The following is a 72,089-nucleotide window of genomic DNA, read 5'->3' as shown; positions in this document are numbered from 1 at the left end:
TTTTTCCCATCACCTTGACAAGTAGTCCAGTGGTTCCCCACTCTTTTTTAAATCAAAAGACTGTGTATCCTTTCTGAAGAGGCAGGAAGTTGTAGAGTGTTACCACAATTCTCATGATTCAAGACCATGCTGAATACTTTTTTTTTAAATAATCTTTTCCCTAGTTTTGCTTGTTTCTGTGCTTATGTGTAGAAGATCATGCATATATAATTAAAAACATATATATTCCCAATTATTTTGTAGACAATTTTCTGATGCCTTTTGAACCACCAGCTCTGCAAGTTCTCTCTAGACTGCTAACACAGTTCTAACAGAGCAAAAATGTTCACACTGGAAATAATGATGAACTCTATTAACAATAGCAAGGTTATAACAGAGTTTATTTTAGCTATACACTATATTTTAGTGAAGTTTTCAGAGTGGCTAGGTGTGAGAGAAATGCAGTATTAGAAGATTATAAACTAGGAAATATGAATAAGGTCAAAACAAAAGCTGGAAACAGTATGCTGAGTACATTTATGAAGCTGAAACTATTCAGAAAATCGCAGGCAAATTGGGTTCCCCTTGCTCTATGTGGGGTGGATTCCCAGCATGACTTTTCATTTATGGAAATTGTAGAAGCCTAAGGAGTACAAATGCACCATATACCCTCTTTAGTGAGAGAAAATTTGAATGAACAATGCATGACTTGGTCAAACATAAGGACAAAGTGGAGACAAAAGGTATGGTTTTGCATTACAGACCTGACTTCTTTGTAACTAGTTGGTACTAAAGCAGCCTCCAAAACCTGTTGGTTTATACATTGCTTTCTTCTGATTTAGTTAAGCACAGGCAAACTATTTTTCAGAGCTGTTTTTCAGAAACTATTTTTCAGGGTGCATTTATGATAGGTGTAAAACTGCAGATATTTCCAGTCATGATTTTTTTTGCAGTAAAGCAGGTTTATCCATGACTATGACAGTTTGTATATTGCTTGTTTAGTACCTTCTTGAAGACAACCAGACAAGCTACTTGGGCAGTAGAATGGAGAAAGCAGGTGTTACGTGTTGTGCTTCGATAATCAGCTTCACTGTAGTAAAGCCAGAAGGACTCAGAAATATAAAAATTAGATCTAACAGGAATACATTCACCATAATGGTTAAACATTTGAACATATGAGAAGAGCTGGAGGCTGTAACCGGGTCTTGTAACATTTTTCAGTGAGTGAATTCAGTCTTCACTAGTGTTACATCTATCTACAGCTGTGTCAAGGGAGCAGTGTCAAGGGATGCAGCATCTGTGTACATGAAGATCCAACCATGGCCAAATTCTACTCACTTGCAAAAGAATTCAAATGAGTAGTCTTTATGGTGACAAGTGTTACCTTTTCCTGCTAATTTAATTAATATGCACCTACCATTTTTTGTATTAATTATTAAATTTCTGTTCCACTGTTGCAATCAAGTAGTTTAAGACTATTTCTTGGTAATTTGAAGTTATGTATACAGTCCAGGTAGTGCTAAGAAGAAACTCATTTTCTTGCTTTAGCTGTAAGTTTTCCTTGAAAATATTTTAAAATTGAAATTCAAAACCTGATTTTGCATGTTTTCTAATTGTTTGAACTGAAATCAGCAGAGTTAGCCATTGGTTTTCATTTTAATATTGTACTGGAGTTCTCTTTGAGCAGAAGTACTGTATCTTAATGAAAATGGCATTACATAATATGAATTACTTAATAAACACATTTTTCATGAGTAATAGCAATTTTAGTTGTATTTCTTACCAAAGTTGATTTTAATCAAGTGAATAAGATAAATACACTTTTTTCTCTTCAGTTTCTTATTCTCTTCTGCCAAATATACACATATGAATACACATACACATGTATGCGTACATGTTTATTTACTTTCTGGCTCATACTATTGCTGTCACATAGGTGTTAACTAGCATGGTCAGAATTTCCTGTTCTTTTGTTCTTGTTAGTTTGTAGTAGTGCTGAACTGTATGGGAACGTGGGCAATAGAGAAGGTTAATGTATCCCCTGTAAATGTCACAGTTTCTGACACGCAGGTATATTTTGAAAGGCTATTAATATTTGTGTCTGGATTAAGCTGATAGGGTCAGGTCCAGAAACAGTTGCAGTAATGCTTATTGTCTTCAAGAACACTGATGATGCTAGTTGGAGAACCTAGGTGAATGCTGGAGCTTTTAGTTGGAGTTGGTTTTTGTTTTGTTTTTTTTTTTTAATTGGTTGTTTTTTGGGGGGGTGGGTTGTTTTTTGGTTTTTTTTTGTTTGTTTTTTTTTGTTTGTTTTTGTTTGTTTGTTTGTTTGTTTGTTTTATACTTGTATTCATCCCCTGAAACTCTGGCACTGAGATTCGATGCAATGACTACCAAGTTCAAAGATCCAAGGGCCAAGTGGCAACTTCTTTCAAGAAAAAAACAAACAAGAAAAAGGTTCAAGTGAGTGGGTTTTTATTTTTTTTTTTATTTGCATGATAAATGCCACATTGCCTTGCTTTCTGTCCTGAGACATACCTGTATTTTTCCATGAAGTGGTAATGAGTCTTCAAGATTTAAAATCTTTGGAAAGTAAGACAAATATTCTGAACTAATAATAATCACAATTACTCTCTTGTATGGCATGCTTTACTGACTCACTATAGTTTTCACATGCCAAGTATTGGTGCGATATAGTTCCTTAAGGGGATTAAATTTTAACCTCCTTACCATGAAGTGGTGGGTATTTGAAGATTTAAGTGCACTGGATACAGATATTCATAAAACCACGATGAATATAGGCCCCTGTTATTCTGCACAGATTCTTGCATGGAAGAGTCCTGTTGTACTAATGGAGAACTGGACACTTCTCTTGAGCTGATCTCTTCCCTAAAACCTACTAAGATAGATGGATTTGGATATGGGGATGCAAGGTGAGCATAGGGCATATACGACCTTCACGTTGGTCTACTGGAAAACATTTGGAAATTCAGTACATTAATGGATTGTAGACTGGCAGGCCAAGCTTTAGGCTGTGGAACAGGTATGAGTATTGCTGGACTTATGGGTTGCTGAAGTTAGAAATGTTTTGGGGTGAATATCCAATATTGACTAAAACCACAGAAATACCAATTCTCAGTGAAGAGGATGTCCAAAATATGGAAAAGAAGGTGGATAAGAGGGATGTCTCTATGGATCAGAACTGCTATTTTTTAGGCTAGTGTATGTTTACGTACCCTGAATCTTCTGTAGTTCTCCGATTACAGCTTTTTATTGCTTCTTAGCAGCTTAGTATGACTTAGGCAGAAAGCAGTTGATGATGCATGAGAGAGAATGGTATCCACTAGGGTTGTTTTTTTTCCTCTTCATTTTAACGCACTGCATATGGGTATCTTCAGTGTCCCATTTTATGTATTTTTACTATCAGTGCAGAGAAGTGGAACAAATGTGAGCAAGAATGGATTTCATTTGCTATTCTACTACCGTTATCCTGTTAGTACTTTATTACTTACTGAAAACCTATCTTGAAGTAATGGTATGGTGCTGCTTAAGAGCAAAGATGTGATTAATGGCAAGGTTTTGATCTTTTTTTCTGTTGTAATGGGGGAGTGCTAACTTAAAGCAGAAGTTATGTCATTTACCTTACTCACTGGGAGTTTAATGTAAGCAGCGTGGAAGATGCCTGCTGTTTGCAGTAGAGCTGATGATGTTACTTATTAGACGTATTTTCTTCCAGTGGATGGAGGCAAATTCTGCACATAGAGATCACAGTTTTTACATATCTATGCATTATTCAGGCTAAGTGATTAAACAGTTTATGTGGATGTATTTCAGGCTCTTGGCTGTTTGGAAGGCACTCATGGTGGTTGCTCTAGGTATCAGAGCTACATGATCAGTTGCCTCAATCACACGGGATAATCTCCATTTCCCAGCTGGATGATCAGACCTTACTGGGTATGCAACAGTGATGAAGCAATGTGATAAGGTCAACATTGTCCTTTCCTTTTCCCATCAGTCACTGATTGACCTTTCCAATTCCCTGAGACAGTGGATGGCCATGGCTAGGACAGCATTACCCCAAGTCTTCGGGGAGGTTCTTGTACCTGCTGAAGTGGTCACTTTGCACTGAGGCATTCACTGTGCTGGAGAGATACCAAGAATTGCATGGAAGTACATTATCCTGTCACTTGTGAATGACGATGTTAACACTGGAAAGGGTTCTGGATATGTTTTCAGGGCTGCTTATACATTTCAGTAATTGCCCAAAATATAGCCATCAGCCTGGAGAAAGGCCTGAACTGCAGGTGGTCTGATAAGCTCCAAAATATGGATTTATGTTCTTCTGTGTCCCCAGCAAACTGAATGACACAGATACCCCTGCTTGCCTATCCTCTTCTAATCCTTCTTTTCTTCTCCATTCATACAAACACTCACTGTCAGAGTCAGACTAGGTGACAACCTAGTGTTTAGAGTCACTGGTTTGATTTTTCAAATGCTGAAGAAGAAGGAATTGAGCTTGTCTCCCATAGCCTAGGCAAGTGCTCTCACTGCTCTGGAGAGGAAGCAGGGAACTCCTGAGGATGATTTAAAAAAACTAGTGATGGATGCTGCTCTGCAAAAGTGACTCTAGAAAGTGTGAAAGCTCCAGTGTGAACATCCAACTCTGAAGTACCCAAATTAGGATATTTCAGATCCCCTTAGTTTCTGGATTCAAACTGATTTAGGCATGAACTAGATGTCAAACACTTCCTCCCTCTGTAAGAAAATTTGGCATAAAGCAGAAAATTACATTTTAAAGCACCAAGGGAGACCTAAGGAAGCAGCTGTGGCTGACACTGAGGTTGGGCATGTTGCAGAAACACTAGACAGACAGCGATATATTTCAAAAGTCAATTTTCTTTAATGATAACAAAGTGTAACAGTCAAATTGAACAGGAATGTTATGTTGTGTTGAGCTATGACAGCCAGATTGGACAGGAATATTAGGCCATAAACACTGTGACGAACACAACTTATTTACAGGTTCAGGATGTCAGCTGGGAACTATCACTACGTGAACAATAACCAAATCTAAACTTAGAATGATGACTTAAAATGCGCAGTCACTCAGCGATATGGTGAGGCACTCAGTTCCAGGAAGTTTCCTTAGGTGGTGTCCCGATCTAAGGGGAGAGTCTGCAACTGCAGACCCACTGTTCTGAGGAAGACTGGCTCAAAGGGGTCTTCTGGTGGGCTCCATTTATACCCTAAGTCGAATCGGGCCTTGTGGTCATCTATGGTCAAAGGTCTAGAAACTTCTCTTGACCAAGATGTTTCATTGTCCGAGGGCCTTGTCAGTCGACCGAAGGGCCTTGCCTTTCCTATCCTCGACCGAGATGGTTGTCACCGGTGGCTGAGATTTGCTAGTGACCGCAGTCACCACGAAGGCCAGGCGGCTCGAGCCCCAAGCCCCAGCTTCTAGTTTTAACTCCTTCCTTTCAGCGGTTGAGAAATTTCGGTCTCAGTCAGGGCGGGTGTACCTGCCACAGGGAATAGTCATTAACATTCCCAACAATATAGAGTTTATCAGCCTCAGAGTTAGGCATCAAAATCCTCACAGCACTTTTAGTCTGTAATCTTAGAATTGCTGATCTAGCTGGTTTTGTATTCTTAAGATGTTTCCTTTGAAGGCAGCGGATCTTTAGGGGATCACAGGTCCTATATCAGGATTAACACTCAGTTCATAAAATTAGTTTATTGAAATCAGTTTTGGCATTACATATTTCCACAGTGCTCATGGGGAAAAAACTTTATCAACAGAAATGTTGCAGAAGCAATGAAAAGGCAGTGCAAGACTGACTGAAAGGAAATGTAGCTTAGAATCTCAGGGAAAAACAGTGGGCGGTTTTGCTTCTCTGTCTGACCAAACTGACCTTGGGACCTTCTCCAGTACTTTGAACTTCTGCCCACTGGTATCTTTGTACTTTTTCCCCATGCTTCTCCTATAATTTCTGGATTCTGGAATGCTCTTTCATAACATACAACATCCTTGCATCATCCCATCAAAAACTCACCTTGGCTTAAGAAAACCCAATATAAGCCATAACTTACTTCCTACCCACCAGGATGTATATATGTCTGGTGTAAGGAGCTGAGGAATTGTCTTTCCCTTCCTTTCTTAGCCATACTTGTACAACACACGCACTGCTTCATTCTTAATCCTTAAAATACCATGTAAACTGCTTTACTGAGGTCCATGGTTTACTATTTATGCAATTACTTATATGCTTTATATACAAAAGCAAATTCCATGTCAAGTTACTTGAATACCACAGTGAATGTGGAGAGCAGGGCCAGCAATTCTTTGCTCATTTCCAGCTGTGTTTCCTGTCGTAAGCTTAAAACAATTATGGGTTGGATAAAGTAAGACCTAAAAATTAAAGCAGATTTACATCAAAGCAGAATTAAATAGTCCAAGAGCTGCAGCACAAAACTGGGCTATCTTCTTCATCATTCATGGCAGCTATGTGGCCCATACATGCCATCAGGTAAGAATGTACATCTGGGCTAGGCATAAGAAATTCTCTTCTTTGCTACATGATTTAGCATGTTTACATGTGGATATCCATATATTTTAGATCATTTAAGAAAGACTGAAAGGAATTAAATATTTTTTCATGCTTTTTAAATAACTGGTGCATGGACTTGAGCTATCCCAGTGTGTATTATTCTCTGGCTTCATTCCTGTGGTTTATCTGAAGTATACTACTGATGTTTTTCAAGAGAAGGGTTTATTGATTATTATGGTGCTCTCAGGGAATCATTACTGTCTTTCTAGCACAGGTGCCTGTAACCTTTTGAGAACTGACTTCTATTTAGAAGAATTGTCATCTGTTTGATCTCTGAAGAGCCATGAGAGGATTAGAGGTGACATGGACACGGCACTTTTTTGATAAACAGCTTTTGATTGAGCTGAAATGCATTTTGCTGTGCTTTTAATTATTTAAGATACACTAAAAAATGCAAAAGCAAAAAGAGAAGGAAATCTGAAGAAGCTATTAATGACCCCAAAGCAAAACCAAAACCAGAGCATATAAAGGAGAAGAAACAGTCTCCTGTTAAATAGTTCTAAAAAAGACAGTACAGTTAAACAAGCTCTGTAAATTGTAACTATTATTTTTTTTTCTCAGAGAGATACAGGAATTCACCAAGACAAGAATCCAAAAACTTGATACTGACTGCTGAAACCTAGTCTGATAGAGTGTACTCAAACAATTTAGAAGACAATTTATTTGCCCAATAAGATGGATTACAAAAGTGATGCTATTTAGATTTTAGGAGACATTTTAAATCTTTGCAGCAGTTTATAAACATTAATGAGTTAATTCTTGCAGCCTGAGTTGGGTGTATGTATTTTTAAGCATAGATAGGCTATGCATAACTTTGGTCAAATTCACAGGGTATTTTAATCTGAAATAAAAATAAATATAAAAATTCAAAAATTGAAACAGGTTATGTAGCACTTCATAAATAAAACATGATAAGTTTTCAGTGACTTAAAAACTGTACATCAATGTTAGTGGCCCATGAAGACTGCAACATAATGAGAAATGATATAGAAGGGAGCCTTCTCAGAAGACTGTTTGCGTATGAAAGCTCCATCTCTGGCCAAGTGAACTTTTCTAGGCAAGTTTTCTGCAGGCTCATTTAGTATCCTAATTATTAAGCTGTAGTACATGAGACATTATTAATTGATGTCCTCTGAGTGGTATCTAAAGCCACTCAGTCCAGCTCTGTGTTTCCAAATTGTCTTTGCTTTTATTAACACAGTTAAAAATGACCAAAGAGGAAACCATTTTTTTTAATTCAGTAAAAAACTGGAGCAAATTTGTTTTTATATTGATCTGCAATAATAATGCATGTATGTATTTATTGGAACTGTCAGCAAGGCAAACAAAGATTTTTGCCCATTTGTCATCACAACTCCTTTCTGAAGTATAAACAGAATGATTTCTGCTTTAGAAATAGACAAAAGGAGTGTGGGGAGATATAAATTCATTAAGGATGAAGTTTATGTTATAATTTTGAATTTATAAAAGTTTGATTAAGAACAGTTTTGTGTTAATTTTGGTGAGAGCATACATTACTGAAAGCTTTAGTGTTATTTATCTCTATGTAAAAGTAACAAAGTCAAGTAATAGAAGGTGCTTGTGGTTTCTGAGGATAAAACACTTTAGAATTATTTGTAAGCACAGTGGATATAAAGACTTTGATTTTAAACCCAGGAAATATCTAACAAGTTCTTCTGCAATAAAGGCAATACTGTCTCTTGTTTTAAAAGTCCACCATTATCAGAGGTTAAGTTCCTTCTTGAAATCTACAGTAAAGAGCTCTTTACTGTAATTACCTTGAAAACATGAAAGATGAGAATATTAACACATTTGCAGCTTTGGGGCACAGATTAAGAGCTTGTTTTCCATCTCTCTGTCTTTTGATCTCTGGATTTGAAATGCAGAGAGAGTAAATCTAAGTAATATTGTAAGAACCCTGTCACAAATGTGTTTATCCCTTTGGGAGACAACAATTAGGTTAGAAAGAGTCCAATTTAATTTCTTAATTTGCCAAAAATTTACTTCTTCCTGTTACAAGCATGAATTGATTGTTTGGAATATGTAAGAAGCCTGTAAATAAAAGTTTGACTTTTTCCATTTTTGTTTTTGCAGTTTTGAAACTGTTAAATTAGCTTTTTACATTTTTTTCTAGCTTTGCAGAAAGTTAATAGGCATTTTATGTCCTGAACATTATCTATGAATAGAAATTTAATCTTAAATTTTCAGTAAATAACATGTGTCACGTTTAAAATACATGAAGAGAATTAGTGCTTTAAGTTGGAAGAATGTTTTCTATATATCAGATGTTCATGTAACCTTTAGAAAAGACAGCTCTTCAGTTTTCTGAAGTGTAAGGAAACTATTTATACTTTTATTCCATATTGCAAACATTGGTTGAAATAAAACAGAAGTTGAAGGTAAAAGATATACAGAGGATTATATATTGTTTTAACTATATAGAATATATATTGATATATTGGTATAAGAACTCCAACCAAATAGCTTAAATGACTTCAGTTGAGCTGGGGCAGAAGCAAAACTGACGTTACTGAATGCATATGATTTGTATGATATGGAGGATGTTTTTCAGGTTTATAAGCAGGCCATTTGTTTTTTGCAATATTTTAAAACAAAAGAATTCCAACCTGGAACAATATTGCATCCTTGGTGTTCACTTTGGTGCAGCTGCCATTTTCTGAGCATTAAAAAGTAATATGGACAATATCTTCTGAAAACATGGTCATGGAGACTTTCAGAAGTCTGGGCTGGCCTGTAGCCCAAAACCAAACCCCGTTTTGTTTTGTTACAGAATCTCTTGATAATCAAGAGAGTCCGTGATCTTGGTCTTATTTTTAGAATGTCCATATAACATAGTGGTATGACCAAAAGCATTCCAATTTGGTGGATCATTACAGGTGAAGGCACCTAAATGCAGGCAAGATCTGATCTCAATTTGAGTCAGCTGTTGGGAGCTCAATACTTCTGACAAACAGTTTACAGGTAGCTAAGGATCTAGAGACCTAGATCCAGTCACAAGTTTGTGAAGACTGTTGCTGTAATACAACAGCTAAATAATAATGAAGCTATGAATCAACCAAAAAAGGTCAACGAGGCTGAAGCATAATGCCTACATGCAATTGGATCAAATTAAGAATGCTTAGGTGACCACAAAACTCAGGTTTCCTAATGTTTCAGGGCATTCAACAGCTAAAATCAAATGTATTTGAGCATTACATTACATTAAATTTTAAACTCTTTTAAGTAGATTAAATTTATTTCTCATTTTATTTCCATTTGGCTTTTAAGAAAAAAATAAAAGCAAGTTCATTATTATCTTTTTTTTAATTGCTGTTAATAGTTAATTCAACAAGTAAGTTAGGGAATATTTTACGTAATATGTAACTGAATGGGGAGAGTAACTATTTGTACTGCTAGTATGTGGTCAGGTAAATTTAAAATACTGTTTCTACGGAAACAGTGGAAATTCTTATTTCATGTGACCATTCAGGGTAATAAAACCTGATCTCACAAATATTTATAGAAAATGTACAGAAGAAGGTGAGAGCATCATATGAAGAATTCATGTATAGACCTGAGGAAATTTTTTCAGGATATTTCTTATTCTTATTACTTCCCTTCCTGGGAATTCTCTTAAATTCAAAGTTCCCCTCCCTTAATTTATGTGTAACTAAATTACACATAGCCCTGGTTAATATTTCAAAATATATTATGGAATTTCAGTGGGTCTAGCAATAAATAATTAATTTTTAACCTTTACATACATTATATTTTCAAAATATACTCAAAGTATATTTTGTATTTAATACTTTATAAAATACCATTGCATATGAATCTTAATGGAGCCCTGAGTTGGTTTTTTTCAGTGTACAAGAAAAGGCATTTAATGTCTAAGTATAGTTAAACGCAAACTGGAGTTTTGAAGCTGAGAGCTGGGCTTGTTTCCTAAATGATCTAGAAGGGCAATTATCTTTTACAAATGAAAATGTTGGCAATTGCTGCAGTAAGTGGCTGTTGGGAAGCCCTGTACAAGCATTGTTGCCTTCTTTGGAGCATTTTAAATTTCTTTATTTAGACCCAGTAGAGAATTGTTGGAAGAAAAAACCCCCCACATTTCAGTTCTTAGCAGCCATCTCCCTTAATTGACTGGTTATTTCTGTCAAATAGAGGTTTTTAGTGCAATGGAGTGACGAGGCTGAGGAGCTGTCAAACACTCTGTTTCACAGCAAATGGGTTCGTGATGGATTAGCCGTGTGCCTCCTGCAGGAGCGCGACAGGCCCAGATCACAGGCACTGAGGTCCTCTGCCACCGTGCAAACAGGTCAGCATCCCAGGGAGAGCAGTTGGGATACCATCAACATCCAGTGGTCTTCAAGGCATGAATTCAGATCTGGAAACAATCCCCTGGATAATTGTCCTTTCCAATGTACTTCAACACAAATGAACTTTGTATTATCATTACTCCTCACACGTAAGGTTGCCTTGACCTCAAAACTTTGTTTCCTCTGTAGGCAGATATTGGTATTTCTCTGATCTTGCTTACTACTGGCAAATTTTAATATCCCAGTCATATTGCTGTCTGTCTTTTGATATGTCTACATCTTTTATTCAGGAGAGCTGTTTGATACTGCTAATTTGTGGTACATTAACTGTGGGCTCTTTTATTGTAATGATACTCAGAAGAACAATAACCTCACAGCACTTTACAGGAACCCAGTATCATGCGTTGAAGTGACTTAATTGCAAAGCTCATGTTTTGTCATATGATTTTGTCTTTGTATTTAAATATGTATAAAAGGTACAATAGTCTATAAGTGATATATGTTACAAATCAAGTAATGAAACCACATCATCTCGTGTATGGGATGCTATTCAGAGAAGATTAACACATTATAACTACCCTGGGCTTGACATTAGTATGTTGTATACATAGAAACTCTTGCTTTCCTCTTCTGTCTTTTTTTGTTTTCTATGTGGCATCCTCAGTAAAGTGTCTTGCAGTGAAGTCTTTTAGTCTCTTAACTCAGCTTTTTGAGCTTCATCTTCTCCTATCACCCATCTCCTTTCTGCAAAGAAGGGGAAGAAGCTTCATTTCTAAGCAGACCCTTAAACAACCATTCTATTCTCATAAAAAAAGTATTGGTATTGCTTTCAAGTTAGGCTGTTTAGGTACAATTCGCTGTAAGTTTCCACTGCTGAAACAGAGGGGAGTCTCCCTTCAGGGCAGCAGTTATTTTATTATTCATGGCTCCATGCTGGCCCCTTCCAAGAAGATGCCTACTCCCAGTTGTCAGGTTTCTTGGTGTGATGTGGAGGTCTTCCTTTATATGAATCCTCAATGGTCAAACATTTGGGTTTTTTTTCCCCATGAGTTATACTTAGAGAAGTATCTTCCTAGGTTTTGAAATGTGCCGGTTAAACTTACCTCACCAAGGTCCAAAGGAAAAGCATCCATGAACACTTGCATTCCAGAGCTAACCACCCTGCAAGAGGATCTAAGTGGACTGGTTACTTTCTTGGAAGGAGGAACTCACATCAGCTGTGTAATATCCTGCATTCTAGCTCAGTGGGAAGAAAAGCCTTCCAATGCTACCTGTAAGACCTTGTTTTCTGTTGTACAAAGGAATGAGTTAGCCTATCACCATGGTCCAGTTTTTGTCTCCCTCAGAGAAAACCACTTCCTTGCAGGATGCTAGCAGATTCTGACTGCTTCTTTATCGTGGACATTAAGCATATACACATGAAAAATAACTTTTTTTTTCCTTTGCCATGTGGTACTCATATGTTTCTACAAGATATTTAAATTGATAGGGTTTTTTCATTTTTTTGCCTTCATCTGGGATTATTAAAATATGTTATACTTTAGGTGTCCTCTTTTCTGTGCAATAGCATTAAAATCAGTTAGGAGAAATAGTTACTAGTAATACTGTTTGCCTAATCTACAAGATTTAGAATATAAAGTATTGCTGTGTGGCATCTGAAAGACATTTGGTACAGCCATATGGTAACAGGGGATTCCTTCTTTGGATGAGGTGCTGCTAAAATGTTTGCCAGTGGGTTGGTAGAAGGGAGAGACTAGCAGTCATCAGCACATTTGCAGATGACAAATCATTTAGGCTTCTTAATTCAGGCTTTGGGAAGAATGAATGGAACTCAGTGTTGTGAAAGCCTGAGAGATTCAGTACAAATACATGCAAAGCAATGCACACTGGAAGGTATAATTTGAGATGCCTTGGATCCAAATTCATTGTGTCCACACAATTAGATAGTTCTAACAGCCTGGCTTGTTCTTTTTTTTTTTTTTCTTAATCTCAAGGAGACTCTGTCACTTTGCTTTCTAGAACTAGTGCTCTCATGGAACTTAGTAGTAATTACTAAGGGTACTAGACTAGTACCCTTGTGGTTTCTTGCTAATAAGGTAGCTTCTCTAACACCAGCTTCTCTCAAAGGAGGCACTTCATCAGCAGGATTGTTTGGGAGCTCAAATTGGAGGCATGGCCCTTGAGGAAACGTTTTGGAGCCTGTGGTTCTTGCATGGTACACCAAGTGTGCACTAAGCAGCAGTGGCCAAAGGCGAAGGCATGCTGAGCCAGCTACCGGAAACATAGGAGCAATTGTCAACAGGACTCATTACCTTAACATTAGGAGCTCAGTTATATAGGCAAGTTACTGCTTTACTAAAATAGTGGGACGGCTGCAGTTCAGCACTGTTCAGCTGAATTAGCAGGCAAAATTTAATAGTGAGCTACTACACAAAAGAAGCAAAGGGTCACAGAGGAAGCATCAGTGGACTAAGGCTGGAAGCAATGTTTGCCCAGGGAGATCTAATTGGTACTCAGGTGGTCAGGAACAGGGATGGCCAGTTTTAATTAGTCCTTGGAGACCTGAGAAGCATGTGGCAAGCTACTTACTGTTCGTTTTGGATAAACAGAAAGTACAAAATGCCCAGCACTACACTTGAGGCTGTAATTAAGGTTTACCATTTTTCATGCTGCTGTTTACTCAGTCACTAATTGGCACAGCCATGTATTTTGATCTAAGCAAGGTTTGTTTACCTAGCTCTTATTAAAGTTTCTGGTTTTCAGTTTAGACAACAATAAATCAAAACCATGGTAAAAGTACAAGAAAGACACGGACATTTTGGAGTGGGTCCGGAGGAGGGCCACAAATATGAACAGAGGAATGGAACACGTTTCCTATGAAGAAAGGCTGAGACAGTTGGGGTTGTTCAGCCTGGAGGAGGCTCTGGGGAGACCTTATTGTGGCCATTCAATATTTCAAGGGGGTTTATAAGAAAGGTGGGGGCAGACTTTTTAGCAGAGCCTGTAGTGATAGGGCAAGGGGTAATAGTTTTGAACTACAAAAGGGTAGATTCAGACTAGATACAAAGAAGAAATTTTTTGCGATAACGGTGGTGAAAGTCTGGAACAGGTTGCCCAAAGAGGTGGTAGATGCCCCATCCTTGGAAATATTCAGGGTCAGATTGGACGGGGCTCTGAGCAACCTGCTGTAGTTGAAGATGTCCCTGCTGACTTCAGGGGGGATGGACTAGATGACCTTGAAAGGTCCCTACCAACCCAAACCATTCTATGATAAAAAAATCAGTCAGTTTATCTTCATCAGTCAATTTTGTACTACTGGAAAGCAGTTCAGGGCTGATGACCTGAAGCACTCCTCCGTTAAAATTCTGCATACAAAATGGAGTTTTACAGCCCTGCATTGAGTTGCTTCTTTTCTCCTCCTCACTCCTTTGTCATCAAGGAAATCTCAGGAATTATTTAAAAAAAAAAAAAAAAAAAGCTAAGATTGTGGTGATGGCTTTCTCTTTGATATTCCTGTCCAAAACTAACCAGATATATTCTAACTTCATAACCAGCTCCTATCCAAAATAAAGTTTTGCTGTGTAGGGATATTTTTTCTGAAAGACCCAGAGGCAGTGTACTCAGAACTGAAATCTCATACTATCTGACATAGCCACCAATTCAGTATCATGCCAGCTAAAAGAAGTTTTTCTCACAGTAGGTTACCTCAGCATGCTCTAGCAAGGAAAAAGCTCATCATTCCTGTATGGGTTTCTTCATGGGAAAATTATAATTGGTGAAATGTGGAATAATCTATTACAGATTTACTATAGATTTTATTTTAGAAATCCCTGTATTCATTTCTCATGAAGCAATATTTAAACTTCAGTTCTACTTTTGTATCTTTAATACTGCATCATTATAATGTATGTAATAACTAAAGCATGGGCTTGTATGGGCTAAATGATATTAATGTTAGCAGAAGCACAGCTAGACAAACCACAAGTGTGCTTGGGTATGCTGTCTGAAACAAATGAAGCGGAAATTTACTACTGTGAGCTTTGCAATGTGAGATACAGTAGTGTCTCATTTGATTGCAACTGATGTTTAGGCATGTCCACTGGGTGCAAAGAAATCTAGACATCTTTTGTTTGTACATTGTAAAAAAGGGATGTGACTCTTTCAGTGTATCCTGAGGGAACCGGTACCCTGTTGGTACAGAAGGGAAGGAAGCACAATGCATCCTTTGTGTCTAAGATGGTATGGGTTGGTTTTCCCATCCTATACATGGAGGGGGTAAACCAAGGAGGGATGGCAGCACTCTGAGGCATAGTTCCTAGTAAGGCACTCTCCCTGTTTGCTATTTCTTTGTGAGACTGTACTCAAATTTAATGTGGTACTATAGTTAGGGATTTTGAGGCATTTACTGGGAAAATATTTCTACTGAAAAATATGTTTTCTGACCCCCCCCCCCCCAAGCACACCTGTTTGCAGAAAGAGTCTGGTTTAGAAGGAATTCCTATACTGGAGGAAGAAAAAAATTAGTTGTGAAAATGTCTTCTTTTGGTAATTTGAAAAGATTTCAAATGAACAAGTAGCAGAATAGTGTTCGTAAGCCTCAGGCTGAGAAGTCAGCTCATCTTGTGCTGTCTGCTGCTGATAAACCATAGTTTCTCTCTGCTGTGTAGTCTTGAATGAACACAAACCCACAGATCACATGTACAGCATTGCATAAAATATCCCTTCTGGGCTTTCATCTAGTAATAAGAGTACACAACAAAGGTATATGTAGTAATTCTGAATAACTTCTGCACTTTCCTACTCAAAGTCTCCAACTTAAGGCTTTTTCTTAATGACTTAGTCTGCCAATGGCATCTTAAAATCTTTGTTTCAATTTTTCCCTTTGGAGAAAGTCCTAAATGGTTCCTTTCCATCCATCCACCCATCCAGTCCATCAAATCTTCACTCTCCCCTGAGAAGTGTTGCTTTCATCAGCTGGTCAACCTTGTAGTCACCTGTTCTTACTCTTAGTTCTCCACCTCCTGAACACTGAAGAACGTTAGACAGATTTCTGTCTCTCTTGCATGCCTAGAAGTCTCCTAAGTCACTCACAGCAGGAATAACTACTGCAAATGTGCTCTTGATTCCAATACTGGCAAAGACTCTGTGGAAAACCAGAGGGAGATGGTAGTTTCTGAAGCATAATCAGTCATTATAAAAAGCAGAAAAATAAATTGCATGATTTTGCAATAGCTCCACAATTAGGCTATTGCTGTATTTACCTTTATATTCCTATCAGATGAAATCTTTGTAAGAAGGTGTGGCAGAGTCTGGGAGGGCAGGAAAGACATATGGTTTTGCTAGGTTGGGGGGGGTCAGAGGAAATATTGTTTAGAAGAAGTTTAACAAGCATGCTGGGTGTACAGAGCTGTGGTACTTTCCGCTGTTTGCTACTTACACTGTGTCTGTGTTTACTAGTTACACTATCACTATGGCATGTTTTTTTCAAAATTAACAGTAATAATGATTTTGTACTCCAGCACGGGTATTTCCCTGAAATGTACGTGCCATTGTGGGTTAAATGAGGAAGTAAATTATTTTCCTTCAAGATTATGTCAAATCTGCTGGAATTTCTTCACTGTTGGTTGAAGTTCTTTTTCTGTCCCTACAAATGTACCTATCACCGAATGGAATAGTTAAGAAAACAGACAAATTTTCTGATAGAAATTTTATCTGCTTCTAAAAGTGGGGAAAAATGCTGCAGAATAACTGAGACACTATTTTTTTTAAGTTCATTTCAAATTTTCACTTGCATTCTTTTCATAAGGACTAGGAGCTTTTAGAAACCAGGAAAAATAATAAAACTTCATTTTAATGAGGACACATGGGTTAACTGATGAACTTAAACTGGAGCATCATCCATTTGCAGTTTATGCTTACCTCATTATATATTTTTTCCCTTTGCTTGCCTTAAGTCTGATGTTTTGGAACTCAGCATTGTCCATATGGATGCCTGTGTTATTGAAGAGGTTTTGATTGTGCATCTGATTTCTGTATTGCAGTTTCAGTTCCAGCCACGTGTCCCACAGTGTGTGCCAGGAGAATGACACAGGAGTGCTCACAGCATGGCTGTAGCATTTCACTGCCACCTTCCACGCCTGCCCTGTTGCATGAAAGACAGCTACCTGCAGGAGTTTGAAAGCTTCCAGTATTTATGTATATGTACAAGCACAAATTGAGGAAACGGATTTAGTAATTTGCTCCTTGATAGGAGTTTTCTATGATTTGCTGGTCCTGGGGTGGTGCCATTCAACAAGGAAGCATAGATGATTTGACTTTACTCTTTGGGGGTTTTTCAAGTTATTGGAGCTTCTCATGTGTGCATGAACAAGGTCAGAGATTATGGCAGTATTTATGGACTTGATTCAGAGGGACAGCAAACTCATTGTCTGTCAGGACAGGAACCTATAAAGTAAAAGGCTAACGGATATGCCAAGCTGCTTTTGTTCTTCCTGTGTGTTTGTTCTGTGTTGTAGTCTTACTTGTAATTGTAGTTTCCACTCTGGTTCTGCGTAGTACTTCACTCTTTATGAGTACATTGCCATCTGTCAATCTTATGCTGCATTTTACTTTCTCAGAGAACTGTAAGGAAATATGAAAAATTTGAAATCAGGTTATTTACAGAAGACCATTGTAAAATATTTGTTACAGTCATGTCCCTGCTTGTTTTCTACTTGTGGGTGCTCACCAGGCTGTTGTATTGGGCCCATGACTTTTAAGATCACTGAATCTGAGGAATATTCAGAAACTGTCCTTACATTTGGACTATGGGATACTGCACTTCCCTGTGGTGTGGAGCTCTGAGACTGGCTGCTGTACAACCAAAGATCAATGGTGAGAAGTCAGTTCCTCTTTATAGAGGATACAAATACCCCTCCAGAGCTCTGTGCTCATGGACATGCTGCATTACTATTTCACCTTGTAAGAGTCTTATGACAGTGTAAGCTGTATACACTCTATCATGCACACAGTACAAGTGACACTGAAAAATGATAGATGTCGACCCACAAAATCTTCCTCATTTGGTTTCCTGACAGCCTGTTTGGGGCTGCTCAATGTCTTCCGCAGACCATGCTCCCCTCACTGACTCGTGGTTGCAGTCAGAGCCTGCTTTTCTGTAGCAGTCTCATACTTCTTGAAATTTTCCCTCCTCCAATCTTCAGTGAGTTAGAGTCACTAGAAAAGCAATAGCCCTGGGCTGGTGGTCTTGGTTGTGCTACTAGGACAACATTGTGCTACAATAACAGGATCAATCAGTTGCTGATGGGTGTTTCAGGGACAGATGAAGGGAAAGACACAACAAGTATCATACAGGAAACCCTTTCAGCAAGGTTGTAAACAGGAGATTGGGACTTGAAGTAGATTAATTTCTGCGTAGTCATAGTTTTGATGCATTTTAAGGATGCCACAGGCTAAAGCTTCAGGATAAAAGTGAATTACTATTTGTTGGGAAAATGTATCCAAATACATTTTTTCCAGTTTTTGATTTAACATTTCTTTTGAAAGCAGCTGTAGTCTTTGGTGACTAATCCTGTGACAACTAAAATGAAATGTGTAGAAGTGCTGAATTATCTCTGTCTCAGCACAATAAAACTGGACATACTTGATAGTGTGAGTAGATCTTTTCCCTTCTAATTTTCTAAGGTTATCACAAAAGTCTTGAAATATAGCCTATTTGTGCAGGTCTAATTTCCAGCCAACTCAACCCCTACTTCATGGGTTTTTTTAATATGTTTTGTACAAAAAATAAATTAGGTATTTGGAAGGAACTGTCATGTTTTACCCCCAGCCAGCAACCAAGCCCCATGCAGCCGCTCACTCACTCCCCCCCCACCCAGTGGGATGGGGGAGAAAATCTGGAAAAGAAGCAAAACCCGTGGGTTGAGATAAGAACGGTTTAATAGAACAGAAAAGAAGAAACTACTAATGATAATGATAACACTAATAAAATTGCAACAGCAATAATGAAAGGATTGGAATGTACAAATGATGCGCAGTGCAATTGCTCACCACCTGCTGATCGACACCCAGTTATTCCCCGAGCGGTGATCCCCCGCCCCCACTCCCCCCAGTTTATATACTGGACATGACGTCACACGGTATGGAATAACCCTTTGGCCAGTTTGGGTCAGGTGCCCTGGCTGTGTCCTGTGCCAACTTCTTGTGTCCCTCCAGCTTTCTCGCTGGCTGGGCATGAGAAGCTGAAAAATCCTTGACTTAGTCTAAACACTACTTAGCAACAACTGAAAACATCAGTGTGTTATCAACATTCTTCTCATACTGAACTCAAAACATAGCGCTGTACCAGCTACTAGGATCTATCCCAGCTGAAGCCAGGACAGAACTCACTATATTTCAAAATACCCGAGTGAGCCTTTTCCTACAGAGATCATGCTATTTAATTGCAGATAACATCGCTGCAAAACTGTGGCTCTTTTTCGGGATTTGTAGTTTAATATGTTCGACAGGGACGGGTCCCTAACTGAGTAAAACCAAACAGATGGCTGCAGGTGACTGACCTTTCGCTCTCATGTGTTACTAATTTTCTCTACTGTGGAGGGGAACTAAACAAATGCAATGCTGTTTTGCTGTTCCACATATTCCATATACATGGTAAAGGCAGGTGATTTAAAATCTACAGTGTTTTCTCTGACTTGTGGCTGAGCTGAACACTACATTATTTCTTCTTACATCTTCCGTTTCCCACCTGTTACTTTTATATATATATATATATATATACATGTTGTACATTGTCTTAGTAAATTTCTTGAAGCAGGTACTATGTCATTGCTGATTGTTTTGATAATGCTTTCAGTGAGGAAACCCCTGGTTTTTAGGTGCTTCTTCATTAAAATAAATAACTTTACGCCTTGTAATGATAAAAACCTCGATTTACAAGAAAAATGAAAGATAGTGTCTGAAAAGAATGTTGATAGTGTAATTTTAATTGGGTTTGATTGGATTATTTGTTAGTTTGAAAAAAATCATAATGTATAAACTTTATGTCCAGTTGTCAAGCCTGAACTCTACTTCAGATTATGTGGATATAATCTGCATATGCACATTAAGCTGCTTCAGGCTTGGATATTCACAAGATAGAATAAACAAAAATTAATAAAAAAGCATATAATGTAGGCTGTGGGTTTGGGCGGGGGTTTTTTTGGTGTTATCAGAGGGCTACTCTTTTAAAGCATAAGGAAATCGTCCTGCAGTTAAAACCCCAAAGTTTCTACATAGGAAATGATTTTTTAAAATTGTAGATCATGGTGATTAGTCTAAGTACTGTGAGTTTAGTAGGTACTAACAAAAGAGGGGGTGGCAGCTTTTTTTGAGTGTGGAATTGTTGATCTAGAGTGAGGATACCAGTCCGGCGCCTTGAAGAGTGGTTTTGGAGCCAGTTTTAGCATTTGCAGTGATGACCTTGCACAAGAAGTGGCACCTGTAAAATTTGGTGATGGATGAAGCCAGGAGGCATTGTCAAATCAAAGGCAGCATGGCTGAATGGAGAGAAATGGGTTGAAATGCAACAGTGCAAAATGTGAGACCTTGTATTTAGGTACCCCTATTGGGATTTACTGCTCTTAACATAGAGCTACTTTGTTGCAAAGAGCTGAGGAAGAGAAAGACATTATTTTATCATTTGCTAAAAAATGTCTATAAGCAGTTAGGAAAAAAGTGCACTAGCAACAGGCTGGTTATGACGACCCATAAAGTCCCTTTCAATGTTCCTGTATCAACTGCTGATTTAACAAACGCACATACTGTTTGAAAACAAAAGTGAATACAGAAACATTTGCTCAGTACCTGATGTCTTTAATATAATGTATATAGTTTTACAAGCAGTATTTTGAATAAACTAGAATGTAGTGCATGACGGAATATTGGCACTTATAATTCATTCTTTATTTCTTCTCGCTTAATTCAGTGTTTCTAAATGGAGAATTATCAGGTGATAATATTCAAATGATTAATTTTTTTCCCTTCATATACTTGCATGCTAGAAAATGCACATACAACTTTATGGCTGCTTCGGAGAAGACTCTGCAGCTTGTAATTGAGAGACATCAAGCTTCAGGGAAAGTTACATAAAAAAGAAAAAAGCATCCAACTTTGGAATAATAGATGGAATGTGATAGGCTACCCTATTGCCTGGAGCTTAGTGTCTATGTTTCTGTATTGATTGAAACACTTTAATTTTGCATTCTGTCTCAGTTACAATTGTGCATCGAATACTGCAATTCTAAGGAAGAGACTATTCTAATGAAATGATTTTTTTTTTTTTTAAGTGAATTGTTTAATGATACATGTTTGTGTGATTACTTGGAACTCTTAACTTATTTTAGAGCTCCAGCAAATGAAACACAAGATAATTTATACCATATAGTGGCGTTCATACAGAGTATCACAAAATGATTCAGAAGGAAGTGACTTCTAAACAACAGAGACAAAGTAAGCCTTTAAGGTGTGATTTAAGGAGATAAATTGCCTTTGTGGTTGAGAAGGGAGGGCAGGATTAAATTACAGACAAAGGAGGTAGAGAAAGCAAAAGCATGACCTTCCCAGCTGGGGAGGGATGAGGGACACGAAAAGGGGTGAGTGGAGCACCACAAGAAGAGGGGGTGGGTGAGCGTGAGATCAGAGCGGTCAGAGGAGAAGGTCAGCAAGAAGTTTTACATTACAGGAATATGTTTTTGAAAACAATACAGCTTTTTTTCCTTTAGGTTCAGAGGTGGCCAGGCTAAAAATGGGAGATACATCTTCTTGTCTCACAGAGTAAGATATGTATTTGGCTGAGGTGTTTCTGGTGTTTTTAAAGCTAAGGGTAGAGAGGTGGGAGGAAAATAAAAAAAGAATGGCGGTAAGCTGGGATGTGTTGAAGAAGGCAGTCCTACAAGCCACCGCTTCCTCCCATGTTTAGTCCTTAAAGAAAAATATATCTTATCTTTGGCTATTGTATATAGTTTTCTTTCTTAAGTATCAGGGAGCAAAAGATATAATACTCCTCTGCTGTTTAGCCACATATCACAAAATACCTCCCATCCTATTCTTGGCTAAAAGTAAACATAGCATGAGAAATATTCAAGCACAATTTATTTATCTGTTGTTTCTGGTAAGATACCCTGTGATAATTCACTGTAGAATAATCCTTGAAATAATTTTTCTGCTGTCACTTTGAGCTGTTGAGGGAAGCTCGATGTGATGGACTTTGGGAGTTGTTGGATTTTTCCAGTTCAATCCAGCAGATCCAGGTTGCTGCGATCCCATGCTCCTTGGTCCCAGCAGTAGAAAGGCTGAGTGCATGTTCCCAACGCACGCACACAGCTAGCCACCAGCAGATTAACACACACGGGGGGACAGTGCCGGGTCTGACACCTCATGTGTAGATGTATGCTCACGCGACATGAACGATACAAATGTGCTGATCCTGTTCTTTTCATCTGGCTAATAAGACTCCAGGCATGCTAGTACATCTCATGCTCATGCATCCATACACAAAGACACACACACACAGATGTCTCCAGGCCTGTGGTTCCTGAGAATAGCCCACTCTCAGGCTCTCCAGACCATGCTTTTTCTGGTAGCTGGCTCCCAGACCTCTTACCCTACCCATTGGCTAGTCCAGCACAAAGTTTGCTAACACCTCACACATGCACTCATACACAGAACAGAAAGCACATTTAGGTATAGTTACAGAGAAAAAAGTTAGGTGTAGAGTTTAATAAGACAGGGTAGACTGGTGATCAGGTGCTGGGCTTGGCCAGACAATTGTACTGACCAGCAGCTTGCTTACACTTGGCTGGGCCCTTTATCTCCTCTTCTCTCCATTTTTCCAAGCTTGTTCCGCCTGCTCACTTTTATCTCTCTTGGTCTCTGTCCTTGCCTGCTTCCCAAATAAAAAACCTGTCCCTAATTATTTTTCCCTTGCTAATCCCAGTTGCACTACATCCATACCCAAATCTGATATTACTGACAGCATTACCTGGGTCTTCTCAGCCTTATATGGTATCACTAATATGGCCACCTGCATACTCTTGGCCTTGCAAGACTCTTCTCCTCAGAGGTCCCCAGTACTCCTCTCCGCTTCTCGGAGAAGTTTGGACATTTCTCATCTAGCTTCCCCTTAACTAACCATGCAATCCAACCATCCTTCATGGCACTATCTGTACCTTCTGTCAGCTTCTCACCCTGGCGTTTGTTACTGTCCAGCAATTTCTTGTGTTATCTCCAGAGTTCCTCGTGTTCTCTTCACTTAGCTAAACATCAGGTCCAGGACTGGTCATCTACCTGCATACCATAACAAGAACTTCTACTGAAAACAAATTTACTGCAGATTCAGGTGGGACAAGGTTCTGAAGCCTTTTGTATCAGGTGAATAGCAAGGATGAATAAACACCTCCCCACGCCCCAAAAAGGCATTGCAGCTTTAGACTGCTTGTTCTTCTATTTGAATTTTGCGTGTATCTGGGAGTAACTCCCATAGATATATCTGTAGATATAGATGCATTTTCACTTTCACTGCCTATTTGAAGTGAGATCCTTGTGAGAACCTGGTGGCTGGTATAATTTGTCTTTAATGTATACCATACAAGCCTTTTTTCTTAATCACCTATGAAACATTATTTTTCAATGTGGTGTAAAAAAAAGCAGTTATACTTCTGACATGTTTACCATTCAGTGTGTTGTGATATGTTTTGGAAATGAGGTATTTTTATCATTATCAAAGGATTATGTTGGCATTATACACTTTAAAGGTTGCAGTTGTACATCTGTTCACTTTAAATAGGGAGCAGCGCATTCTGTAGTATCTGTGAAATTACATGATGGTCATCTTTGTATTGTCAGCTTTAAGCAATTTGCAGCTCTCTTGAAACTGTTGGTATTTAACAAAGTAGAATCCTCTACTTCTATCTTACTTTATAATAGTTTTTCTTCACACATTCTTGTCACGAAAAACCTGGCACATAAGCCTATACTTTCTGCTGTCATGTGCTGGAATTCGTAATTTGCCTAGGAAACATAAACTGTTTTGCTTTTAATGTACTTTAAATAGCAGTCAAGCATATGTAGAAGACAAACTATATATGTCAAGAAATTCTGCCCTTGGTCCAGCCCACTGAATGGCAATTCAAGTTCTGTTTCACTACTCAGCGAAGCTTATACAACTTTTACTGTTTTAAAAAGATCCCTTGAATTAGATTCACTATGTTCTTTGAGAGCATGGGCTATGCCATCAGAAAATATGGAGGAACTTTTTGCATGACCAAGTGCTACAACTAATGGAAAATATCTACTGCATGTATTTATTCTGAAATCTAGAGTACCTCAACCCTTCAGTAGAAACATAAACAAGTATCCTGAGGTCTACCAATGTCTGTATAGGATGCTAATGAGAAATTTTCTTTGTAAAAGAAGTCATTAGTCAACTTTTGCTTTCTGAACAAAATGTTTTAGATTGTGTGAGTGATATAGTAAATCACTCTGGATAAGTCACTTTATTGAAGTCAAATTGGAGATTTATAAATAGAAAATAATTTGTATTTAATACTGAGCGTTACATGCCTCATATGGAAAGTTTGGAAAAAAATTAGTTGTTCAGCTATACTGTTGTTGAAACACAAAAGATACTTAAGTAGTATTGTGGTAGGTTTATTTATAATTGTGTTGTAAGACGAGAGTTTCTTTCTACTTAGGAAAGTAAGTGCCCAAGGGCACGTATATCAGAAATTTCATGAGAATTCTTATTAATTACTAACAGCTCAAGGGTGAAAAATTCGATCTCACCAGTGGGAATCTTGTAGATAGGAAAAGCTGTATTCACTAAAAAAGGACATGCTTTCTCTTATATTCCTTCAAATAAAAAACCAACAACTCCTAACAGACTTTCTACAAGAGTATGTAAAATATAGTCTTTTCGTCCAGTCATCTTTGTCACAAGCTTTGGCCTCTATGAACGCATTTGACTATGTTTTGAGAAAGTACAAAATCATTCGGTAGCCTCAGACCTGCTAAAAAACTAGGTTTCTAGGTCTTAGCTTTTAAGATAGTGTAGAAAAGTGCACCATGGTGGAACCTGAATTTTATATGCTGTTTCTGAATGAAGAATTAAGGCAAGTCTGCTTTGTGTGATTTATGTAAAAAGGCTTCTGATGCATTGTTGGCCCTCAGTAATGCAAAAGTGTGCATACGCTAAGATAAATGTAAATGCCTGGCAGAATTCAACAACAAGATGAACTTGTGTTTTACAAAGGACGCCCAATGCCTGGTGTTAAACTAAGAAACTTTGTACATTCCCTTTATGCTAAATTAGGCTCTTTCTCATGTAATTCCACCTTATTTTATTGTCATTCATTGTCTCTTTGCTCATGCTCTCAGATGCATTTATAGCATGACTCTCATGTGGGTTGAGTAGCATCCTGTGCTTTAGCTGGTATTTACAAGCAGGAGACTTGCTTTATCGGTTGTCAATTGATTTTTCTGTTGTTCATTTTCATCCTTCTGCTAGAATAATGGAAAGGTTGAGCAACGTGTTAAAGTGCGGGGATGATGCTTCAAGAGAGGGGTAACGGATCACGGTGGATTCATTAAGTGGAGAGTATATTCCAGTCAGATAGAAGAGGTTGAGGAAATTGCAATCACAATACGGAATTAATTTACATGAATACTGGCAGCTGCTGCTTTGCTGCTTTTAGTAATTTTTCTTAAGACAGAAGACAGTTTTCAGAAAGGCTCATGGAAGAAGTGGAGCAGAAGCAGGATTCAGACCTGGTGTCACAGAGCTAGACCAACCATACTGGAAGAAATGGGAATCAAGTTTGGCTCTAAGATTAGGCCACTCAGTGCATCTGGTTATATTTTGAAAATCATTAGGTGTTTCATACGCTAACTTTTATGAGAAGGGCAACACAGGCAGTGTATGTGCCCACTAGTAGAAATGAGAGGCTGCACCTGCTGACATGCTTGCATTGGATAGTGGGAGTGAAGCCATCCATTCGTGCCTGCTGTTTCCGTGCTGTTTCTCTGCTGTTTCCATGTTCAACTTCCTCTTCCTGCGTTGGAAAGTATAGAGAGAAACACTCAGAAAAAACTCCCAATGCAGGTAGCGACTGTGTGAATGTCAGAGAGGGGGGCACTTCATTTCCCTCTGCCTCAACAAAAGAAAAATCCAGGGAAGCAATTCTACTCAGTTGCATGTCATTCCCTTCTTTTGTGCCAAATTTGCACACAGTCCATTTCTTTTGTTTAAAACCAGTCACTTATATTGCACAATTTTGGTAACCCTGAAAAGTAAATTCAGATCACAAATCCTCAAAGCAGTTAATAAAATCACTGCAACAGACCTCCCACTGAATCCTGCTGGCGCTCCTGAGAAAAATAATTAATCTCAAACCTACTTATTTCAACATTGTTCACTCACTGAACAAATGTGTGGAAAAAAGACCTTCCTGAAATAATTACCTAGTTCACAGATTATGGTTCTGACTGAGAAAAGTACTTAGCCATAATGGAGACACCAGACCATTTTTCTTATCATTTTCCTAGTGTAGATTCCACAAAGGGAAGAGTTAAGCAGAAAAGCTGATGTCACTGAGAAGATGTATTATTACTATCGTTATTATTTTTATTTTTGTAGCGATATTTAGGAGCTTGTATAAATCAGGTTACCACTTTGCTAAGCATTTTGTATGCAAATGGTGAAGAGATTGGCTCTTCCTTTGCAGGGTTTACATCATAAATAATGAGATGAGGGATCCAGCAAATTAATGAGCAGCTGAGTTCTCTTTGAGAAAAAAAAAAAAAGGATTCAAATTGTGGTGCTTTGTCTAGATTGTTTTCCCTAATTTTGAAGTATGCAAATTTTCCATTGTTTTTGCAAATTTTTGGGGAAGCAAAGTTCAGTTCTCTCTTGCAAATTTATAGCACAATATAAAAAGTGTGGCTTGTGAGGGGCTAAAGGTATGTGGAAAGGATTTTTCATGGCCTTAGTGATTCCTTCCCCAACAGTGAAGGCTGCATTGATCAGAAAAAGTAACGTGAGCATAGCCCCATAGCTGGGCAAGTTGTGGGCCAGTTCATGGCCAAGCCTGTCCATCCGCGGGGGAGGAAGCAGAGCAGCCTCTGCAGCATGGTTGCATTCCCAGTCTGCACAGGTGAGTGAGAACTGAAAAAAAGGTGGGAAATGGGCAGAACCTTGGCTTTATGGTTGTCAGTGTATGACATAAGAAACCCCTTGTGCAAAGATTTTCAGAATACATAACTGTTGTCCCATTGTGGGAGATGTAACACCAACACCTTGTATCAGCCGTAGAAAAAAGGCGCTGCTGCTCGATCAGGTGTTCCTCTCCGGTCCAAGCATAAGGACTTGGTACTTGGGTACTGTTGTTCACTTCCCGTTTCTTATCAGTCTTGTCTTTCTTGCTGTACTGTCTTTCAGAAATAAAGTAGAAATAAATGGACTGGGTTCTCAGTGTGTCCATGTGACCATTTGATATCTGTCTTTAGTGGGGTGTGTGGTTTGATTTTTGAGTAAGAGCATCTTTCTCAAGAGCAGTGTCTCTGCAGTCAAGAGCTCTGTGCCCTGTTCTGATGAGCCAGCTGGATGTTTTATTTGACTTTTAATAAATTTTCTAAGGTTTGATTTTGCCCTCATCGAAAGAATGGCAGGTAATTCTTACTGTGCCAGGGAAGTCTGTAAGGAGGCCTGATATCCCAGACTAGGCAGCACTGTAGCAGAGCAGGTTTAAAACCATGGTGTAGTGCCTGTTCACTCAGCAGCAGAAGCTTTGAAGATGAACAGTGTGATTGATATGTGACGATACCCTGCTGGCAAAGGTGTCATGCCACACGCTGTTGCTGGCTGTACCAGTCGGCAAAGGAGCTCTGATGGCTGCAGCCATAGGTGCCTTGGCCAGTGTTTGTGTGCTGAGTTTGCCTACAGGCACCGTTAACCGAAGGTAATTCTTCTTTTAACAGGCTTAGCTATTCTGAAAACAAATTGGACTACACCATGGAAAACATTTCATTTGGAAATATTTATTTGTAGGCAAGTGAGCTGTGAAAGTATAAATCTCTTGATAAACTCTCCCTGCTGTATCAACATTGATGGTACACAAGACAATTTCTTGCTGTGCCATGTTCTTTCACGGGAACCAGAAAATCCCAGGAAATACTCAGTTTGTCTTTAAAGCACAGCACTAATGATCTTGTAACAAGTTTACATCTGACACAGGAGCAACTTCGCCTGTGTTTGCAAATGTTTTATTCCTCTTGCTAAATAAGTTCTAGCAGTAACTCATTTGAAATTTAACAGGAGACTTGTAGCAGCATACAATAAATTAACTATTAATTCAGAGGATCATTTTTTGAATGCTAAAATTTCAAAACAATTAACTTAATAATGATTTTTCTTATTGGTTCCATCCTCAACACATTAACTGCTCATTACATCTTTGTATTGTCTATTGATCCATCTATTATACCAGTTTATTCCATTCTCCTGCTTACCAATTGCACCCATGAGCCTGAATTTATTGGAACAGTTAAATGACATTTAATGCACTGTAGCTGGGAAACAGAGCCAGTAGACAAACCTATTATTATACTAATGGAGTTTTTTGAATTACCTCTCACTAAGCTCAATGTTATCTTCCATGGTATTCTCAAACCCAATGACAGGTGGGATAGTTTAATATCTTCTCAGCTGTGTACATTTCTGACCTGTTTGCTTAATGAACCTGTGGTTTCAGACATTGTTTTCCCTTTTTTATAAAGAAGCTTAAATGTTTAAAACAGTCATAAACAAAACAAGCAAGCAGCAAAATTGTTCTGGACAGTGGAGGTAGTTTTCCTTTCAGACATCGGACGAAGCAGCAGTACACTGCCCCTATTTCTGAATAAATCAGAATAAAATTAGTTGGAAAAATCCTTCTAGAAGCACAAAACAATACTAGTATAAATGAGGATGACTCACCTAATTTCTGTGGAATTATGTGATTAAAAAAAGAATCCTGTCTGTGGATTGAAAGTTACATCCTTTCAGAGAGGTAGGAAAAACCCCACCCCAGAGGGACCTTCGCGTATCTTTGCTGAGAAGCAAGAACAAATGCTTTAATGTCTAAATAAAGTAAATAGAAACGTTTGATCTCATGTATTCCTGACTTAAGTTGCTGATGATTACCTTTGGCAAGGACTCAGTGTAAGTTTGAAGAAGGTTAAACAAACACCAGTCCACCAAATCTTTTCCAGTTCAGATCATTCCTCTTTTCTTGTTATGAAATTCAGCTGGCAGTCACATTAGAGAATACTTTGGCTTCTGGAGGGTGCAAGGCAATATTCATGCCTTGGCACCCATTGTCCTGTAGATAAACATATGCAGAATGACCAACCTCATTTTGTCCAGTGAATAAGCAAGCAAAAGCTACCAGTTGGCAGGAGATGAGGAAAACTAGTTCCTCTGCAGTTGAGTAACTCCATGTTCGCTGGGCACGTGAGCAATGAAACACTTAGTTAGGTTTGGCTTTTTAGCTATAGAAAGATGATGGCCCACCTTCTTTGTGGTACCATCAACAAGAAAACAAATCTCTTTGAGGATATGAGGAAATTTACTTGTAAATATAGTATTAGCAGTATTAACTTAGTTCTTGCTGTTCTGATGGAGGCAGCCATGCAGTCAGGCTCTGCTGCTGAGGCCCGACATACTATGCAGTTAGTAAAATCCATTGCAGAGGTGACAAAACCTCTCCTGAGTGCGAGATATCCACGCAATCCTGACTCTCTTCCTTTGTAACAGAGTTTTTCATTCTCTCGCACTGCATATTCATGGGAGCGGTTTGAATCCCCCTCCCTCACACAGGGACAGGCTCGTGGCTCCTCGCTGGTGCTGGAGCAGGGAGGCTGCCGGACAAAGGAACTCGAGAGCTGTTCATTTTCATGATCCAGGGGAACAGAGTTACTCAGCTCCTCTTTCGTTGATGAGCTGGATGAAAGAGGGGTTATCGCAACAGCCACAGCCTACGTGGCGCTGCCTGCCTGTGTCCTTTGTCACAGAGCCTGAAAAGAATATATTACTGGAGTCAACAGTTGTCTTGGGTTGTCAGTCAGCCCTACAGCAGCCTGTTGGGAGAGAGTTGAGGCTGGAGAGTCACCTTCCCCCCATCCCCCCAGCTTTATTCACGAGGAGTGTTCTGCAGAGGTGTCAGGAGAAGCCACAAGCAACGTTGGAAAACAGACGGGAGACCTTGCTTAGGATTCAGCAATGAGCTGAATGAGATGACAGAGCTTGATCTGCGCCTTTCTGAAAATCAAATAGATGTACCCCATGCATCACGTGTCATTGTGAAATAGGATGCACCTGCCCAAGAGTATTTAATCTTTTCCAAAATCTGATACTTTCACTTCTGCAATTGTTTCCTTTCCTGTCGCACACATTTTACTGAAATATCACATCTGCTCTCCCAGTAATAATTCCCATGAAGGCATTTGACAAGCCCTTTAATATCTGAGGTCATAGCATGGACTGTCCTGGGCCTTTTAAGGAATTTACTCCTATGGGACTTAGAAATGACCAAAGGAGATTTACAGTCATTCTTTACATGTATAGAGAAAGCCAGTCTTTGAGTAACCTATCTCAAATTAGCATTACTGGCAGCTTGGCAGGGTATTAATAATGTAATTACTTTTCCCAAAATCACCTGTGTTAATTTGAATGTATAAAACTACTTTTTTTCCCCTGAAGGAGACTTAAATATGATCTATGTGGGTACATTTTGGGTTTGCACTCCAGATTCATTCACTGTTACTTTTAGTTGAAATATCAACAAATGAGGTTGTAAAAGCACATATCTTTTCAGTAGTCTGTCAAGAGCAGTGTCACTTAATGTTAGGAGTATTTAGATGCGGTTCTCTCTGAATCATTCTGATTTTTATGTAAGTAAGAAAGTCCCTCTGGAATTTGCACAGAATTTCAATGCAGTCCGGTACTGGAGGACATCCAAGATCAGAAGATACATCTAGTGAAGACATTAAATAGCTATCTCAGCCTAGTAAAATGACAGAACAGATTTAAAAAGGATGAGGATCCTCTTAGTGGCTTCTTGTTTTCCACTTTGAATTCTTGCAACTCTTGGTCTCCAATATTTTTTCTAACTTTAATTTCTATACTGTTAATGCCACTGGGAACTATTGGTGTCAAGAAAATCAGCATGGCTTATCTGTGACATTCAAGGTGACTTTTTAAAAAACGGGTGACAAAATGTCTAGCAATCACTGTAAATCTATGTTAGCTGAATTAGAAAATAGTTTCAATACCAGGAACTTGGCAGGAGTTTGACCCAAATTATTTCACTGCAACCTTGGTGATAGGAATCAAAAATATATTAATCCAGGAGAGGGCTGAATTATTTGTTATAGGCAGTTTTATGTAGAGTTTTTCTTTCTAATGAACAGTTCACCAGCAGATAAAGCACAGCTTATCTGTTATATTTACTTCCCATAAAAGTAAATATAATATAAATATAGTAGTATAGACTTCTGCCTTTGATGACAGTACATTTCTTCCATTTGCTGTAGAGCAGCTGGTGTGGTTTGCCTTCCCAGTTTTTAAGAAAAATAAGAAGAAGTGATCAGTCCTCCATTTCCTTAGAGCAATAACTGAAGAACAGACCTGGAGTGTTGATGATCTTTTCGCAGAAGATAGCATTGATTCTACAGTTTGTGGGTGTCATCTCAGCTGTGCTGAGGAGACTCAATTTTTACTGACTTCATTATCAACAGTCATTGATTTTTGGTGAAATCAGCTAATGTTCAAGATACTCAGCACGAGGAGATGCTTGATACGTTTCGGGACTGAACTATTCCCGTAACCTTTGGCCATGAGGGAGAATGAGATATATGACACTTAATGGCTGTTGGGTAGATGCTATAGGCAGCATTCTTCTCTCACATAAGCACAAAATATTTATGTTTGTGTTTGCATATATAGTGCCATTTGTGAATGGTGAGTATGGTCATTTCACTTCGTTTGATTAATTGCCTGAGCACCAGGGCTTTTCCCAGGACTTTTCACGTAGCTCTTGTGTATTCCCTGATTGGTACATCTGATAAATGCAGTAATTAAACTGTATGGTGCTGTCCATGTGATGACTTATTTTTATCTGTCCCATTTGCTTATCTATGTCTCCCTCAAAGCTCTGAGTGTGGATGAGAGAACTGCTGAGTGTTCGGTAAGGTGATATTTATGTGTCTACATATGAAATTGACTAAATTTGCATCCTTTCACTGCCACCCTTACTCACTCACCCCAATCATGAACCAGCCCATTGCATTCAAGAAGCAGCAAATGTAATTCACACTCCCAAATGAGACTCTTTCTGCTATAAATGTATCCCTTTCTGCAGCATACCTTGTTTTCCTTTCTGTACTCATGTTGAAGTGGTATTTAGATGCTTTATTTGAGAAAGCTAATGATTTTGTCAACTCTTTCCACCTTTTAATCACCATCACTTCCAAACTCAGATGGGCCAGTCAGTTTAGGACAGACACAGTTTACTTGGATTACAATTATAAGGAAATTCATGTGACTAATTTTTCATCTTTAGTCTGCAGTGCTACCCTCCCAAAGCCAAGGGCAGCCCAGAGGGTGTTGTAAAATAATAGGAGACGTCTTCATGTAAGCTTCATTAGTTGATTTGTTAGAAAGGGGTATTGTCTTCCAGCCTTATGGTCAGTACAAAATTCACCTAATTTGTCAAATTGAAAGTGGTCATAGGAATATTTTTCATAAGGGCTTGCCTGAGGAGTAAACACTTTAGAGCAAGGCAGGTTAAGTTGCCAGGTAACTAAGGAAAATAACTGAAAGGTGCAGGGCAGTTGAACATGAATCTTTTGTTTACACTTCTTTTATTTACATTTTTATTTTACATTTCTTGAAATAAATTCTCAAATTTGGAAGGAATTGTTCTGTAAGGTAGATGTAGATACATCCCCATTTCAAAACTGCTGTCTTGCTTTTGGTGATATTAGCATTTCTTTTATTAACTGTTTTTCTTCAGATCTGAGCTTGCTCATCTGGTTTCACATCTTCTGTGTGGTACCTTTTTTGGGATTCTAGCTTGTGCAAAATCCATGTGCATGACTTCATCGCATAAAGGTTGCAAAATAGCCACTGTTTTAGCTTGTCTTATGCTGAAGTCTAGGACTTTCTTGCTGTCTTTTGTTCCAGCTGTAGAGAGTCAATGGGATGCCAAAATAGGTGAACAGTTACCACATCACATGAGGTTACCTTTTTCATACTTTTGGCATGGCTCTGGTCTACAAGAAAGCGAAGGAGTTTGAGGAGAGTTGTGAAAATGCTGGGGACAGTAGTGGAACCACCCTCAGGGGCTGCAGCGTCCCCCCTGCGGTTCCTACATGGCACTGCTGTTGCTGCCTTGTGAAGCACCGAAAGCCATCAGGCTCTGTCACTGCTGAGTTGTCTTACTTGTATTAAAGTCCATCAGGAGTAGGGAATTCAGTGCTTAGACCATACTGCTCAACAGCAGTTTAAAAATGATGGTGCCACTCACTTCTTGTGGGTAAAGGCATAACAGGAGAGGGATTATGGGAATCTGATCCAAATTCCAGAGGCTGAGGGAAGATACACCAGAACCTACCGCAATAATAATAGAAATTCCATAATTTGCCATTGCTGTGCTGAGGTTTGCTGTTAGCATCTCTGCCAAAACGGATTATATTTACTTTGGAAAATTAGATATTTGTGTGGGTGCAACTGAAGAGAAATGCATGAAGCAGCTATAGCAAAACTGTGTGGATGCACAATTTGTAGAATAGCCATTTCCAGTTAGTCTAAATGGAAGATTGCAATGCAAAATAACTTTCAAGCTTAGACAAACCATTACACATACTCTAATGTTAATATCATGCTGAACTTTCTGAAGTTCATAAAGCGTATTGTTGGAACTAATTAATATGCTGCTTTTTTTAATACTCCAAAGACCTGAAGTTAGTAGTTTGATAATTAGAGTGAGTTTCGTATTTAGACACAAATTGAAGACGATTAGAAATGCTGAGGTACCATGCAGGTCAAGTGTGCACCATTATTTGAGCTATTTAATGCATTTTAATGGTAGCTGATAAGGTGCAAAGTGCTTTGTAAGCCAGACAGAGAGGTTCTTTTCCATTATACATTAAATCTGTAGGCATAAATAGATTTACATTTTTCTAATTCAGTTAAAGAAACTGAAACCCTTCATATGATGCTACAACAAGTAACCGACTACTGCTGACAGCAGCATCTCCTCATGACTAGGTGTGTTAAGCTTTTCAGGAATGAGTTGTCATTTTGTACTTTGTGCTTGTGTGAAAAAGACAGGTGATTTTTAACAACACTACACCATGTGGAATAGCTTTGCAGAAAGCCTGGTTTCTTTAATTTTCAAGGGCTTAAGTTGAGCTGCCTTTTTCTTCTGCTGCCTGCTTTCAGTTCCATCTTCATCTGCTGCCAAAAGGTATTCAGCTCTGCCTGAGGTCTGTGTCAAGAACAGCTTTCATGCAATCTTCTGTCAAATATAAGCTATAGGATGGACATGCTCTGCAGTAACAATAGCAACAAAGTTTCAGAAATTTTAAAATATAGCAATAAAAATTTCAGAACAATTTGTGTGCTGTCTGTTCGAGACTTGAGTTTTTAAAGTTTTGGACACTCATCCCCTGCAAATCAAACCCTTTCAGTATCTCAAATAATGAAAACTTCAGGAATGAAAGTTGTAAGAATAACCTGGCATTTTGGAGAATGTTGGAAAAGACTTTTCTTCCAGCACCTCCAACTACTCCACCTGCCAACTGTTTCTAGTAAATTTTCCTTAGTATTAGCGTGTCTCCAGTGCTTAGAACTTACATAGTTTTCTGAAGGGCTATATTGCAAGTCACTATGGGAAGAGGAAAGGATAACAAGTTCTCATTTGTTGCAGTGGTGTTTTTGCTATTTTCAAGGAGGAATGAAAGCTGATGCTGACCTGTTCTGAAAACAGCAGCTTCTGAGGAGACAGACACCTCCAGCCCTAGGGATATCATGATACGGAGGAAAAGAAGAATAGTTTCCAATGTCAAATTGTACGGTATTTAGAAGCAGGTCCCCTTTGGGTAGGTTTTTAATTTAAATTGCTGCAAGGGAACTTCCACTCGCTAGGGAAATAGGTCATGTGTAGACTGTCTTTGAACAGAATACATTCCTCCTGGGGCCTTTTTGGTGCATGTAATGAGGAGAAGCTCTCACAGCCTAGTGGCAAGTATGAGACAAAGGGAATGAAAAAATTCTGGTCCTGGTTTGACTTGTCTTTTACACCTGTAGAGGGTATTTAACAGAAAAGTTAAGTGTTATTTGGTCCTACAGTATAAGACTTACATGATTTGTATATTCAGGGTCAGGCTTCTAGACTGTGCTATCTTTTATCCTCCCACAGGTGTGTATTAGTTGGCACAATGCTTTAGGGATGCTGAGATGATTAACAGTTAACTTCCTTAACCAGTTTTATTTAACTGTGAGTGCACTAAAAAAAATCTCACTTGTATCATTGAGAGCTTCATGCAAGAAACAAGTTGTTCCCCTCTTTCTCTGCATAGGGCAAATGAGAATGTATGATCCCAGAATGACCATGAAAATAGAAACAAGTGGAGTCTAAATAGTGTTTTCTAACCCTTTACATGATGGCATTCTTTGCATTAGTACATTGTGACTAGGGCTGCGTATGCATCACGGTTGAATAAAGAAAGGATTTGTAATTGGGAAACAGTTGAGAGACGTGTCTTGAGGGGAAGTCGGTGAATTGCAGCTAATAACAAACCCTTCTTTCACCAAGCCTGATCAGTTTTTGTTGTGTGGATACTAACCTTTATGATGGTAGCAGAGACCAAGCTATCAGTGGGAATGCGGTGGTCAGTAACTATTGAGGTAGTGGGGAGAAATGTCTGGAGGTATTAAAAAATATTGATGGTGGAACAGAATGTGGGATCCATGTGGTTATCCATAGCTGGGGGAAAGAGGAAAACTCTGTGCTCTGCAAAAATGGGAGTAGAAAGGGCTCAGCTTCAGGAGCTGAAAGTTAGTATGGTTTGAGAGGTTGATGTCGTATGTAAAACCAACAAGGAGTGCCAGGTCAATGCCATACAAGGACAGATTCCAGATTTCAGTTCTGCTGTCTTACACCTATCAGAACAACTACTATTACAGACAAAAATTTGGAATAGCATTTGCAAATAGATTTTTTTTTCTCGTGAAATGGAAGACTTCTGGTTTTGTTTTGTTTGGTTTTTTTTTTTTTTAATGAAAAAATGCTTAAAACATTCAACTTTATCCCCCTATTTGTATCTGCAGTGAAGGGAAAGACCATAGAGCTGTTCTGGATGTTGTAAGTTTTTTCCTTCTTCTCTTTGCCCCCCTTAATATTTTTCTGATGTTTCTTAGCTTTTTTAATTTATTTAATTCATATATTTATTTATTTGTCTATTTTTTGGTGAAGCAAATTTTTTTGGTTGACTTACTGGTCATCCTAGACCATCATGCTTAGATTTGCACTGAGTAATTTACAATCCATAGGGAAAAAAAAAAAATTCCTTATCTGTGATTTTTAAAAAATATTTTCATTGAGATAATTGTTGTTGAAATTATTTGCTAAATAACTTTTAGGAGCAGCTGAAGGTCACTGGCTAGTGTGGAAATAGCTTGTGTAAGCATTGCAAAAATTTGGCAGTGCTTATGAATTTGTATATATGTATTCACGTATCTATGTTTATATCTGTCAATAAGTATTGCCTTTTTGACTGCAAAACTTTAAATCAAAAGTACAGGTTCTATTTGTTATAGGTGAATAAAGGATGATACAGCATTTGACATATTCAGTTATGCTGGCAGTAAGTCTCGTGTACAGAGAGCCCAACAGAAGTTGGCAGTACCCACAAGTCTTTTGAATTTTGGCCAGTCTATACAATGTATTTGGTTTAAAATAACTATGGGAATTTTGTGTTAGTTGTCTGATGTAAAGGTTTTAAGATCACAGTGATGCAATGATCTTTGCATAAAGATAACAAAGGAGATCACTGTATTGTAATCCTAGTGTTGGATTAATGGAAAGAATATGGTAGGAATATATTAGTGCTATTAGTGCTATTGTTTGCAAAGTTTTTAATTGTCGTGAGATATCTACACGTTTAAATCTGCAGATTTAGAAAAAATAATAAACCTCATTTAGCTTTTTTATCTCTATAGTTTATCTCAGTCCTTCCACAGTATTTCTGTGTCCTCAGTGATGTACACAATTCTCTCAAAATCTAATATCATGAAGTGTGTAATTATGTTGGTGCACCAATAAAAGTCAGATCAGGTCATGAAAAGAAGTTAGCTCTTCCTTCCAAGAGAAAGACAGAAAGTTGACCTACGCAATTCGTTAGACCTTCTGGAGGAGAGTAGCGAGTGATGGAAAAGTAATAGTTTCCAAATGGTAGCTCTGGGAATATTGAGAGCCACCAGCAAGAATGCAAACAGCTGGGAGTTCAATTTATGCCATTCAATTTCCAGTCATTAATATGCTTTAGTGTACAAGAGTAGGACATTTAAGGACAAATATTCTTGTTATTATGGTGTTTATAGGGAAATATTATATATAAAGGCCTGCGCTGATGTTTTTTTGAAAATGCATACAAAAAAGTTCCAAGTCTCTGAGGTTTCGCAGCGAAGTTTGAATATTCATGATGTGGCTGCTTTACTGCTTTTTTATTCTTAACTTACGGTTTAATGAACTAGAATGGAGACAAGCATGGAGTCAGATCCCTACAAATGCAGAAGAAATGTGTCAGGGAGAGAATACCCTCTGCTTTGGTGCCGCATGGATTTCGCGGATGACTTGGGGCCACGGAGGGAGTCACTGTCCAGCACAAGGATGCAGTTCTAATAGTTTCTTTTCCACCACTCCCAATTCTTTACTACTCTCACACACAAACTAAAGATGCTTCCCCTGTCTAAATAGAAAGAAACACATTCATTGCATCTGTCATCCCTGGTATATTCAGTCATGTGTTTAATCAGGTTCTTACTTCTATCTTGCTGTTTTTCAGCCCAACTGAAGCAGCAGAAAGCATTCAGTGATGTACATAACAATGTGGAATTGATGCCTGCTGGATTGGTGTCTCACCATTCTTCTCAGTTTGACAGTTTATTATGTTGCTTTTCTCATTCTCTCCTGCACATATATTCCTCCTATATTTCTCTGTCATGTATACACACCCTTCATACCTAAAACCGGATGACAAGAATGTATACTGAATATGTAAATAAGTTAATAATTTCTATATATGCTGCATTTTATTCCCATTAAGTGAGGGCATTAAAACAAATTAGAACATTACTTAATATGGTGTAAAATTATTACCACATTGAGCAGTAAATTAACAAGATAAAATTTGCAATAATGCCCTAAAGGTGAAATGTGAGAGCTTTCAATAAAAAAAGAAAATGGAAAAAAAAATAATTCTTCCTGGTCCTTAAATCATTATCAGAGTATATAGACAAACAACCGTGACAATTACGTTTTATTACAGATGCCTTAAGGATCTCTTCCTTCATTACTGCTTTATCAAGGCTTAATTGGCTGCCCATCCTCACTAGACCTGATAAAGCTTATGCAGGGAAGATGGCTCCAGGAGGGCAGAGCCAGAAGAGCGCACCGTCACTGGGTGCAAAACTTACCTCTCATCTTTGGGCACTAGAAATGACCTCCTTTTCCTTATCTTGTGCTGAGGTCAAAGACATTTCTGACTCCAGAATGAGACTGAGGACTCCAAATCCGGAGATGCAGGCAGCATAGGCGGTAAGGTGCCAGTTCTCCCAGGAACCATGACAGTCAGCCTCGTACCTTCAGTGTCTGTGACAGGGAGGGAGGTGCAGGCGCTCGCCATCACTCACTGCTGAGTGTCTGTAAGTGCCAAAGGTCTGACAATCCTCCCAGCAAGCCTGAAGTCATGACCCTAGCAGTGCCTTTCTTATTTATGTGTTGGCGGTTTTATTTTAAATACAACTCATACCGTAGTTCCAAAGAAAAATGCTGCCTGAGAGCTTGAATTAAATCTAATCTGAACAATCTGGCAGTTTATGTCTAAACAATGTATACAATACACCAAGCATGCACACGGAATACACTGATATGATTTTAACTATCTTTCGGATGGGTATAAAGTCTGTTTTCTGAAATACCAAGGCGGCTTAATACCTTCTAAAATGTGACCTTAAAATTTATGATCTTGTATTCTTAACTCTGTGTGTGAGCATTGTTACCTTTGAAAGAGGGAGGCGACACGTTGCTTGGATGCATTTACAAACATGGTCCAGGGTGCAGGCTCAGGCTCTGCCTCTGGTGTGTGGTCATCCCTCACCACAGCTGGATGGCTGTGACTCTGCCTGACTTATGGCACTATTTGCCAGAAGTCCACTTAGGAAAAAGACTAGGTAGAGAATTCATTATTCTCATTTTATCTTGACTCCTGTGGTAGTTAATATGATCTCAGTAGAAATTGTTCCTGAGTCAGTAGTGTGTTTTTCAATGGGGTTGACTATTTTTTTTCCCAAAGACTCAGAGTTTTTAATGCTGTTGTGATGTCTTAGCCACAAAATGTCCTTCATACAGAAGCCACAGGATTTCCATGATTCAATTCCTTTTTCTAAGTCCAGTAGGTTTTTCTAAATCACAGCATGTTTCTTAAAATGCATTTGAGGGTCTGTAAAGAAAAGGGCTTTGTTCTGTGGTGCTTTGTTCTTGTGTATGTATAAAGTCCTTTGTTCCTACATGTGTTCTTTATACCAGCATGCACGCAAGTTTTTATTCAAACTTCTGCGTTGTTGCTGTTCTAACGCGGGCTTCTGGTGTTCAGTGGAGATTTTGTTCTTTATGAATAAATTCAAGTCCTAAAGGCATCCTGCGTGATTAAGAGTGCACTTAACTTAAAAACAGTAACTTCTTTCCCTTCTACAGAATAATTTTGGCAAATATTTACTGTATAATAGATGCACAGAGAAATGAATCAGCCAAAACCTTTGCTAATATCTTGTCCATTCAGCATTACTGTTTATTGCAAGCACAACTCCAAAATATGCTTGAAATTGTAGAGAAAGATAAAGAAACAGTCTCTGCTTGAAGAAGCTTAAAACCTAAATAGATCATGTACAAATGATGAGACATTTGTGTCTTAAACTTACTTAAAACTTAAAATGACTTAAAAATGAGAGGCACTTACTGACACAGCTTCTGTCCAAGCTCCAGTGAAGGGAAAATCTAAGGTACAGTGGTAGCAAATGTGTGTGCATATTTGAAGGGATAACTGCAAAGAGTCTGTTACAAAACTGATAGATTTCTTTTGATAATCTAGTGATAATAATTTTTATAATATCTGGCATGTTGCCTTTCCTTTGTAAATGAGGTTGCAAATTAAAAATGTATTACCTAGATTGACAAGCAAAGTGCTTCCTGATCATAAGACTTGCAGCCAGTAATGTATAGTTGCTATACCTCTTCGACCTGTACAGGAAATCAACAGAATCTGCCTGACTAGGAGAAAGATTTAGACTGCAAAGCACTAGATGTGCATATTTATTTATTTAATATCTGATATTTTTTAACATCTCCCCCACTGTGGCAGCATCAGGCTGTAGAGGTATGCACTTGTAAACCTATTTGCAGATGTTATTGTACATAGTTTGTGGAATGCACAATTTGATGTAGTGTGCTTCTCTTTGCAGATGTCTTTGTCTGAAGGATTTGATTGAATGAGTTGTCATATCAGGAAACTCAGTAAGTCAATTTGTTATACTGATATTCCTGTAAAATACGTGAGGTCCGAGCCAAGAGCTGCTGTCTTCCAAGAGGTGTTTCAACAGTCCTGTCTGATAAATCAGATTGAATTGCATTCAGTAAGTGCTTGAATTTCCTTCCACTCTAACTTTAGCTAAACTATGAAGGCAGGGTTATACAAAATTGCATCACAAACCGCATGGCTTGAAGTATGAGAAAATGGAAAGGAAAGAGACAGAGGAAGACGAGGGTATCTTTGATAGTTATCAGCTATGCAGCCTTTGGTCCTGTATATCTGTAAAGAGTGTATATGGCTGAAGTCTTAAGAAAACTGCTCTGTGAACAGAAGGAATAATTAAAATGTCACCTGTACAAAATTATGAGTGGAAACAGCACTGCCTATTGAAATATACTTAATTATTGCCAGGCACCTGGCAATTTCATTCCTTTCCACTGTAAAAACCACAATATCTGAACTGACTACGAGTAGAAGCAGCAGGTAGCTGTACCATGTTAGCTTATATGAAAAAGGTCAAACTGTATCTGGCAAGGCTATCACTAAATGGCCTTTATATGTTATTACATTATCAGTACATACTGTGAAGGACTGGAGTGCAGAACAGTACCGGAAGCTGTATAATTACTTTATTGCATCTGAATCAGAATCTGATGAATAAAATGGGCCCATTTGCAGTCCTGAGCAACAGGTCATTTTAAGGCTTGCTAACCCTAAAGGAAGCCTGTGAGTCTTGGCCCAGAAATGGGAAGAGAAACAATTTGCAAACCATCTGAGGAGTATGAAACTGCTTTCTGTGTCTGCAGTTGAACCTTCTGATCCTTACTTGCTCTTTGACATCAGCATCTGAAATAGTTTTGCAAAGTGGATCTAGGCCTGGGTAACCCAGAATTAACTTTCTGCAGTGCATGGACTTGGCTGTAGAACTGAAGTGCATCACAGAAGAGCTGCAGCTTATTCAGTGTTTTATGTACTATAGGTAATTTTGATGATGGGGTTTTAAGATCAACAAGTACTTGAATAGAAGAACATAGTTCTGGCTTCTGCTATTAATCACTTTATGGCCTTAGATCTAAAATTATTATTTATCATTAGGAGGAATTCTACTCATGATGCACAAAGTCTTTGCTGCCTTACTCATTGTTTAGGCCAGGGTCACTTTCTGCCTGGAAGAATCCACCCTCACTTGGACCTAATCCAAAAGACCTTAATACAGTTTGTATGCAGCTTTTCTTCAATTTTTGTTACTTCTGGTAAATAATTAAAGCTGGTTAGGAATTTCACAATATGGATATTTTGGAATGAGAAGATTGCATTGCTGAAACTATGGTTTTCCAGCAAATACAAGCTGCAGTTTCTCTTGCAAGTGAAAGGCTGATTTGACTGTATACACAGAATTAATCAGGTGATAAGGTGTTCACTTGGGATGTGGGAGAGCCTGTCAAAGCCCTGATGAGAATTAATCAGAATGGAAGGTTGTACTTTGGTCTTCTCCATCTTGGGCAAGTGCCGTGAAGACAGAACTATTTATTGTCCTTATGGAAGGATGAAAAAGGGGTTGGTGGAATAAATCTCTCCCCCTGCCCCCAATTTCATGGAATTTTTTTCAAAAGCCTTTCTTCTCATTAAATAGATGCAATTTTTGGTCAGATTTTAATGGGGTAAGACTTTGCATTTAACTCCATCTTTTCACCAGTTTCTCACACATATGTATCATGCCCTACTTCTCTCTAGAACTATTATTTATGTTCTTCCAGTCTCCTCCCATTGTGGTCTTAATCGTGTTTATAACTGTATGCCACTGAAGCTGTAGATGTAATTAGTAAGAACGATTTGGGCAGAATTTAGCCCATCAGACAGGCCTTCCTTTTGATTTTATTTCTGAGTGGCTTTCTTAAGAAAGATAAAGTTGAATGTATCTTAAGTGTGTTGAAAGTATCTTATCTGAGTGAGAGAAAAACAAAGACATTCTTAGAGCGTGTTGATAAAATGTAGACAGCTAGCTAATGTAAGCGGGCAAAATCCTCTTCCTTTAAACACAGCTAAGCCAGTTTATGCCAGCTGAACTTCTGGTGTAAACATAGTTTTTTCTGTTTATATAGTTCTGCTGATCATAAAAGGAATCGGAATAATCAAGCCTGAATTTTTGATGCTACATAAGAGAATCTGCACCGTTTTTTCTCAGTGCATATACGCTTTCCCTGCACTCCTTACTTCCCAGTGCTGATTGCAGAAAGATCATCTTTACAAGGGAAAATACAGTTTTGACCTTCTACATCCATTTAATTTCTGCCCTCTCCAATGGGATTTCCAGCAGGGCTGCCAGGTGTGAGTTAGATTTTCATTCATTATCAGGAATAAAGCAAACACCGTTACATCAGTACCAGATCATCAAACAGCTACCACGCAGGAGTTACACTGGGCTTTTACTATCTTGTGTTGCTGCACTCTAGTGACCTGAAAGCTAAATGGTTTGTTTTGCTATAAAGCCACTCAGCATCTCCTCTTTGCTTTTCAGCTCTGGTGAATGAAATCACGGGCCACATTTAGAGCTCATCTCTATTGACCAGGTCATTGTCCCCAGGCAGCTGTTGTTTGTGAAACTGCATCGTGATAAATGGGACCTCAACTTTAAAGCTGCAGCCGAGGGGTGCTGTGTGAGGGGCAGGTCTGTTGGTAGCCCGTGCTGCTGCCTGCGCAGGGAGGCTGGCAGGGGTGTGCAGAGGAATTGGTCCCTTGGCCCGGCTACTCAGGCACCCGAAGTGAAGAAGGAGGGTTCCTTAAGGATTCTCTCCTAGGAGGAAAAGGCTTCCGAAAAAGTTTGTGCAGCAGAATGATTGTTGGAGAGGCAGGAACGCAGCGAGGCCTGGGAGTGGGCCCAGAACAGCAAAGTCACAGATGTCTCTCCAGTGGATCACTTGAGTCATGCCCAAGTCATGGGGGCAGTGGAGCATTTGATTAAGCCTTCCCTGTGGAATTGCTCTGGAGTGAAGTTTAAGGCAGGTACCTGAGCACAGCTAATACCTCATTTTCGATTTCTTCTGGTTACATAGCATCTGGAGGAGATCAGAGAATAATGTAGCTTCTTACACCATCAGTTTTCATTGGCATCCCTTGCCTCTGACCCTAGTGTAAACCTTTACTGATTCCCTTCTCTTTTCTACTGTATCTTTCTGGCTTCTGCTGGGTATAAATAGAAGGTGCTTCTAAGGACTGTCAGGTACCCACTAAAGTACCGTGAATGGAGAGGCTTTGTTGGTGATCATTCCTTGCAATGGGCTTTGGAAAGATATGTGCCATTTCTCTTGTACTAGTTTGTCCTTCCTTCACTTTTTTAGCTGGGCCTCCTTATGACCTTTCTTACCTATCCTTTCTTCACTCTTCCCGGTTTCTTTAGTACTTTGCAGAATTTGTTCCCTCTTCTCCCCCTCCTCATCCCCAGCCTCCTCTAACAGAGCCCTGTGACCAAGTAAGAGTTTTAGAAAGAAAAAAGAAGGGATTTATTTGCTCTTTTTACATTTAGTTTTCTACTTTTTAATTTTTTTTCTCATTTGTAGAATTAGAATTAATTATTTTTCACTATCATTTTATTTTCTCTTTACTCACTGGAGATATTTATTTGAAAACAGAGAATTTAGAGAAGCAGATATGGGTAATTGTTGCAAGAGTCAGATAATTGCCTTTGTCGTACTCTGCCACATGATAGGTTTGGCTTGGGAAATCCTGAGTTGGGGCTGGAGATGTCCTGTAATCAAGAGCAGATGATAGCAAGATTGGATGCTTCTATTACTCCTGCATCTCCTCTAGAAGTTGTCTGCAATGCTACACAAATAGAGGAAAGAGAAACCTTTGTAGTGGAAACATTTGTTTACTCCTGGCTGTTAGGCTTTGAAAAAACAAATGTATTGTACTTTCTTTTAGCCTTTTTGAATTGGAGCATCCTCTCTCTTCCTTAGTCTGCCCAGCCACTTGGATTGTCTTAAAAAGACCTTTAAACTATCTACATATTGAAGATTGCTTCCCTTGTTCTTGACAATGCCTCTGAAATTTTGTTTCCTTCATAGATGGCCTCTTATTTTCTGTCCTGTTGATCTCTGCTCTGAAAAATGAGGCGTGTGTTGAGTTTGTCCTCTCTGCTCCTAGAAGACATTGAGAGGAGATTTTTTTCCCTTATTGATCCTTTAAATAACACTTTCTCTCCAGTCCATGCAGTTTAGCTGATCAATGATGTGGCACAACAGCTATAATGTGTGAGTTTGTAAGAAAACCACATGCTAGAAATGGTTTGTCTAGCCCACTCACCAGACTATTATGTATAACCTCTTCTCAAATAATCCACAAAACACCAACATAGTATTCATGGGAGAAAATCCAATTGACTCCATTTCTTCTGCATCATTAACAGACTAAGCATGCACAGATATTTAGATCACACAGCATGTTTTCTAACAAAGCAAAACAGTGATGTCCTCTAAATAGCAATGACAACAGTGCTGCAGAACATACAGATTCCCCCATTGTATGCAGGGTGGAATTCTAATCTGTACTCAAATCAGTCACCATGCTCTCATCCTCGGTATCATGAAGGGTTTGCTTACAAAGTGTATTTTCAGTGCAGTGCTAAGGTATGCATTGTCAATATTGCCCTGAAGGCTGAATCCCTTCCTTAAATTTTGAAAATACAGACTTTGTTTAACAGTGTATTCGTTATCAGCTTTTGCAGAAGTGGTGCTGTAAGATGAACCCTTTTAAGGCAAATATCATCCCTGAAAATCACCTCTAATACAGTTTTATATACAAGGTGAGAGCCTTCCAAAAGACTGAATCAAATTAATTATCTCTAGCTATGTAGCACTGCTCCCATCTTACTGAACTGACAGCTGAAGTGAAAGGCACGCTCGGGCTCCACACAGCTGCTACATTATTCTGCATCTCTGGAGGAGTCTCAAGGGTCAAAACCCAAGAATATCTCTGCTGTCAAAGGAAAAAATGGGCAGAACTTGCAGCTTTCTGAAAGTTCCTAATGCCCTTTTGCACTTTGACCCATAAAATGAGGGTTATTGGCAAGTTGTAAAGGGATACAGCCTTAGATACATTCTGCTGCAGATTTAACATTATTGCTGCCCTTATGCAGCTAATAAGTAATGTTGTGGGAATTAGGACACTGTTGCGGCCAGAATCTTGCTAAGTGGCTTCAAAGAGATGCTTCTATCAGCTTAAATGAATAGCTCCTGCCTACCCATTGTAGTTTAATTAGTGCATGCTGCCTTCAGAGCTGGCCCAGTGCTGACTGTATGGGAAGAAATTTCACCTGCAAATACTAAACACGCAGTTGGTGCACCTGCTAATACCAAGTTGCAGGTTAAAATGCTTTCTTAGCCAGGGCTCTGAACACGGGTTGGAACAGGCAAGAACTGATGTAGAAGTTATTGGAAGTTCCTAGAAGAATGAGGGGACAGCCTGTGTGATGTGGTGTTGTGGGTTCTAGGAGTGGATGTCATTAGAGTGACAGGAAGGTCTTTAAACTTACTAAAACATGTAGGAAAGAAAATTCCTTTTAGATTGAAGGGAAATAGCTAAGAGTGAAGGATTCAGAACTTCAATAGTTAATGTTTTGTAGAATCAGGACATCAATTTCAAATGAATTTGCCTGGTTTAACACTCTAAATAAATACATTTAGATACATGGAGATATTAGAGGTGTATTGCTCTGTATATATATACACATAGATCATAAAAGTTAAAATTTCAAAGTTGCTCCTTCAGGCAGCCTGTGACTTTTTCAGTTTGGTTTTTTTTTTAAAGAAAAACACCTCAAACCCTAAGCCCAACCTAGATTAGAAAAGCCTTTTCAGGATCCTGCATTGTGTTCCTCTTGATGACGGTGGCACCTGTTAACCCCTGGAAGTATCTGAACAACACATGCCAGTATTCACTATCACAGATTGTGGTTATAGTCCACATAATAGAATTGTGTCTTTCTCAAAGGCTCTTGATTCTTAGCACAAAGATTAGTGACCTCTGAAAATACCGTGAAAAGAAAAAGTTGTGAGGTGTAAGTCATGTAAGGTGCAACCAGCCCTGCAGTGCCAGCAAGAAAGAATGAGAGAATGGTGCAAAATTACAAGTTGAAGAATTACTTATAGTGGACTCCTGAAAGATATGCACACATTCTCCACTGTGTTGTGCATGAGTATATATACAAATACCTGAATACCAAGGCATTCAGGGTTTGTGTGGTATGATTGATCATAGCCATCACTCAAGTCCTAAAGGACAAGTAAAGTTTTTCTTTGACATTTGCTTCTGTACTCAGATCTGACAGAGGATTCATTTTTATAGGCATTTTTCTTTTTCTGCACTTTGTGAGTGGTTATAACCCAGAACAGAAAAAAGCAGAAGAAAAAATTAACTAGAATATGTCTAGAATCATGGAACAGTCTCATTCAGGAAGGTACTATGTAGTTCTGAGGGAAACTATTTCAGAGGTGGTTATGTAGTTGAAGGTTTTTCAGTGGTGAAAATTGCTGAGATTTTTGTCACTTTTTTTTTAATAAATGAGAACAGAATAGCTCCAGAAGAATCTAATACCCTCAATATTTAAAATTGCTTCATTAAGTACAAAAACCAAGCAATAAAGAGACTTGTACTGTAAAGTACAGTAGAGGATGGGTCATGAACAGAGGAGTAAAAACACAGAGATGATACAGGGCCATTTCCTTTGTCCAGTACAGTTTCTGTAGGGCAGGCAGGAGAGGGTTTTTGCCAAGGCCTGTAGTGACAGGACAAGGTGCAATGATTATAAAATGAAAGAGGGTAGATTTAGATTGGACACAGGAAGAAATTCTTTATGATGAGGGTGGTGAAACACTGGAATGGGTTGCCCTGAGAAGTTGTGGATGCCCCTTCAATGGAAGTGTTCAAGGTCAGGTTGGATGGGGCTTTGAGCAACCTGACATAGTGAAAGATGTCCTTGTCTGTGGCAGGGGGGGTTGGACTGGATGACCTTCAAAGGTCCCTTCCAACCCAAACCATTCTGTGATTCTATGATTCTGTGAATACCAGTCCTTGATTTCATCAGGGCCACTGAAGGAATGGAGAGGGACACCTAAAGGAAAGGACAAGGTGCTGGGGCAGTATATTGAAAAGCTCCCTCACAGCACCTCAACACTGAAGGATAGTAATAATCAAAATATTAAGCTATGAATCACAGCCATACAGCAGAAGATCCTAATAAGATTTTCCTCCCTCTTTAGCTGAACAAAACTGTGGAACTATTGAAACACTTAGATAAGAACTGAGCACTTAATTGATTATTTTTTAAGTCAAAAGGAAGGGAGAATTAATGGCAGAGTAAAGTTGATAGCACTTCTCAAAATTTATTCCAGTGTGACTTGGTTTTGAATAGAACCTAGAAACCAGTTTTGATTTTTTTTTTCCTTTTTTTCAAGCATCTTGTCGTAATAAAGGCCAGGCTGAAAAAAACAGAAGAGATTATGCCGTGTCCACATTCATTGGGCTCTCACAAGTTGTTCTGGAACGGGGAGTTAGCAGCCCTCTCAATAGACAGGTAATTGAGACTCTATTGCATTTGCAGTCAGCTAAATAATACATAGCTACCTTATTGGCAGACACCTTAAGCCCCATTTGTCAGGAAACCGGTAAAATACCTTCAAAAGACAAGACTAAAATTCATGGACTTAGTAGAAATGTTGGTGTTGGCACATACAATTTTCCCCATGCCCTTCTCCCAGCTGAAGTGGTCCTGTGTTGCAGTCGGTAATTGCCTCTCTCTTTTCTCCCTGTCCCATAGGACAAACAAGCTTTTCATCTGTCTCCTTGGTAGATTTGCTCTGCTTCACAGATGCCAGCCATACTCTTCTCTCAATCAGTTATATAAATGATTAACATAATCAAGTTAAACTCAGTACAATTGTTCCCAAATTGTATTTAGCCTGAGGGTTGTTTTGGCTTGGAAGTGGAGCTGGTATTTCCACCCCCCCCTTTTTTTAGGTATAATTATATCAGTTGTTTTCCTTTGATTTCTTTTTTTCTTTACAGATGAGAACTCTAGATGACTGTAACTCATTTCATGGACCTGTAAAAACTCAGCATCAGAGGTAGTGACTTGCCTTAAAAGCACAAAGTCCTTTTCCTCTGAGCAGTGCATGGAGTTATCGATGAGATATTGTTAAGAGTTTATAACAACTGATCAGTAGTATAGCAACTCAGCCAACGCAAACAATTACTGCTGTGGTCTTTAGAGCTATCAAACATATTTTGTGGGTGAGGTTTTGTATTTCTTTATAGGCAGAGAACAGGGAGAACAGTTTTTTAAATGTCTGTGGTTGAATAAAATTATGGCTTCTCCTAACTGAACTGGCTGCTTAGACGAAAAGCAAACAACATGAGTTTTAGAACATGAGTTTTAGAACGGTCATATTGGTAAATAACACCCCTTTTTGCCTTTCCTATTGACACAGATTAACATTAGCCTAGTTGTCCCTATTTTTCATAATTACTTGTCTTTCAAATGTGTTTCTGTTCCAGAAGTACCACAATGCTTCAGTAAGTCATAGTCCTGTTGTATTAATAGCTGAACAGAGCTGTACTGAGACAGTCCCTGAGCTGTCGTTCTGGTCATTTAAATGGAAACTGCATCAAACTCTGGTGATTGTACTAGTGTAACATAAACTGACATGTAAGCAACTTGTGCAAAACTCCATGTAGAACATTATTTTTGTTAGTGTAGCCATTTCAATTAAAGGCAGATGGAGTAAACTGAAATAGCTTCATTTATATATGCTTAAGCTGTGTAGGTAGATGACTCTGCACTGATGGAACAAAGTACCTTAAATTGCAAAATTAATTAGAAGAACAGAGTGTTGCAATTAATCTTACCCTATAACATTGCTGAGAATGAGCAACCGCAAGGGAGAATATGGAAGAGGAGGGGAAAAGAGAGACTGGAGGAAAAATGTAGTGGCTATTTGAACTTGCTTTCTACTAGTTAGTCACTACTTCCAAATCCGATGGGGTTTTTTTGACATGTGAATGATGCTGCTAATTATTCTGGCTGCCTGTTCAGTCAGGCTGGGCTTGTTTCCCCAAGTGCTGCTGTTTGGTGTTACTGTGTAGAACTTGCATTCAATTATTTGCAGTAATTTGGGGCACAACTCATCTTCTAGATGATTCTTCATGCCACAGGGGTTGAAGTGGTTCCTTTTATTTAGCAAAACAAAACTGAATTCTAATGAGAAAGTTAATGTATTGGAAAATTACTCCAAATGGAATAAAATCGCATTTTGCTAACTAATTAAATTTATTTTTCATCCTTTAACATAAAAAATATAATCATTTCCAGAGCTTGGTATTTCTTTGCTTTCAAGGCCTTCAGGGGATGTATTGGCACTCACTCTGTCTTCCTTGCTCTCCATTCAAAAGACTGTTTCAAATGCAGACCTATTTTCTCTGTCTCACTTCACTTTCTATTGCCTGGTTTCTTTGTATTAAGGACTCTTGGTTTCCTTTGCAATCTATAGTACTTTTATGCTATAAATCTTTTTTTCCTTACACCATTAGAACATGTAATCTAAGTTAAATCAGTGAGCTGTTAAACATTTGATTTGAGTTTTCTCTGATTTTAAGTTCTTGTGTCAGTGGGAATCCTGAAGAGTTCAACATTTTTTACATTTACTACAGCTTACCATTAGTTTTGATTTCATCTTGCAGCTATTTACTTGGAGAAATAAGAACACTGGATAAGAGGTCCATCAAGGGAGTCAGAATTGCCTTTAAGATTTGAGTGCTTCTGTGTCACCTTCTGGTCTACAAATGACTGGCTTTTAGCAATTTTCTTGCTGGGCCAGAAAGGCAGCAGGTAGAACTCAGAAATGTACCTAACTTACTACATTGTAGAGCAGTCATGAGAAAGGGTCTGAAAAAAAATCAGTGCTTTGATTTCAGCCAACATACTGAAATTTGAATGTTCAATTATTGGCCTGAAAACTTATCTGGGAGTCCTGTAAATACAGGCTTTCTATAAAATACTCCTTGTTGCAGCTCTCTTACAAGTATCATGATAAATAAAATCTTTCATTATACTTCATTTTCTGATGGCCTTCAAATTTAGTCAAAGTTAGAAGATCATTGACAGGTGGTGTTTTTTTAAAAATACTGAACAACTTTTTTAAAAAACAAAAAGATATATAGTTTAGTGGTGTTTGAACACAGGCTGCTGTCTGAGTACATGACCTGATGTCTTGCTGATTACTGATGTTACAGAGATGTCTGAGTTGAAGAGATCTTTGAATCTTGTATCTAGTCTTCCAGTCTTTTCTTGCTTTTTCCCATTTTATGGCCTAGCATCATGAAGCTAGAGAATGCAAACTACCACGAGTCAAATGCGATGGCAGTTCTGGGCCTCCAGGCTGGTCCCTCTGATTTTATGGGCTTCCTCGTGTGTGAGAATGGACAGGTTCCCAAAGTCTGGGACCTGTCAGGGCTGAAGGCTTTTGGTTCCCGTCATGAACAACATAATCGAAGGACTTGCTTCCAGGTGCCCTTCCAAGATCTCAGCTTGGGCTGGCCTTGCACAGACTCGTGGCAGAGAGACCTCTCAGAAATTGCTATTCAGCTGTTGGATGTCAACCTCCTGGCTCTATGCAGGAAGGCTTAGAAGTCATGAGAGCCTCCAGGACAACCAGGATTACCAGTGAAAGCTTATCAATAAGGTAATTCCATGAAGCACTTCAATTTTGCTTAAAGATCATTTTTAATGAAACACATTTTTCTAATTGGCTCTTGTGTTAGGTGCAATTTTAGCTTTTGATTTACTAAACAAGGAACAAGTCCAAGGCTTTAATCTTCCTTTCAGACTAAATAGTATATGATGGAAGGTTTAAATGAAAAAAACATTGGATTTGGATGTACTGCAAGACCCTGACATTTTCTTCTTGCATCGTTTGTGTACGCTGGCATTTAAAGATTGAGAATGCTGTTCCTTGAGGATATATTTTGTAATCTCAGCTCCATTCAGGAGTATCCAAAATTTAGATTATTCCAAAAGAATAAGGAGAATGAAAAGAGATGTGTAGTATCTTTGACTCTTGTCCTGGTTTTGGTTGGGATACAGTTAATTTTCTTCCTAGTAGCTGGTATAGTGCTGTGGTTTGGGATTTAGCATGAGAAGAATGTTGATAACACACTGATGTTTTCAGTTGTTGCTAAGTAGTGTTTAGTCTAAAGTCAAGGATTTTTCAGCTTCTCATGCCCAGCCAGCGAGAAAGCTGGAGGGGCACAAGAAGTTGGCACAGGACACAGCCAGGGCAGCTGACCCAAACTGGCCAACGGGGTATTCCATACCATGTGATGTCATGCCCAGTATATCATCTTGGGGGAGTGGGGGTGGGGAGAACCACTGCTTAGGAACTAGGCATTGGTCGGTGGGTGGTGAGCAACTACATTGTATATCACTTGTATATTCCAATCCTTTTATTATTATTATTTTTGTTGTTTTATTATTGTTATTATTATTGGGTTCTTCCTTTGTGTTCTGTTAAACTGTTCTTATCTCAACCCACGAGTTTTACTTTTTTCCCATTTCTCTCCCCTGTCCCCCTGGGTGGGGAGTGAGTGAGTGAGTGGCTGCGTGGTGCTTAGTTGCTGGCTGGGGTTAAACCACGACAACTCTACTCACTGGACTCAACAGTTTTTAAGAAAAACTAATGATGTAAAAGAAATCACTGTGGGTATATTCAGACATAATTCACCATGTAAAGTAGAAACTCTATTGTATTATATGTCAAAACAACACAGCATCTATAAAGTGCTAACTAAGAACTGATTTTCATATTAAGAGATATTCAATCCCAAATGGGGTTTTATAATTGACTGTGAAAAACCCATCGAGACTTTCTTTGGCTTTGGCTTTGAGTAGCACAAATTTATGACTATTTCTTGGAAATGTAGCTTTTTTTGTTACTTGCCATGATGGTTTAAGGGTTTCAGCTCAAATGAAGCGTCGTGCTCTACAAAATGTCAGTGACTGGATTCTTCCAGAACTTTCTTGCTCTTTCAGTGCTTACAGACTATTTCTGCAATGTTTCTCTGCTTGCTTCTCTAATGTTGGCTGCTAGATGTATTTGTAATATGGAATGGAAGTTGCTTAAATATTCATACAACATTGTCAATTTACCCTTTTCTCATCTTTAGCCTCTATTGCCCCACCAGAGACCCTTCCTGGGGGGAGCTGGGGATGCTTCACTCCCTGCCTTCTTGCTTCAGCACGAGAACGAGCCAGAAAGGGTTTACTCAGAGGAATGAGTACAAGGTCTTCCCTTACCTTCTTCTGAACTGTAATTCACCTGCATATCCCCAGCCCTTCATCAGGTTCAGCCAGAGCAGTTTTAGTGTGAAAAGCTACTACAAGCTTTCAGGTAGCTCTGCTGTTAAAATTATTGCTATTGTTGCTATTTCCAATAAGATTATCAAAATGTCTTAATACTTATCTGACCTTTATTCCATTCGATTCTTGGGGTAGTCAAGTTTAGAGAGCCTGATGGGGGGAAGAGAAGAAAAGGCTATGTAGAAATTTCACCCCTCTGTCATGAATATGACAGTGTAATAAATGCAGCTATGGATGACTTGCTGTTTTAATTAGTGGCCTTTTACAATACATGTAATGAGCCTAGATGGAAAGAGTCCTAACCTAGCTATTATCGTATACATTGGGCTGAACATTTCTCTGAAATCAGCTTAAGTTTTGGGCCTTTTTAATTTTTAAAAATTAATAATTAATTGGAGCAGTGGTTAATGAAAGTACAGCAGTGGTGTTAAGTTAGCTGGCAAATCCTTTTTTCTAATACTCTAATGGGAAACATATGCTTTGGTCACATTCCCTGGTATTTAGAAGAGAACTTCCAAGCTTTCTTCATTAGCTGTTGTTTTTATTATGTGAAGTTTTCTACAAGAAAACAAACCAGGAAAAGAAGACATTAGCAGATGCAAATTGCCTCTCTTCCTTTCTATAGCTGTAGGTACCACAGACTCAGAGGTGTCTGAAACTTCAAGCAAACTCTCCTTAACAGGATGAAGCGCCACCTTTATTGACATTTAGAGCTTTTTCTAAAACCAGTGGGAATCTGTTAAAGGGCACCCTCTGATGAGCAGTACCGTATCAGGGGTGATTGCCAACTTATTGGCACCAGCCTGACCACAGCTTCACTGCTAGCATGTGTGAGCAGTAATTTGTGTTCAGAAAGTAAAGGCAGGGAAGCTGTCATGAGAATAGTGGGGTTTAGTTTTGTTGTTCAGTAGAATCACAGGGGTTGTTTCATTGATGCCTAATAGCCAGTTCTTCTTTTGAGAATAGGGTGACCAAGGGAAGGTTATTTATTATTTTTAAATTTATTTTAGCTGTGCTACCTTATTCAAAGTCCCAATAAAAATTTAGACTATGTTCTTCTTAAGCATCCAGATTGTGCTAGACCCTGGATAAGGAATCCCAACAGGCTTTGAATCCTTGTCACTAATTTTTAGTGAACTTTGTGCAGGTGCATTTTTACATCTGACCTGAGACATCAGAGTTAGGTACTACCTGTGTCTTTTGAACAGAATTCAGAGAAAAATTGGAGGGGTGGGGAGGTAGGGGGGGGCGGGAAGAGCAGAGAGGGTACAGAGCAGAAAATATTGAGCAGAAATGTCTCAAGGAAGTGGTAGATGGATTTCAGTAGCAGCAGTTGTGACTGTGGGACATCTTTGGGGAAGATGGTAGCTGTGTGTAGATATCAATGGCAAAGAAATCTTATATTGAAAGAGTAAGTCATGAAAGTAATCAAGTCACTCATAATACATGAGCACTAAATAGCAGTATCTGTGTGGTAGTCCTGTTCTCTTTTACGGCTTTGGCATTTGCTTCTAGTACTTTGCCATTCTCCAAGAACTGCTGGATAGCTTTCCATTCACACTGGCTTGCTCAACATTTGAGAGTCCTTGCAGCTTGTTGGGAAAAAACAGAGATTAAATACAAAGTGTAAGACTTTACTCCTTCTTTAACTCCAGTTGAAACTAGCTGCTTATCATTTAAATAAAAGTATCTAGATTTGGACCAGCTATAGTCTTTGATGCTCTCTCTGAGCAGCATCTTGAACATTTAAAGAATAGTCATACACACTTAAGTACTGGGAAATAAGGATAGAAGTGACATGCCTAGGCAGATGTTGTAAGTCAGTGGGCTGAATTGCTGCCCCTGCTTTCCCTTCTGTCTTAGAACACCACCCATAGTTTTCAGGAAAAGAAGAAAAGCCACCGAAGAAAAGCTGAACAGGGCTGTCAGTCCTGGTAAAAGTCTGTGGAGGGAGTAGAGAAAGGACCATCTCTTACTTAAGCTCCAGGGTTGATAATGTGAAATAATATTTATAGGATGAGATCTGTAGGTTGCTTTAGTTATAGTGACATGGGACAGGTATCAATTAGGGAAAATTTCCATAACATAATTAAGAGATAACACTTTGCTGCTCTCTTTTTTTTTTTTTTCTTTCACTTGAAAGTTCTCCATTGATTTTAATTAAGCTTGTCTTGGACTCATGACCATAATCAATTTGATTTTTTTTCCCAATTTAACAGCTAGCTTTGCTCATCAAGGAACTTTTCCCACGTGTAACATGCTCTAGTTATGAAGCTTCATTCTATGCTATTCAGCTAATACTTCCTAGAATGACTTAAAAATGCCTTCAGAATATAGAGCTAGAGCTAGAGTATAATTTTTCCAAATTAGTATGTGCATGTTCTCAATTTTCTGTGAATGCTTTATTTTCCACAAAAAGCAGATACTTTAAATACTAGGTGCCTATTGGAAAACACCTGAAAATACCTTTTTTTCCTATGCCATCTTATTAAGAGAAAAGGAAAAAGGGGCACTTGCTAAACTCTTACTTGTAAATTTGAATAATCATTGCAATTTTTGTCATAGCAATTTGAGCAATCTACTTAGAGTTTCTGGAATCAGCATAAGTGCTTTTAATCTACCATAGTGTAGAGAATAATCCTGCCAAAGGACCCATTCTGGATTGTTAGTTAAACCAAATTATGTATGCTTGAATTCTGAGGAAAAAATGTTTCTTTCCTTTGTAAGGAATTTTTGACTTCCCTTTGTAAGGGATTTTTGAGTTCCCTGTGAATGTTTTTGCTAAAACTCACATCCTGATCCCTGTTTCTGTAGTGTCTCATCATTCCTATAGCAGGAAGTAACACCTCTACTGCCACTGACTTTCAATAGTTTTCTTCACTTTGTTGCTTGGGGAATTTCAGGCAGTGACCCATAGTATGGGCTCACGTCCTTCATGTCTGATTAAATTTAGCTAAGAGACAAAGGATCCACTAGATGTGCAGATAGTCAACAACTTTGTACTGGAGGGCAGCATGCTAATAAAGCCCTTATGCAAGTAGTAGTCAGTTCTTTTGAATATGTGGGTATTAATTTCCTCATGGAAATACTCAAGAGCACTTATCTGCATAATCAGTGCCTCACAAATATTAACTAATTTCTTCTCACGAAACTTTAGTAGGAGTTATTTCTCGAGTAACTCAATTTTCTATTTTTTTTTCCCCAGGGTAGATATTTCTTTCCATTGGAAATTTCTTGTTGTTTAAAAAAAATAGATCCTGGGAGTCTCTTACCTGAGTACCAAACATAAGAAGTGGAAGAATAAATGGTTACCTTGAAAAATTTAGATCAAGTTACTTCCAAGAATATCCTTTAATTCAGGTACTTTTAAACTTCTGAATATTTGCTGTAACATTCTTTCGTAAGACATAGTGATTTGAAGCTCTTTATGTTCACAGACTGATTATTTGAATAATTTTTAATATGTATAGTTTAATAGCACTGTGAAATAAGGAAGTACAGTTACTCCCATTTCACAGACTGTGAAGTATCAGACTCTCAGCTAATGGATTTATATTGCTCTGGGATCTGAGCTTCCAGCTCTGCTTGGTACTCCACTGAGCCATATCCTAAATTTCATCCAGTCTAACTTTAAGCGCCTAGCTGAAGTGCTTCAGCAAGAAAAGCCTAATCTTACTCTTCAGTCAATGGATAATTAGAAACCTCTGTATAGCACAATTTATTACATTTAAGGTGTGAGGTGCCTAAATGCAAATGAAAGGTAATGTTATGTGCTTACTTATTGCCATTGATTGCAGAGGGAGACTTACTGTCTTCCCTTAAATTTAGCTAAGCTTAGTACCTGAATTGCCTCAGCAAGTAATCCAAAACCAGCAAGGAAGATTGTGAGGAGCAGAGACTGACAGCCAGCCATGGGCTAGAGCTATTGGTATGAGACCTTTGCCCTTGTCTTCTAATGCAGCTTTTGTATAGTGTAAATATAAGGATGCAGCATTGCAAAACAGACGTGTCTAAATAAACGAGGAAGAAAATAAATCCCTGTGACCCTGACGTACTTCTACAGGCCCCAGAGGCTCTTTGATTAAGTAAAACTGTCACCTACCAGTGTTATCTTTTCACTTTCATTTTACTCATTAATCTTTCGTACTGCTAACAATAAGACATATTTAATGGGTACGTTAAGTCACTTGTAGCCCTTTATCTGTAGATTGCTGGCTCGCCTCCAGCTGCTGTAAAAGTGATTAAAACATGTTATCATCTCATGGCTGCTCAGTAGCCGAGACAGTCCAAGTCCTCCACTGGTGTATGAACGCCCACGTCAGCTAGGCTCAAAGGAGTCTTCATCCAGATTCTACCAAATTCAGAGCCTGGCTATGACATGTGGAAATAAGTCAGTGATGCCGCATGCATCCCCATTTCTGTCTTGTGTCCACTCTGTGCCTGAGAGGAGCTCTTTGTTCTTCAAGGCTACCCGTCAAGGAACTTCTATGGACTGAATGATACCTAATAAACATTTTTTGCAAATCAGGAAAAACTTAACTTTTACCTTTTAATTATTAGGGATCATATCTCAGTTAAAGGTCACTCTGGTCCCACAGCTCTGGAGGTTTTGTTTGCTGTCTAGGATCCTATGGACTGCCTCCTGGAGCTGCCACTGGGATGTGTTCAGTGTTCAGTCCCTTCCCTGGGAGCTGCTACTGTGAGATCAGAGATTTGAGGCTTCCAAGGCAAAGCTGGTTATTCATGTGTTGGATGGATCTTGGCTCCTGGCTCTTAGCAAAATTCCGGTTGAATCAAAGCTTCACAATAGCGAGGCTGGAGGCATAAAGAAGCTCTACTTAAATTGACATTTTTAGCATTTCCAGATTGCCTACCATGAATTCAAGAGCATGGAAACCTAGGGAGCTTTCAAAGAGGCTTGGCGACTTTAACAAAGAGGAAGGGCTTGATCAACTAGATGAGTTAAAATTTCTGGATTTGTAGTTTTCATGATGAGAACCTGAGGATCTGGATCCTTATGCTGGTAGAGGAAAAAATTGAAATTTCCCCTTTGAGCTTAACAAGAATGAATTATTCTTTGAAATGTCAGAATTCCCTGTGAAAAGGGAATTTTAACTTTTGAGCAGCTTTACTGTAATGGTCTATTCATCAGCTTCTGAACTAGTTGTTAAATGGCCAAGGAATGGCCTTTTTTATCTTCAAAAATTCAGTTCAGTTATTTTTACTCTACCTTGGCTCTTATAAGTGCAGTAGTAGTTTAGTTTCTACTTCTAGTTTTTTAATTTCTCTCCGACTTTCAGCTAAGGGAGTATGTGTAGAGGAATCATAGTTGTTCAGGTGGAAGAAAAATGTGTCAGCTGTCTGAATACAGAAAGTATTAATTAAGAATATGCATTATAAATACACTTTTTTCTAGACGGCCACAAAATTGGTTGGCTGAAGCAAATCATTTTTTTCTTTGCAGTGGGAGTTAGGAAGCGATGTAGATTTTAGTGCTCAGAGTACTGTAGGATTAATTATAGTCCTAAAACCATCAGACTTTTAGGAAACAGAACCTGATCCTTGAAAAGAATGAATGGCTCCTGAAAAGAGAGAGTGCAATTCAAGTATGCTGGTAAGAGGTTGAAAAAGAATGGCTTCATCTTCTCTTAAAAAAAGACTCAGTATCTCACAGGATTAGGGTCCTTATTCTTGTTAAGGATATGCATCTTGAAGAGTGAATGTGAATTGAGATATGGCATGGTTGGGAGCAGGTAATATATTCCTAGGTCTGTTGAAAGGCATAAAGCTTAGTTTAAAAATAATTTAGATAAAGTTTCATTAATAAAGAAAAAGTTGAAATGTTTATAACATTTACAGAAACCTTTTGGTATATTAAGTTAAAAAAGTTATTTTGCTTATTGAACCTCTTGATTATGCAAAGAAAAGCACCAGTGTATTATATTCACTGAACCATTAAATGGGAGTCCAGCAAGTGATTAAAATTAATAGGTCAGCATGGAACTTGGGTGGGTGCAGAGGAAAAAGCCCAGGGTGACTAGCTGTCAAAATGCTGCATCTGTTTTTCAAGGTGAATGGTGTAGCCAAATTTTTTTATAATACTCTTCCTATTTGGGCTTTATTATAATTCATGTGCACTTGTCATCTTTAAAGGGTTAGATTAGAATCAAATGGGAAATGTATAACTATTCTTTGTAACAATATCCCATGGAATATATTGCTAGTTAACTTCAAAAAAAAATTGATTTCCTATTCAGTGGTGGTAGTTTCTTGAACTAATAGGTAAGGCATAATAGGTAAGTTACGTTTGCATTAAAGACCTACACAGATGTTTGCTGTAGGTTTGATAGCTTGAAAGCTGTAGGAGAGATTGTAGAGCCAAAGGAAACATACAGAAGAAGAAAATGAAACAGCTGTATGTGTGCTGCACTCGGTAGAAATGAACAAAATGAAATACTGTGATTGCAGTTCCTGATGCTATCTGAATAGAGCGATGCTTTGGCAAATGAGAAATACATCATGTCAGGCAGGAAGAAGTGGGTTGCTGCTTACTTCATTTATAATTTTTTTTGAGAAGAATGGTGGAGCTCCTGGGTATGAAGATTTTTTAACCCATTTGCTGCTGAATAAATGACAGATATGTCTATTAGATGGCTCCACACTGTGCTACTGAATTGTAGTGGCCACCACTTTCGGTGAAATGCTAATGGAACATCTGCAGCACAGCAGGGTGCAGGCTGGGCCCGCAGTGAAATGATTATACTTTGCTGCAGGTTCTAATCCTTATTAGTGAGTATTCTGGAGTCCTAGCTCATTTACCTTTCTCATTTATGACAGTAGACAGCTTTCCTATTTCTATTATACCTTGTTGTGGCTAAGCCTTACATATGTGATGTCAGTAACTCTGTATATCTCTTCTGCATTCCAGGGACTTCAATTAAACTTTTGGTATGAATAATACATCTATTTTGAATTAAAATGAAAGAGCACTGGATAGACACTGAATATTTTTATATCATGTCCTAAGTCAGCAATCTGAAACAGGCACTAAATTGTGAAAAGCCTGACATAGTTTAATCCTTTAGTAACAAAAAAAGGCACACAGCTCCATGTCTGAGTTTAACTGAATTCAAATGACAAGACTGGATTCTCATCACAGTTAAGCAGGTATGAGTCTGAAATAACTTTCCTGAGAGTGTTATTGTGGCCTTACACTAGTGTAATGGAGAATTGAATATGGATTTTGAACTTAAATCCTTTCACCTCTCACTTAAATTTAAAAGTAATTTTCCTGAGCCTTTTGCTATACCAGTTCTTAAGTCTGGACAGCTCATGCCAAGTGCATGATCCATTTGAGTGACAGCAGGAATACTATCTGGAAACTAGGCAAGGATGCTAGGCAAGTTTACAGATGTGGGTAGTACTAACTTAACTCATGTTGAAGCCTTCTGTGAAGACACCTGCAGTACACCTTGTCTCCTTTTGAATCACCACAGTATTCCTTCCTAATGCAGTGAACTACCTTCATTTTAAATCATGTATATTGCCTTCCATAACAAACCACAGACTGTTGGTGTTAACAGGGTAGACGGTGATGCATTGATTATTGGTTTGACCTAATTAACTCCATGATGTTAAACAACAGTCAGTGGTAGAAATAGCTCACAAGTCTGTCTTTATTAAAGAAAGTCATTGCATGCAGATCCTGTAAAATGGTATTTTGCTCCTGCTGTGCATTTTCCACTATAATTCTTAGGAATTCATTCAAATTCATCTTTGAACCTGAGATGCCACATTGCACTGCTGGTGGGAGGTGGATAAGCATCTCTTGAGGCACAAGTCCTAAAGTCTTCTCTTTGCCCTAGAGGGATCTTGTAACTGCAGAAATAGTCTTCTAGCATAGAAGAGGAAAGGCTGTGTGATTCTTTGAGGTGCAGAGCTGTACCTCGTCTAAACTTTGCATGGCATGGTGTGCCATCTTGATGTGGGCCCATTGCAAAACCGTGCAGCCATGCAGGAGAAGGAAGAATTTGTTTCAGGAAATTCACCCCTTTCATTGGTTGGAGTATTTAACTTCTGAGGAAACAGGAAGATCTCAGTGTGGCTGCTGAGCTGCCTTAGCTCAGGTAATCTTGACAGGATGATTTTGTAGGCGAAGCAATAAACCTACTTTTATTAAAGCACTTGGCGTGGACATTGGTAATGAAGAATGTGGCCCTTCATCAATATTTAATCTTCATTTTCCAGCTGCTTCATGCATGCATATATATATGTGTATGTATGTTTATATACATACAATCCTTATGCTAAGGATGCTTATGTTAATGTTCCTTAATAAATGTTAAGGAACTCAGGAAAGGCTTACCCACAGCTTACCTACAACCTGTCTGAATGATTGTGCTGTTTATTTTCAGACATGTTTTCACTTATCTCCCATTTCTGCTTTCTTCCCCACCTTTGTAAATCCTGTCTTTATAAATCATCTAGGAAGGTACAATACTGTCACTTTTATCAATTTAGCTCAGCTGAGATCCAATGTACTTATGCATTGGCACAAAAATCTATCAGGGCTGGTCCTTTCAGGTATACATTAGCCCCAGAACATACTTAATGAAGTAAGGGTTCATTAGGAAGAGGTAAGGTAATTAGGAAGAGAATTACCTGTGACTTGCAAAGGAAGTTTCTAGGCTTTCTCATTTTTTTCTTACAGATTCAGAATTGCTGAAGAAATAAAATAATTTTCTGACTGGGAACATTATGCTTCTTCAAAAAATAATAAACGTGGATTATATTGCTATACAAGCTGTGCTTTATTAAGGGTAAAAATAATACTGTGTAATTATATAGTTCATTTTGAATAGAAACCACAAAATTATATGCAAAAGTGACTGTGTTTTGCAAAATGGAAAATTAAGGACAGAGATGTTAAAGACCTACATTTTAGAAGCATGGAGGATTTAGAGATCCACTTGAAGTCTTGGTGAGCTGTAAGTGCTCAGCACTTCTGACAATCAAACTTGTCCAAGTACTTAGCCAACCCAAGAACAGAATTAGATCTCTTCACTCTCTTGCCTATGTTCAGTCCCTTAGACCATGTGTATGTTCCAATATATATTTAATTACTAAATAATTACAAATCCATATGGTAATTGGTTTTAGTTCTCTTTGATGTGGATTGTGAAGAATTATGGGTAGGTGCCAAGTGTCTTGGGAGGTCATAGACGGTCTCGTGGGACTGTCGCCATGGCAACACTGATGGATGCAGAATTTCCAAGCAATGGGTTTACAAAGGAGAGGGAAAAAGAAGACTCTTACGCAGTGTGCAGGCTGTCAGTATCTGTTCAAACACAGGGAATACAGATGGAATGCTTCCTAATAAAGTTATTATTGTATTGTCTCAGCATAATAATGATGCACTAAAAACTATTGATTAGCAGCTGAAAGCTAGAAGAAGTACAGTCAAAGCAGTGGGTATGTAACTCTGCCATATCCTAATTTTCTTTGTAGTTGCTATTCTGTCTGTCCTGTGACTGTTGCAGTGTGGCTGTGCAGCTAAAGAAGCTAATGTTGGAAAAGTGTTAAGGTTTTGGTTTCATTTGTATTTTGATTACTGAGCAAGTGGCCAAGTCTTCAAGTGGCCACTTAATTCCTGCTGTGAAGACTAACCATGTTTAGAGATGGGCAGGAACTTTTTGACAGAGTCTTGGTCTTCAAAGGCTCCAGTTTACTGAAGGCCAAATATTTACATGCTTTTATAAACTATCAGCAAAACGCAAGCATGAGAACCTTCTGAGTTTTCTAATTTCCAGGAAGCTGTGCTAGATGCATTGCCTCCCAGTCAGCGATTTTAAGACTTCCAGCCTCCTTCCTGCGAGCTGGGAGGTGGGGATGTAGGGATATGGGAGAGCCGGAGCTCCAGGGAGGGCTCTTGTAGATTCAGCTCTGGCTTTGGAGCAGGAAGCTCCAAACTCTCTCCCTGACAGGGGTCTCAGGTCTCCCAGGTTACTGATGGTGCAGCTCTGGAACTGGAAGACTTGAAGAGCCTCAGTAATCCTGAATCCTGCCTGGGGTCATAGTTCCCAGACCTGCTGGGTTCCCACTTGTTGTTGATCCAGGGTGCTGCAAAATCTGGTGGTCTTCCTGGCTATTTAAGTACTGTGGTTTGATTAGAATAAATGGTATTTTTTTTTCTCCTCCTCTGAGGAGTTTCAGGAAGTCTAGTTTCTGTTTTGTGTCAGAATAGATATTGTGTCACGATTCTGCATGCAGATCTCCCACTTTCCTCTAAGCAAGATTTCTTTCTTCTGCCTTCTGCACTGTCTGCTCTGCGGGGAAGGGAGAGGGGAGAGGAAACAAGGAGAACAATAGCTTCATCTTTGTAAGGGGAGAATTCCCATATCGCAGTGAAATGCAACTCTAAAAAGAAATAACAAGGAAATGGACAAGTAGGATTGAAAATTTCATTTGCTAGCTTCGGATTTGGAGTTGCCCTGTGCTGAAGAACAAGTGCAAGACCCAGCTGTAAAGTGTAAGGAAAAACTGTCACTCCAGACCATGTGCTGACCTTTCCCTTTCATCATTATATTTATTCATTGAAGGCTACACTTGGCAATCTGCAATGCGTAACTTTTGTTCCTGTAAATCTAAATGGTGGCCATAGTGTTTTCTTCTTTGTTTTGCTTCTGCTTCTTTAGATTTCAGCCTTTTATAGTGAGCTCTCTTTATATCTCTAGAGACCAACCAAGAATTGTTTATCTGAAATCCCCTATTATAAAGATAATGTGCCAGTTTAAAGTGCACTGTATTTAGAGATATTTGGACCAGTGATTATCTACACATTAAAGTCATAAAAGAGGAAAATTAAGAGATAAACACTGCAGGAGGTATATAAATGGATACTTAAACGCTTTCAAATGGTCCTTCTTGCTTTCATATTCGTATTTCTTAGCACTTTATAACTTACAGCTGGGAAAATGTTTGTCACAGAATGTTTTGCCAAGAGTTAAATCCATCTAACCCTCTGACCAAGCCTCCTAAACTAGTAAACATTAAGTCCTTAGAAAGCATATTTGTAGGGCAAAGACTTTATTGTTTCTTTTTGCTTCTGTGCACAAAGCTGTCACTTCTCTATTTGCCTTTCTGTCTGTCATACGTTCCCTGCAATTTAGCTGATACAAAGCTAATGGTACAGGATTTTTTTTCAGTAAAACCTTGGAGTATAAAATATAATCGAATGCCCTAATCCTGAATATAATGTGTGTCCTGTGAACTGGGATGTGTGTGTGTTGGAGATGGCATCACTGTCAGTCTCATCTGCTTTGTGGGAAAGCAAACTGTTGGTCTTTGAAATGGCTGCTATAGATACTTGGATTTTGAAAAGACCACCGCATGAGTTTATGGAATCATAAATAGGACAAGAAGGGATTGCAAGGCTTGGCTTCATCCACTCTGTCTCTTGGGTATGATACAGGACCAAATAGGTTTACTCTCTTCTTGATAGGTATTTACCTAGTGTGCTCTGGAAACATCCAAGGGTGGTAATTCTACAATGCTTTCATGCAGTCTGCCTCATTGCCTGACTGTCCTTGCCACTAGAAGGTTGCAGTTTCGCCTCAAGTCTTTTCTGTTTGTCCCCTGCTGCTTTATAAGCCATTACTTCTCTTTCCATTCTCAGAGTGGATAGGGAGAGTAAAACATTGCCTTTCTTTTTACAACTGCCCTTTATATATTTGAAGACTGTTATCCTGCCTCCCCTCAATCTAAGCTGAGTCCTGATTTTTCTTGATCTTTTGATCAAGTTTTCTAGATCTGGTCAGTCTTGCTGTTTGCTTTTAACACCTTTTGGTAGGTCCACATCTTTCCTGAAATGTCAAGCTCAAAACTGTGCAATGCTGCAGAGTGTGTTCTACCCATGCACAGGTGAGCAGGAGATGGATTAACTTTGTGTCTCTCACTGATGCCATTCCTCTTTTATGCATTCCAGGTAGTGTGAAACTGTTGGCAGCAGGAGAAGGGAAAGAGTCGTTTTCAAAGGCCAAATGTCTTTCACCTTTCTTAAACGACTGGTCCATCAGACAGCATTGGGCTAATCACATGAGTAAGACACAGAGGATTCTGACTTCAATAAATGCTATCATTTTATGTCATCTCAACATTTTAAAATACATTGAGGGAATTTTAATGCATTTTTCTATCTGATTTTAATTTAATATAGTTTCAGATCTGGCTAAGTAGGGATAAGTATGCTGGTTATTTCAAAGTTTACAAAGTTGCTAGGTCAGTATTTTGCAGCCAGGGTTTCATAATAGTCATCGTAACACCAGAGCTCTAACAAAGTGGAATATGCAACTGTAATCCATGGAGAATTGTATTAGCATTTCTGCATTGCTAATTGTGACAATACTAACATACTTCAATTTGATAAGAATTTCATTAATGCAGCTCGGGCCTGTGTCCTAGTTTCACATTGCTTTAATATTAATGACAACATGCCTGAGACTAGATCACATTTAAACGTCAGTAGAATTGGTGGGTGGACCAAGATGAGAATAAATTATTCACATACAAACAAGTGCATTAATGATTTTCTGTAAGACTTTTAACTTTTGGGAATGGCACTTGTATACCTGACAAGAAGCACTAAATATGTCTGGCAGGAGAAAACTGCAATATGGCTGATTTTTTTGTCAGTCTACAGGGGTAACATTTGTCTATTTAGCTTTCTTGTATAAAGGAATAATTTAAATCTAACCTCAGACTGTAAATATCAAAGATATTTTAAACAAAACAGGCTTTTTTAATCAATTTGGGGAAAGGTCACCTATAAATATTTCATTAGCCAAATTCATTAATTTCAATTACACATAGATTGAATCTAATCCAATCACTCTTCATCTCAACTACAATTAAAATATAAAATGGGCTGAATCCACACTGCAATGTTTGAAGCCAACAATTAATAAAATAATATTTCAAATGAATTTTAGTGTGCAGTGTTGCTTTTTATATGAAATGCATTGAATTAATAAGGGCAGGTCAATTTAATTTCTATTCAACCTTGCTAGTCTTGTAATGATATGTTTGGCCTGAATATGAAATTTGGCCCAGTTTTTTTCCCAGGTCCCTCTGATGTAATGATATACAATATGCAAAGAGAAAAGCAAAAGAGTGATACAAAGATTTTCTGTGCTAGCAAATCTAACAGAGAAGATGAAATACTGAAGATCTGTGAACGAAAGACATGACAGGCTTCTTTCTTGTACTCCTCCCAGCCCCCTCTAACTGTGTTTTTTGTCTGAATGAGTTATTAGTTTCTCCCCAAGTTCCCTTCATCTGAGTGACACACTGCATGTATAAGATATCAGGAATGTGAAGCAAAATGTAGAATTAGCCTATTGAAATTATGCATCTGTGTTCAGCTTTTTTTTCCATGTTCAGATTTCATGTTTAGATTTTCTCAGCCTGACTGTCGTGTGTAGCTGTCACTGAACTGTCACTTGCCATTGCCTGGATAAGTGTTTTCATTAACTGCCTGTGCCCGGGAAAGTGGAAATTTCAAATACTACAGTTTTGAGAGGGCCAGCTCTGGACTGCAGATACATCCTCAAAGTGCTCAGCTGAGGGCTGGGGGCAGACTGTCCCAGAAGCCATCTGAACTATTTTAAAAAAGAAAGAGGTTATTCATTTTCAAAGATATTAAATGTAATACATATTTTCTTCATGTATTGCTTAAAACTGTATTGCACAGTCGGTGGGATTATGAAAACCGTGATGGAAAATGCACTGAAGTCAATGGGAGTCTCTCCATTGGTTTAAGATCAGACCTTTAAGAAGAACTCTCTGTTCTGCCGTGGAGGATACATTGGCCTCACTCTCCAAAATGCCAGCTATGGTGGGACTGTTGCTCTGGGATCCAGTCCTCAAGTGAATGGAGCTGATGTGCTGCTGTATCATAAACCCAGATTTTGTAAAATCTCCTTGCTCCATGAGTATGTTGTGACACTGATTTCTGAGAGGAGTAAGACATATATAGTTACTTATGCACTGTGTGTGAATACCATCAGGCTTCCACTTCCAAGGTGACATTAGCGCTGAATTTCGTCTAAGGTGCAGATGTCCTCCTGAGAGAAGACACACCTCAGTTTTCTGTGCCAACATTGTAACTAATGAAGTGGGCAGCAGCAGTGGGGTAAAGGATTCCTGGTGTCTCTGGGAACCATCATGGAACTCCAGAGAGCGCTAATGGTGACTGGAAATGAAGTGGGTGAAAGATGGTTGGGATGGGCTCTGCACTCAGCCAGTTGGATTTGCCTGTTTCAGACTGGAACCAGCTGGACTTTAAACTTCTCATAGAGTTGTTAGGGAGATCCTCTGTTGCTCTCATTCCCACCTTTATTCTGATGTTTCTCTGTTGTTTTTTAAAATGAAGCCTTCATTGTCTTTTCAGTGATCAGCTTTGATGGAAGCATTTAAGTTTGCCAGCAACATGGTCTGTAAAGACCTGTTACGTAGGACTTCTTTTATTCCTGAGCTCTGAGTTGCAAATGTCTTCCTGTACTCAATGAATTGTCTTGCTACTTTCAGAAATATCTGTAGAGAAACCAGTTCCAGGGGTCTCTTCTAGCTTAGTGTATTGATTAGTTATGCACACATAACTGTAGCAAGATAGTCACAAATGTGTGTGCTGATTGTGATGATAATTTCTCATTACAATGTTGATTTTTCTGTCTTCCAAAATTAGAAAAAGGGCCAGGAGTGATGCAAAGGAGAAAAAACCCACCATGACAGTCAGTTCAGCCACATAAATACTTTAACAACTCTATACTAGTATTGCACAAATCTTGATTCAGCCAGCAAAGTGTAAAAAGTAAACATGTAGTATGCTATGAGAAGTAAATTAGATTTTAAAAAATCAGGTTTAATATTTCAGAATGAGATTAGCGCAGGGAAGAAGACTTTTAAATATGATTATAAGATAGCTGCTATGGGTTATTTACTTGATTTGGGATGTTGAGAAGAGGAGAATGTGATACTAATCTTTAATATAATTTAAATTTTGGGGAGGGAGTTAAAATACTTATGACATTATTGATTGTGCTGAAGAGTGTAGAAAACAGGGCTTTATCCAATATGTAAATCTAAAAAAATGCTTGGCATAGGTTACAACCTCTGCAATTATTTTTATGAAATACCTGTATAAAAGGATGCTGAGTTGAAAGACTCTTAGTCATTAGCCTAATGTTGCAGTAGCTGATATCCTCAAACAGTTATTTTACCATGTCTAAAGATTTTCAGTGTCTGTTCTCATTGGTTTATAAAAATCTCTTCTTATTTAAATGCTTATTGATATAGTGAAAAGTGTGATAAGTTCTCAGTTACATGTCTTAGGTCTAGAAGACTGATATCTGCACAGTGTGTTTGTCCACAACCATAAACCAACGTAGTGTTTGCCCTTAGTCTAGAGACATCAACACTTGAGATAATTGGAACTGTTAACTGTTTCAGTTAGAAGCATAGAATTAAGACTAATTACTCTAGGCTGAAAGATTATTTCAATGATTACCATGATAAGAAAATTATATTTCCTTCACTGTGTTGATGATTTTGTTTCTTGTATAGTTGAAGACTCCAGCTCCAGAAAAGGAAAAGCTCAACCTTGCCAAAACATAGGTGAATATTTCTTCATAACCTGACTATGTTTCATGAACTGACTGAATCTTACTTCAAAGGCTGGAATTATGATCAGACCTGGGCTGTCTCAGATTACAGAACTAAGATGTATACAGTTCATCTGTGGTTGTACATAAAGAATTTCTTCTCTTCTGAGTGCAGCTTTTGTCTGCATAGTTTACTTACATATAATGGACAATTACTCTTTTGAAATCACTTACAATGCAGACTAACTGACAGAAATATCCTTCGAGCTGAGATTTTTATTGGCTGAGTTGCTACATCAGCTCAGTAGTTTTCCGAATCTAAGTCATTATCAAAATCCAACGTATTTAGTTTTTAATCTAGGGTACATCTTCAGCTGAACATAGAAAGTTCTGAGGAGTTTATTGATGCTTTGCTAAAATATTGACGTAATAAATAGATATGCCTCCTTCTTCCCCAACTAAAGGGCGCAATGAAAAGCATCAAGGTGAGAATGGTGAATCCAAGAATAAACACTGACTGTGAGAAGTAGCTGACGTTATTCTTCTGAGATCCATGCTTTTTTAAGGTGTTAGTCTTTGTTTTAGAGTGCTTAAACTTAGTGTAGTGGAAATACTGGTTAACAGAGGAAGTTAGTGATTTCAAAACTGTAGTTTAACTACAGTTGCCAAATCAATGTGTAAGAGACAGTATCTAGAGCAAAATGAACAAATTTATCTAGTCAGGGACGCTCATTTAATTATTGACTTGACCTGGGATGTTCAGCTTGTTCTTGATACTGAATATCACTTTTACATATAAGGGGCTATTACTGTTTCACTGTGGCACAGTTTCTAGCCTGCTGATTAGAGTACTCTTGGGCAAACAGTCTGTCTGAATCCCTGTGCGCAGGAGTTGACTGTTCTGCTTGTAAATTAAACAGCTTTTTCTGTTCTGGATACTATTTTGAGTCAAATCACGTCCACCGGTATATTTCTGAGAGCAGGACCCAATGAAGGGTCTCTAGAAGGTGTGGGTAAAGCACTATGTGCATTAAGGAACTGCATTATTTTGAGCAGGACTGCGGTGGGGTTATGTGTAAGGAAGACCCTTTATGTACAGGTCATGCCAAGCTGTTCAACACTGACAAAATACTGGGGCACATTTATCCCAGAACACAGCTTTAGCCACCTGAGGAATTTTACTAGCAAAAACTTAGATGATAAGTAGGTGTTCAGGGTATCTTACACCTGGATATCAACACCCGAGTTTTGTAAAAGAACAGTAAAGTTCTGTTTATGTTATTCATTCATCAGGTTTCTGTTCCTGGTTTTGATCAAGCAGTGCTGGGTGAAGCGTCCGAGGTAGAAATATGTGTGAGATACAGATCCTAGCAGGCTGAGGAGGTTTCAGTCACATTTCAGATGAATAACCAGTGCAGGTTCTAATGTGTTATTTAGACAGATGATTGCCCTTCTGGTAATGGTCTTTTGAAGAGATACAGGAGGAAGACTGAGGAATGCCTTTCTTCTGTTTAAGCTGCATAACTGTGCAGTAAGTAGTGTGTCACTGGATCTGAAATGAATTAGTGATGCGTGCATGGGAGGAGGGAGATTGTAGACCCAGAGTATGCGTGTACTAAGGCTGAAAGCAGAAATAGCGTGGAGAGAGGGACGATGTTTTCGTAGCCTTGATCAGCGCAATTTCTTTTGGTCTACACTACAGAATTTTGCTGGCCTAAGAAGCTGCAGGGTTAGATCATTAACTGTAGAGTCTAATGGCTGATACCCTGGGCTGCTGTTCATGAAAAAGTTTTTATATTCTAGAGGTAGTAGAAGGCAGTTCCTTATTCAAAGCCCTGGTTAAGCAAGAACACTTTTTTTTTTTTTCCCACTGTTCCACTGTGTTTGTTAGTTAAAATGTTTTGTTCTGTGCTTTCTCAGTGAGGAAACTAAGCATTTTTCTTTGAGTTTGGCTGAGTGGTCAGGACTCAGTGTAACTTTTACTCATCACCAACACGTGAGCTCTCTTCAGTAGCCAACGTGGCTAATGTTTGTCATATATTTCCTCAGCAGTTTCTTTATCTTCACCCCATGAAGCAATGGATCAGCAGTATCTTTCAGTCACTTCACTGTCCGTGGTGATTGAAACTTGCTAAATTTCTTATTTTTAATTAAGTTCCTTAATAGATACACATTATGTATGTGCCAGATGTTGAAGCAGTATCTTCTGTTCTAGGAAAAGAAAGTAGCAAGACCTGTGAATTTTCATAACTATTCGGAAAGTTCATGCTGAAATTTCCAGTCGCATTCCCAGTCTAGATGAGTTTTGTCTCCTCAACCTTCTGTTGTGCCACAGCAGATGCTGTCATTAAACACAGTTGTCATCTTGCAGTGTTACCAGTTCTTGAACTTGAAGGGACACGGTCTTGTACCTGATTTGAAATTTCATGGAAATTGGTAACAGTCAACAAGAAAAGGGCTTGATTAGCTCATAGTAACATATTCTGCAGAGGAGATGTGTTGTAGTGATCTTTACTAGTTGGCAGTTCCTAAGCATTGAGGGCTGCATGTCCATCTGCATCCTATTACCATGGTCCAGCCAAGATACAATGAAAGTGTGAGCAACGTGAGTCATGTCAAGAGTCATCCATGTTACAGTGGCAAAACTTATGTTTCTAGGAAAGATGAAAAACGTTATTTGCTGCTATAGAGGAGGTTAGTTTCAGGCAAGAAACCAGGAGTGAATAAATGAAGGGCTTAGTATCTGAAAGGGTAACCAAAAGAGACTGTATTGTGTCTTCTCTTTTTCATGACCATAGCAGTCTCATTTGGTGCAGTCTGAGCAAGGAAATTCTAGAACTTTTCTTTTTCTGCTTTCAAATCCTTTACGCTCTCATTATCACTTCAGAAAAGTTCTGTACTTTTATTCCTCTTGCAAAGAAACCAGTACTAAAATGAAGACAATGCTCCCCAAGTTATTTTATGTTTCTGAATGTAGTATCTAAAATACTCCACAGATTTTGAATAAAGCCATTGTTGTCTACATTGAGGTTGTTACAAAAGAAAAGCAGAAACTCTCATGGTACTGGTGTTGGAAACCTACTTCTGAAATTATGTTAGTAAATTATAAATGACTATGTAAATAATGCTTAAATTTTTATATATGATTGAATACCTGAAAATAAATAGATATTTCTGATTTTTAAATACATCTGTAAATATATTGGAGAGTATTTGTTGGAGAACATCATATACT

The sequence above is a fragment of the Haliaeetus leucocephalus genome, unplaced genomic scaffold, assembly GCF_000737465.1.
Source record: "Haliaeetus leucocephalus isolate CR32 unplaced genomic scaffold, Haliaeetus_leucocephalus-4.0 Scaffold858, whole genome shotgun sequence".
NCBI classification, from domain to species: Eukaryota; Metazoa; Chordata; class Aves; order Accipitriformes; family Accipitridae; genus Haliaeetus; species Haliaeetus leucocephalus.
This window is presented reverse-complemented; position numbering follows the sequence as displayed.